At 44.6% G+C, this 60,948-nt stretch overlaps 1 protein-coding gene across 2 annotated transcripts; it reads right to left on the bottom strand.

Annotated features, from left to right (window-relative positions):
* Positions 1-369: 369 nt before the first annotated feature.
* On the bottom strand, positions 370-33,098 carry LOC125632473 (epidermal retinol dehydrogenase 2). 2 transcript variants are annotated; one of them, XM_048840722.2, is made up of 7 exons: positions 32,703-33,098; positions 25,239-25,582; positions 13,756-13,887; positions 9,107-9,206; positions 7,518-7,662; positions 6,164-6,289; positions 370-1,348 (listed from the first exon to the last, which is right to left on the bottom strand). In XM_048840722.2, the coding sequence occupies exons 2-7, from the start codon at positions 25,557-25,559 to the stop codon at positions 1,255-1,257; spliced, it is 918 nt and encodes a 305-aa protein (XP_048696679.1). In that variant the 5' UTR covers positions 25,560-25,582; positions 32,703-33,098; the 3' UTR covers positions 370-1,254. The 2 variants fall into 2 exon arrangements, with proteins under 2 accessions (XP_048696679.1, XP_048696680.1); XM_048840723.2 differs by lacking the exon at positions 32,703-33,098 and adding an exon at positions 32,356-32,665.
* Positions 33,099-60,948: the final 27,850 nt, after the last annotated feature.

Below are 60,948 nucleotides of genomic sequence, written 5' to 3'. Positions count from 1 at the left end.
CCCACCTGCGCGGCCCTCGATAGCTTGCTGCGCAGCCTGGCAGCTTAAGAGGGAACTTAGGTGTGCAGCATAGATGCAGTGTAAGAGAGAAATGAGGAGTGGCAGAGCTACTATAACGAATGGGATTAGTATAAATGATGCAAAGCCCATTCAGAGGAACAAATTATAAGTTATTTAAACTTTTAAATTATTACATGGTTGATAGTTTGTCCTTGTTGATTTTCACAGGTGTAGAATGATTCCATCCAATTTAACTTCCTCCACCACCACACTCTGCAATAATTTCTAACAGAGAAACTCATTTAAACTATTTATTGCCAGTGGTTTGCATTTAGTTGCCAGTCATCTCATCTGAAAGGATTTCTGAAGGCTCTTTCACTGCCACTTTTATTCAGCGTGTCTCTGTATCTCTTGTTTCAAGACAGCGTTAAGATTTACAATATTTTAGACATAACTTTAAATTTTCACTTTTTTATGTTTGATAAATGACTCTGTCCTATTAAAAATACGGGCATTTATTTAAAAGTTAATTGTAATCAGACAAGCATGTACAATTGTTATCAGCCCATTTCTGGAAGGGACACATTTATAATCACTGGCTATTGGAATTTTTTCCACAGACATTAATAGTAAATTGTTTATTACCCTTCAGATGTATTTGATTAGTGAATCAACACCACAGCTATGGAAAATATTTTCAGTGTACACAACTGCCATTTTACTTAATTTTCTGAATGTGAATTTTAGTGCTCGTAAAAGATGCCAAACAGCTCAGGAAATTGATAGTTAAATACTTCCAATCATCAACCTAACAGTGAAGGCAAAGACAAAGATAAGCTTTCTCAGACAACCCTAACAATATTGTTCTGGAGGGGACTATCTTGAAGGCATGCAAAGTCAACTCAGCTTCCCAGCCCATTACACCCTGTTTCTTAATTGAGAATACCCATATAGGTGCCAATTGTGATTAGTTTGTGTCCCATACTCATTCAATAAGGATAAGAGACTATGAACAGAACTCATTTAGATAAATGAGCTCTGTACAGGCATCACATCGAGAACAGATATTCAGGAAATGAAGGAGAGACAGCTCGTGTTGGAAACTGTTGATTAAAACTGTTAACTAACAAAAGTATGAGGCACAGTTATACAGAAGGCAAGTTCTGTGCAGCTGAAATAGCAGGCCATTTTTTAAACTCTAAACTGGTCCATTAATTTAGACCTGCTAGTATTGGATATTTTCATTCTTTATTTTCAGTCCTTCTTCACTTGACCTTTGAAGTGGTCCATGAACTGCAAGGCCCCGATGTAGTCTCCAATGAGTATTCCCATTTTCACAGGCAAAAGACTGAAGGAAAAAACACACCAGAGTATTTACATAGTCTTATAAATCACAAAAGTAATCCATGTGGCTAAGCCCAAGAACACAAAGCCTTACAGCTTCTAAAGTACAGTCTTCAGAATATATTTATGGGGTAGCAAGTATTCCCAGTGTACAGAGAGAAACTGAGGCAGCGTTTCCCCAATATCAGAGCAAGGATTAGAACTCAGGAACCCAAGTCACGAAATGGGGACATTCCTTTAGAACATACTGCCATATGATAATGTACATAAAGAAACTGAAATGAAAGACACTCCTCAATCTAAGTGGGCCCAATTTCTCAATTTATTTTGGAAACTGTCAGTCTTAGGAATAAATTATTTTTGAACTCAAGACCTCAGAAGCCAAATTTCTCCATGTTAGTATAACCCATCTGTACAACAGAACTTGCAGTTTTGTAGAGCTATTTAACTCACTCAAGTGGTGGCAGCAGCTACAAAAATTATATATATATGTAATTGAAGTAGTACAGGATTTTTGTGGAAATAGTTTTTCACTCCTCCCTAAATGTGTCTCATGCATGTTCACCTAGATGATCAGTGTCTCTAGAGTGTTTAAGATGGGACTACGAATAGATGTCTAATAGAAAGGCAAGGGCAAATGAAGATGGATATCAGGGGAGATGGATGGAGAAAAGAAGGTAGGAGGAAAAAATTTTAGGCTGCCCTTCTCCCGCCTCCGAAGCTATCTTTTCATCAGCTGTTTATGCACTTCCTGCTACTTACAGAATCTCTTTCTACTGTCAAAATCAAACTGGGAATGGTTACATTTAAAAGAAAAAATAGAAACACTGATTTTAAAGTAGGTATTGGACCTCTAACTGCTGCTGGGAGCGCAACCAGCCTTCAAATAGTCCGGGAACTTTAAAAAATGCCTAAACAACAAATATATTTTGAAAGCACTAAGGAAAAAGGTCTTCATAGCCTACTGTTTTATCCTAGTTTTTTTTTTTTTTTTAAGTAGTGGAATAATAATGCATTAAGCTTCCAATAAAATTAATATGCTCCAATAGAAATAAGTCACAATAGAGCATGCATTAAATAGGTTATTGGTATGCTCAGCCATTCAAAACAGCACACACTACCTTTGGCCTTCAACATACTGTGACAGGGTCGGGCCAGATGGCTACAGGAGAGTAACAGAAGGCAGATATATTAGCCCCAGGTTAAGTAGGTCCCTTTTCGCTGGGTAGGGTAACAGGGAAGGTTCCAGAACAATCAGGAACCTTCTGGAGACAATTAAGACAGACAGGCTGATTAGAACACCTGCAGCCAATCAAGAAACTGTTAGAATCAATTAAGGCAGGCTAATCAGGGCATCTGGGTTTTAGAAAGGAGCTCACTTCAGTTTGTGGTGTGCATGTGAGGAGCTGGAGCAAGAGGCACTAGGAGCTGAGAGTGAGAACGTGGACTGTTGAAGGACTGAGGTGTACAAGCATTATCAGACACCAGGAGGAAGGTCCTGTGATGAGGATAAAGAAGGTGTTGGGAGGAGGCCATGGGGAAGTAGCCCAGGCAGTTGTAGCTGTCGCACAGCTGTTCCAGGAGGCACTCTAGACAGCTGCATTCCACAGCGCCCTGGGCTGGAACCCGGAGTAGAGGGAGGGCCCGGGTTCCCCCCAAACCTCCCAACTCCTGGTCAGACACAGGAGGAGTTGACCTAGACTGTGCATTCAGAAAAACGGCCAAGCTAGGGCTGTCGTGAAGCTCCAAGGCGAACAAATCTGCCAATAAGCGCAAGACCCACCAAGGTAGAGCAGGAACTTTGTCACAATACCCAGGGTGTGCAAGCACTTCAGGGCAAAAGCAGCATTTTTGTGTGTTTATGCAATGCAACAGTGATCTTCACTGGGGCTTCTGGATGCTAGTATGATATAATTCACATGACTGGAGTACTGTCATGGATGGATATAAACTGTTCAGGAAGGACAGGCAGGGCAGAAAAGATGGGAGAGTTGCATTGTATGTAAGAGAGCAGTCTGACTGCTCAGGGCTCCAGTATGAAACTGCAGAAAAACCTGAGAGTTTCTGGATTAAGTTTAGAAGTGTGAGCAACAAAGGTAATGTCGTGGTGGGAATCTGCTATAGACCACCGGACCAGGGGGATGAGGTGGACGAGGCTTTCTTTTGGTAATTAACGGAAGTTACTAGATCGCAGGCCCTGGTTCTCAAGGGAGACTTCAAATCACCCTGATATCTGCTGGGAGAGCAATACAGCGGTGCACAGACAATCCAGGGTGTTTTTGGAAAGTGTAGGGGACAATTTCCTGGTGCAAGTGCTGGAGGAACCAACTAGGGGACGAGCTCTTCTTGACCTGCTGCTCACAAACTTGGAAGAATTAGCAGGGGAAGCACAAGTGATTGGGAACCTGGGAGGTAGTGACCATGAGATAGTCGAGTTCAAGGATCCTGACACAAGGAAGAAAGGAGAGCAGCAGAATACGGACCCTGGACTTCGGAAAAGCAGACTTTGACTCCCTCAGGGAACTGATGGGCAGGATCCCCTGGGAGAATAACATGAGGGGGAAAGGAGTCCAGGAGAGCTGGCTGTATTTTAAGGAATCCTTATTGAGGTTACAGGGACAAGCCATCCCGATGTGTAGAAAGAATAGTAAATATGGCAGGCGACCAGCTTGGCTTAACAGTGAAATCCTTGCTGATCTTAAACACAAAAAAGAAGCTTAGAAGATGTGGAAGATTGAACAAATGACCAGGGAGGAGTATAAAAATATTGCTCAGGAATGCAGGAGTGAAATCAGGAAGGCCAAATCACACTTGGAGTTGCAGCTAGCAAGAGATGTTAAGAGTAACAAGAAGGGTTTCTTTAGGTATGTTAGCAACAAGAAGAAAGATAAGGAAAGTGTGGACCCCTACTGAATGAGGGAGGCAACCTAGTGACAGAGGATGTGGAAAAAGCTAATGTACTCAATGCTTTTTTTTGCCTCTGTCTTCAGGAACAAGGTCAGCTCCCAGACTACTGCACTGGGCAGCACAGCATGGGGAGGAGGTGACCAGCCCTCTGTGGAGAAAGAAGTGGTTTGGGACTATTTAGAAAATCTGGATGAGCACAAGTCCATGGGGCTGTATGTGCTGCATCCGAGAGTGCTAAATGAGTTGGCGGATGTGATTGCAGAGCCACTGGCCATTATCTTTGAAAATTCATGGTGATCGGGGGAGGTCCTGGACAACTGGAAAAAGGCTAATGTAGTGCCCATCTTTCAAAAAGGGAAGGAGGAGGATCCTGGGAACTACAGGCCAGTCAACTTCACCTCAGTTCCTGGAAAAATCATGGAGCACGTCCTCAAAGAATCAATTCTGAAGCACTTAGTGGAGAGGAAAGTGATCAGGAACAGTCAGCGTGGATTCACCTGACTAATCTAATTGCCTTCTATGATGAGATAACTGGCTCTGTGAATGAGGGGAAAGTAGTGGATGTGTTATTCCCTGACTTTAGCAAAGCTTTTGACACGGTCTCCCATAGTATTCTTGCCAGCAAGTTAAAGAAGTATGGGCTGGATGAATGGACTATAAGGTGGACAGAAAGCTGGCTAGATTGTCGGGCTCAATGGGTAGTGATCAATGGCTCCATGTCTAGTTGGCAGACGGTATCTAGCAGAGTGCCCCAAGGGTCGGTCCTGGGGCTGGTTTTGTTCAATATCTTCATAAATGATCTGGAGGATGGTGTAGATTGCATCCTTAGCAAGTTTGCAGATAACACTAAACTGGGAGGAGAGGTAGATACGCTGGAGGGTAAGGATAGGATACAGAGGGACCTAGACAAATTAGAGGATTGGGCCAAAAGAAATTTGATGAGGTTCAACAAGGACAAGTGCAGAGTCCTGCACTTAGGACGGAAGAATCCCATGCACCACTACAGACTAGGGACCGAATGGCTAGGCAGCAGTTCTGCAGAAAAGGACCTAGGGGTTACAGTGGACGAGAAGCTGGATATGAGTCAACAGTGTGCCCTTGTTGTTAAAAAGGCCAATGGCATTTTGGCCTGTATAAGTAGGGGCATTTCTGGTACAGTAGTCCCTTTCTTTTCAAGGTTCTTAACAAATCCTTCTGAGATTCAGGTGGCTCCTCCCCACCTGTCTGCTATCCCTAACATTAGAAGTTATGTGCTACAGCCATCTTTGTTGACTGATTCTAGTTTCTGTGCTGTTACAGGGGTTGTTCTGTGTCCCCATTTGTGCCTGCACTGCTTTATTTAACACATCCACTGTAACAGTACTCTTGGCTCCCTTTAGCTTAAGGAGAGAGATTTAGAATCAAACGATGGGCCAAGATTTAAAAAAAAAAAAAAAAAAGCCTAAAGATAGGCTCCTAAATCCATATTTGGCCACCTAACTCAGTGGCCAGATTTCCAAGAATGCTGAGCATCCAGCGACTCCTACTGACCTGCATAAGTGCTCAATAGTATTACAAGGGCAGACCTCTACACAGCCAAGAAGAAAACTCTCTGTTGCAGTTTTGTTCAGTCAACACTAACAGTTTCCCTTTACAGATTATTTAAATATGTATAGCTATGGGAAAGTGTTCCTTACTGGGAACCTTCAGAGTCTGGTATAAGACATGCAAAGTATCCAAGACCACCACCTGAGGAAGCCTCCCTGTAGCAACAACTTATCTAAAACTTAAAAGCAACTTGAAACTCACGAAGGTAAATATCTACGTAGGCTTAGACTTGACAGCCCAAGTAATCATTTGATATTGTAGCATGTAGAGTCCGTAATCATGCAACTAAACATAATGCATTTGACAGAAGAAATCCCATCCCTACCTTTTCATATAACAAAAAAAGTACAGGCTTCGTGGCATCATCAGAATCTCTTGCTCCCGTTGAATAGCACTCATAATCTTCTCAGCTGCATAGTCCAAATCTAGAATAGGAAGTAGACGTGGCCACCTGGAAAAAGACAACATATGGTTACTAATATGATATTGTCAAAACTTTCCCCTCTGTTTCATCTGGATAACTTCAAATTTAGAACAAGTCAGCTTCAAGTTTAAAGTTGTGCTCCTTACAAAAGGAGGATACCCCATTTTACAAAAGTTTTTGCCTCTTAGGGTATGTCTACACTACCCGCAGGATCGGCAGGCAGGAATCGATCCAGCGGGGATTGATTTATTGAGTCTAGTCTAGATGCAATAAATAGACCCTCGAGCGCTCTCCTGTTGACTTCTGTACTCCAGCTCGGCGAGAGGCACAGGCAGAGTCGACGGGGGAGTGGCAGCAGTCTACTCACCCTAGTGAAGACACCGCGGTGAGTCGATCTAAGTACGTCGACTTCAGCTACATTATTCACATAGCTGAAGTTGCGTAACTTAGATCGATCCCCCCGCCAGTGTAGACCAGGCCTAACTTACAAGCTAACATTGCAAAATGAAGTTCTGTTCATGGAATTATATAACACCTGACAAATCAGTTTGAAAGTGGTAAACAGCCACTGTCTTGTTTTCACTTGGTATTGGTGCCTGTGAGCTCAATTCTTGCTATCTTCAAATCAAGCAAAGTTTTTATTTAGATAAGCTTATTCTGCTTCTACATTTTCTGTGTTTAACATCCCATGAAAGATTGTACTGACAATGACGAGCTACGCTTCTGAAGCTGTCATGAGGAAGGTGGAGATTTAGCAGCCAAATAGGAGACAGTTGAGGCTTTTGGCATCTAGGGAGAAGGCATGAGATTGTGAGAAAAGAAACACGTAGTCTGTGCTCTCTCAAATGAGCAGCGAAGTAGTTAAATGTGTTGACAATTAAAGTTACACCATCACTAGGTTGCAGAGTTAATAATCTGAGTAGCAGTTCACATTTTTTTTCAGAGTTACTGTTTCAGGCTATTTGCAGAATCAAGAAGAGAACACTTCATTGGATTACACTAGATTGAAATTTGGAAAATTCATATTCTTACCATGGGGCTAGAAATGTAATTAAAGAGTCTTAGATTCTGCAGTCTGGCAATCATTGAGCTTTGTCTATGAGCCCTAAAAATGGCACAAGGGAGAAAAACCTACCTTATAATAGTTTCAGATTATGTCATTTCTACTAATTACCTTTCATAAATCATGTATTTAAATCAAACATTTTTGACGTGCCATATACTAATTACACACAGAACCCACAAATTCACTCACTTGGCTTTACAACCATCAAACATTCCTGTGTTGATGAAGTAAGGACACACAATAGTGGTTTTAATGCCAGTCTTCCCCAGAGCCAGCATTTCTAAACCAACTGCTTCTGCAAAGCCCACTGCTGCAAATTTACTTGCACAATAATCTGTAAGTGAAGAAAGATGAAGAGTTATTTATTGCAGTTAATTATTTTATTAAGAGAAGAATCTCACAACTCTTGCAAACATAACTACATGGTTTTAGTCCAGTGTCTCATGCTGCACAAACCAAGCACAACTTCTTGTCTGAGAAGAAAGTCCGGCAAAATTATGCTCTAACAAGAGTAGTCTGGGTACTGTTAGAATAATTGCGCCTACAAATTTATCTGAATTGTGACCTCAACTGCAAAAAGTGAGTGTAAGTTTACGAATTGTCACAATAACCTATAACAAATGCTGATGTGAATAGGTATGAAAGGGAGACAGACTAAATTAGTTCATACAAAAAGGCTGAATTATATAATTCAAGGACAGTACTAAGATTATGGTTGGTCAACAAAAAAAGTGTGGGACCAGACATTAACGAACCCAAATCAGTGTGTCAAAAATTAGGCTTACTTGGTGAACAAAATAGGGACAAACTTTACCATCATAGCTGCTACCTCAACTGTCTCCTAGGACAAAGAATCCACCGTGACAGCACTGGGCCTTTGTCATTCTAATCCTGAGACATGTCCTGACCAGACTGGGCCAGAGAGAGAGGGATTCAGATGACTCTGTCACCTCCACTGGCTCTGGGTAAACACCAGCTATCATCTGATATGTGAGACTCCTCCCTCCCGCACCATGTGTCTTTTCCCTTCTTCACCATATTTCTTTTCTTTCACCTTCTGTGGCTAAGAGTGACTAAGCCTGCCACACCTACATGTTCTGCAACACTACTGTAAGCCTGTTATCAGAAAGGCAGCTAAAACCAAATGTCTTAAATGGCCAGATGATGGTACAAGTTTGCCAGATCTCAGGGTGGCTAGTAAGACAATGTGCCATGCGTGTGTTTTTCCAGCAGTAATGCTTCAAGTAAAAGTCAACATCAAAGACACAAAAGCTGCACTTTCTATTTTAGCTGTTCTTTTCTCTCCCATTGTGTGTCCTGCTTCATCCTCTAAACAAGAGGATCAGACTTCGTAACAGGAGCAGCTCCAACCATTTCAATTAGCCTCTCTTCCCCCCCAGAAAGGTACAGTACTTATCTTTAATACTATCTAAAATACTCTCAAATGAGGGGGAGGAGGAAGGGGTGGATATTTCTTCTACAAACGCTCCAGCTAAAGCCACATGATGTTATAATAAAAGCCCTACTTAACACTTTATATTTCAAATGCTGTAACTGTTCTCTTCTTCCGCTCCCCACCCCCGCACCAGTCCTTTAATAAAAGGTGAAAAGAATTTTTAATGGTGCTGAGAACCTAGATCCCATTGAGGTCAGTGGGAGCCATTAAGCGTACAGGTGTTTTGAAAGTCAGACCATTTTATTTAGGTGGCTTGTAGCTGAAGTACATAACCAAGAACATACCTTTAGATTCCATTTAGAGTGATCTTGAATACACTAACCTGCTAGCCCATTGACTCCAATCAGTCCTGCTGAGCTTGCAATACTAACCAAGTGTCCATGGTTAGAGGCCATCATGGCTGGAAGGAAGGCTTTGTAAGTCTATGAAACACATTGAAACCCACACTTACAGTTAAAAATTACTTAAAGTGATTTAATTGTGCAATTAGTTAGAACACTACTACTGAAAAAGTGCCACCTATTAAGGAGACCTTTTAAGTCTTAATGCTTTCCCCTCATTCTACAGAGGCTAATAAGATAGTTCCTGTTCTAACTAATATGTATTTCCACTTCGTCTACTAACTGAATCCGCCAAGGTGGATCTCTTAAGGACACTCCAATAAGTTTCCATAGTTTTCTTGATGTTGTAGTCATCCACTAGGGGGAGTCAGAAATCAGATTGCAATCTCGCTGGCAGAAATCAGCTGAAGTCCTGGAAAGCTGTAAATTCCCCACACCCAGGAGCTCAGTACTGCAACATTTTCCGAATAGGCTTCCATCTTAAAAATAGCAGCTGAGAAGGGAAAACTGAACTCCTAATCTTTCTGCTATCACTTGCTGATTTCAGCTACCCATTCTGTGTCATTTCCACGTTTTCCAGCAAACAGAAACAGAGCGGCATGTTTTAATCCACCATTCCTTCTTTATTAATTATAATTCACTTTCAGGTTTCAGAGGAACAGCCGTGTTAGTCTGTATTCGCAAAAAGAAAAGGAGTACTTGTGGCACCTTAGAGACTAACCAATTTATTTGAGCATGAGCTTTCGTGAGCTACAGCTCACTTCATCAGATGTTTACCGTGGAAACTGCAGCAGACTTTATATACACACAGAGAATATGAAACAATACCTCCTCCCACCCCACTGTCCTGCTGGTAATAGCTTATCTAAAGTGATCAACAGGTGGGCCATTTCCAGCACAAATCCAGGTTTTCTCACCCTCCACCCCCCACACAAATTCACTCTCCTGCTGGTGCTAGCCCATCCAAAGTGACAACTCTTTGCATAATCAAGTCGGGCTATTTCCTGCATAGATCAAGGTTTTCTCACATCCCCCCCACCCGCATACACACACAAACTCACTCTCCTGCTGGTAATAGCTCATCTAAACTGACCACTCTCCAAGTTTAAATCCAAGTTAAACCAGAACATCTGGGGGGGGGGGGGGGGGGTAGGAAAAAACAAGCGGAAACAGGCTACCTTGCATAATGACTTAGCCACTCCCAGTCTCTATTTAAGCCTAAATTAATAGTATCCAATTTGCAAATGAATTCCAATTCAGCAGTTTCTCGCTGGAGTCTGGATTTGAAGTTTTTTTGTTTTAAGATAGCGACCTTCATGTCTGTGATTGCGTGACCAGAGAGATTGAAGTGTTCTCCGACTGGTTTATGAATGTTATAATTCTTGACATCTGATTTGTGTCCATTTATTCTTTTACGTAGAGACTGTCCAGTTTGACCAATGTACATGGCAGAGGGGCATTGCTGGCACATGATGGCATATATCACATTGGTGGATGTGCAGGTGAACGAGCCTCTGCTAGTGTGGCTGATGTTATTAGGCCCTGTGATGGTGTCCCCTGAATAGATATGTGGGCACAATTGGCAACGGGCTTTGTTGCAAGGATAAGTTCCTGGGTTAGTGGTTCTGTTGTGTGGTATGTGGTTGTTGGTGAGTATTTGCTTCAGGTTGCGGGGCTGTCTGTAGGCAAGGACTGGCCTGTCTCCCAAGACTTGTGAGAGTGTTGGGTCATCCTTTAGGATAGGTTGTAGATCCTTAATAATGCGTTGGAGGGGTTTTAGTTGGGGGCTGAAGGTGACCGCTAGTGGCGTTCTGTTATTTTCTTTGTTAGGCCTGTCCTGTAGTAGGTAACTTCTGGGAACTCTTCTGGCTCTATCAATCTGTTTCTTTACTTCTGCAGGTGGGTATTGTAGTTGTAAGAAAGCTTGACAGAGATCTTGTAGGTGTTTGTCTCTGTCTGAGGGGTTGGAGCAAATGCGGTTTTATCGCAGAGCTTGGCTGTAGACGATGGATCGTGTGGTGTGGTCAGGGTGAAAGCTGGAGGCATGCAGGTAGGAATAGCGGTCAGTAGGTTTCCGGTATAGGGTGGTGTTTATGTGGCCATTGTTTATTAGCACTGTAGTGTCCAGGAAGTGGATCTCTTGTGTGGACTGGACCAGGCTGAGGTTGGTGGTGGGATGGAAATTGTTGAAGTCGTGGTGGAATTCCTCAAGGGCTTCTTTTCCATGGGTCCAGATGATGAAGATGTCATCAATATAGCGCAAGTAGAGTAGGGGCTTTAGGGGACGAGAGCTGAGGAAGCGTTGTTCTAAATCAGCCATAAAAATGTTGGCATACTGTGGGGCCATGCGGGTACCCATAGCAGTGCCGCTGATCTGAAGGTATACATTGTCCCCAAATGTGAAATAGCCCTTGAGGAATTCCACCACGACTTCAACAATTTCCATCCCACCACCAACCTCAGCCTGGTCCAGTCCACACAAGAGATCCACTTCCTGGACACTACAGTGCTAATAAACAATGGCCACATAAACACCACCCTATACCGGAAACCTACTGACCGCTATTCCTACCTGCATGCCTCCAGCTTTCACCCTGACCACACCACACGATCCATCGTCTACAGCCAAGCTCTGCGATACAACCGCATTTGCTCCAACCCCTCAGACAGAGACAAACACCTACAAGATCTCTGTCAAGCTTTCTTACAACTACAATACCCACCTGCAGAAGTAAAGAAACAGATTGATAGAGCCAGAAGAGTTCCCAGAAGTTACCTACTACAGGACAGGCCTAACAAAGAAAATAACAGAACGCCACTAGCGGTCACCTTCAGCCCCCAACTAAAACCCCTCCAACGCATTATTAAGGATCTACAACCTATCCTAAAGGATGACCCAACACTCTCACAAGTCTTGGGAGACAGGCCAGTCCTTGCCTACAGACAGCCCCGCAACCTGAAGCAAATACTCACCAACAACCACATACCACACAACAGAACCACTAACCCAGGAACTTATCCTTGCAACAAAGCCCGTTGCCAATTGTGCCCACATATCTATTCAGGGGACACCATCACAGGGCCTAATAACATCAGCCACACTATCAGAGGCTCGTTCACCTGCACATCCACCAATGTGATATATGCCATCATGTGCCAGCAATGCCCCTCTGCCATGTACATTGGTCAAACTGGACAGTCTCTACGTAAAAGAATAAATGGACACAAATCAGATGTCAAGAATTATAACATTCATAAACCAGTCGGAGAACACTTCAATCTCTCTGGTCACGCAATCACAGACATGAAGGTCGCTATCTTAAAACAAAAAAACTTCAAATCCAGACTCCAGCGAGAAACTGCTGAATTGGAATTCATTTGCAAATTGGATACTATTAATTTAGGCTTAAATAGAGACTGGGAGTGGCTAAGTCATTATGCAAGGTAGCCTGTTTCCTCTTGTTTTTTCCTACCCCCCCCCCCCCCCCAGATGTTCTGGTTTAACTTGGATTTAAACTTGGAGAGTGGTCAGTTTAGATGAGCTATTACCAGCAGGAGAGTGAGTTTGTGTGTGTATGCGGGTGGGGGGGATGTGAGAAAACCTTGATCTATGCAGGAAATAGCCCGACTTGATTATGCAAAGAGTTGTCACTTTGGATGGGCTAGCACCAGCAGGAGAGTGAATTTGTGTGGGGGGTGGAGGGTGAGAAAACCTGGATTTGTGCTGGAAATGGCCCACCTGTTGATCACTTTAGATAAGCTATTACCAGCAGGACAGTGGGGTGGGAGGAGGTATTGTTTCATATTCTCTGTGTGTATATAAAGTCTGCTGCAGTTTCCACGGTAAACATCTGATGAAGTGAGCTGTAGCTCACGAAAGCTCATGCTCAAATAAATTGGTTAGTCTCTAAGGTGCCACAAGTACTCCTTTTCTTTTTGCGAATTCACTTTCAGTTCTTTATTACAATATCGGTTCGTCTCCTTCATAGCGAAATGCAAATCAAATGACTAATTTAAGATAAAAGTCTTCAAATCAATCATGCCAGCGTATGTCAGTTTAACATTTAAGACACCAAGTAAGAGTGCTTTAGAGGATCCACTGTAATATTGCAAGTTCCCAGTGGCAAACAGGTGACAGAATGCAATCAGAACAAGTTCTGACCCAACCCATGGAAGCACATGAACCAGGCTCTTTTCTGCTAATGGTTGATGAAGTAGCCAGTTTATGGCAGCTTTGGCAGCCCTGCTCTGAGTCAGTTCATATCAAGGGCTATAGCACCAAACTGCCCACAATAACAGTACTTTTCAGCTTTACATTTCCCAGAAGTCTCTCTTAATATCAGAGAACCAATACTAAGGGAGTCGCATAGTTTATTGCTTCTTTAGGCAGAAGTGATTGCCCACACAAGGGGCTAAACATATCCCTTAACTCTCTCCCACAAGCTTTCTGGGGGCCACCCTCTATTTCTGGAATTCACAAACAAATGTCATCGAGTTGCGTGTAGGGCCTCACAAGCTCACCCAGTTAAACAGCAATTATATAAGCAATTTCCCCGCTCATTTCCAAAACAGACTTAAGTGCCAACATTCTTTCACAGTTCCCTATAAAAAAAGGATATCTATATATTACCCAGAAGTGTGCCATGGTGTTCACCTCCATGGTTTTCTCCACAAGTGAATCTGGGCAATCAATGAACTTCTTTCCAGTTACAATACCAGCATTGTTGATTAGGATACTAACATCACCAACTTCTTTTTTAACCTAAAGGAAGGCAACCAAATCAAGATGTTATTCCAGGCCAAAAGAAAGAGTATGTTTAGTTATTCGTTTATATTACAGGAAGTTGCAACATTGCTAATTTTACAATGCTAGACAGTGAGAAAGTAGTTCATAACACCAAAGTCTTTTCACTCTGCAACTTTTTCCTTTAGTCAAGTGTTAGAACTCTGCAGACAACAACTTTACAGGTCTGTAATTTAAATGTGACCTGCTAAGGGGAATTATTGGGATTTAATAAAAAGCCACCCACACTTTATATACCATAAAGGTGGCAGGAAGAACATGATGCCAGGAGAGTTAGTGTAAATGGTCATCACAAAAAGCCAATGAGTTTTGGAGGAAGAGGGGAAGTTTTCAGTCAGACTTCACTGAAGCTAAACAAAATTTGAATATATTGTCATATTCAATACCTTCAATTAAGGTGTTAATGAGCTCACAGACAGACATATTTAACCTCCCCAGAGACAATGAGGCCCTGATAAGCCTCTTAAGGTATGTCAACACAGCAAAGAAAAAGCCATGGCTGACCCGTGACAACAGACTTGGGCTCGCAGGGCTTGGGCTGCCCAAGTCCGGAAGTCTACACAGCAGTGAAACAGCCCTGCAGCCTGAGCCTGAGCCGGCTAGCACGGGCCAACTATGAGTTTTTCTTTGTTGTGTAGACCTACCCTTAGGGCTTGCAGATGGTGGGGCATAAGGACTCCCCAACAAACCTTTTAAGGATTGTGTAGGAGGAGATAGGAGAATCCTCTGTGGCTTCTCCAAAGATCACAAGATTTTTCTTGGTCTTCTAAAGATGTTTGTGTAACTAACATTCTTGAAAGGTAATGAGATAGTTATGGCAGTTTCCTGCAATATCTTGGTCAAATCCTTACTGAATTAAGGCCTTGTCTACACTACAAGTTTTGTCAGCAAAAGCTGTCTTTTGCTTACAAAACAGGGGAAGTGTACGCACTACAGAGCTCCTTTTTGCGGTAAAACTCCGCTATTTTGCGGACAAAACTATCTCAACGAGAGGCGTAAAGCTTTTTGAGGCAAAAATGAAAGTGACAAAGCGTCAGTGTAGGCACTGCTGCACGTTACCTTGACGTAACTGGCTTCCTCCAGTATCCCATAATGCCTGCCATGACCGCTCTGCTCACTGTTTTGATCTCTGCTGCCCTGCAGGCATGAGCCCCTCAACTTTCAAGCTCCAGGAAGTATGGCACAGCTGAGTGTGCTGCTCCATTCAAATCGTTAAAGGTGGAGTGCTCCTGTTCTGCCCTGCACTAGGCACACAGCTGCAGGCCGACTGCTGCTGCAGGGAGCAGGCCCTGGATGACTGCTGTACTGCTTTGACATTCCTCAGCATGGAGAGCTCACAGAGCTGCTCAGGATGTGGCTCCTGGCAGCTGAAGAGGCTGTGGGAGAACTCGGAGTGAATCACAGAACTATAGGCAGGCAGGCAGAGAGGGGAAAGAGAGAAACTGCTGTGCCATGCAAAGCTGGGGGCTGATGTGTATGGGGGTGTCCCCCACTCCCTACCACAGGATAGGTTGGTCAGCCTGCTGTCTGAACTTAAACAGCCAGCATGCCGATACACACTCTCCCGCAACATACACAGATTTCTGTCTCTCCCCTGCTCACGCCACTCTCCTCTCCCTCCCCCACACTTTAGCTGAAAAAGCAGCTGACAGTCTACTAGGATGCCCATGGAATGACGGGATTGAGAAACCTGCATCATGTGATGCTGTACCTGCCCCATGAGGCATTGTAAACCCTTCCCAAAGCACCCCAGTTTCACAGTGGGATAGCTACCCACAGTGAAGTGCTCTCTGTGTTATTGCAAGAGCTGCTAGAGTGGATGCACTCTGCTGACACAAGGAGCATAGTGTGGACATGCAATAACGGTTTAATTAAAGCGGCACAACTTTTGCCGACAAAACTTTGTACTGTAGACAAGACCTAAGTTTAAGTATTTTAGGAGTTCACTGTATTAAAAAATGCAAATGTTTACGTATTATTGTGGGATTGTATAGAACTTCTTTAGGAGGAAGACAGGATTAATACAATCTTTGGGAAGTACTGTGAGCTTCAAAAGACTGCCTTGAACAATGTAGGGGTGACAATATGTGTGAAGTAGAATTCTTTGGAGAAGAAGGTTGCAAATTCCCACTTCTGTACTCAGCCTTTGAAGCTTCCTGGAGGGCCCTGATCACCTGTTACATGAAAAAAACAATGAGGAATCCTTGTGGCACCTTAGAGACCAACACATTTATTTGGGCATAAGCTTTCATGGGCTAGAACCCACTTCATCAGATGCATGGAGTGGAAAATACAGGAGCAGGTATAAATACATGAAAAGATGGGAGTTGCCTTACCAAGTGGGAGGTCAGTCTAACTAGACAATTCAATTAACAGTAGGATACCAAGGGAGGAAAAATAACTTGTAGTGGTAATGAGAGTGGCCCATTTCAAACAGTTGACAAGAAGGTGTGAGTAACAGTAGCAGAAGTTAGTATCCTACTGCTAATTGAATGGTCTCATTAGACGGACCTCCCACTTGATAACGCAACTCCCATCTTTTCATGTATTTATACCTGCTCCTGTATTTTTCACTCTGTGCATCTGATGAAGTGGGTTCTAGAGCCCACAAAATCTTATGCCCAAATAAATGTTGTTTATTGTTGTCTTTGTTGTTTTTGCTTATACAGATTAACACGGCTTCCCCTCTGAAACCTGTTAGATGAAGACAGCTAAAAAACAAAAAAAAGACAGACCCCTAACAAAAAGGAGTAAATGACACTCTTTGGAGTTCTCCTTCTGAGCAAAAGGATTGATGAACTGAGCGCTACAAGAAAACTCCTGGGTGGGGTTTGAAGGACTGGTCACCAGCCAGAGCCCTTGTTGGAGTCAGGAGTGATTTCTGGGTAAGCTTACTAGCATGCATACATATTCTTTTATTGTTTTGAATAGGCTTTCTCTGAAATGTTTAAGAATAAAGATGCTTGCTTAGAAAGAGCTGTGTGGAAGCCTAACTGTGGCAGTTACCTTGTTTACCATCTCAGAGGAGAAAAGTCAAGTACGCTGGCTTAAGCAGCCTGGCTTTATTGGGGTGGTGAGGAAGGAAGGGGGTCACAGTAGAGGCAGGGAGCTGTGCAATCTGGAAATAACCTGGTCAGGAAGGAGAGAGACATGGGTTTCTGCCCAAGAAAGGTGATGGCTGATGAACCAAGAACCTAGTATGGTGCTCTTGCTAGACCATGAGGGGGAATATAGAGGTCACCGCCCTGAACTGTGACAGGTAATATAGTCAAATTACTGATGTGGCTGCAACTGTAACTTCATTTTGACTGCAAGTTAAAGAGACTCATTCTGTGTTGTGCACTTTCTATTATCCTTATATACACACTTGATAAAATAATGTGGACACCTGACTGTTGACAGTTTAAGTGCTAAAATACAAGCTGTAAATCACACAAGCTACGCATGCTCAGTTTAGACAGCTTATTTGTACATTAGCAATTTCATGTGTAATTTTTGTGGATCCCTTATTTATAAGTCTAGTGTATTTGCTTTATAATTTTTTTCTTTTATCCTTTCATGTGCTAGAAGTTGCTGCAGGGTAATTGTGTACCTTCAATAAAGAATGTAAAAGGAGGTAAGCATTCTATTTATAAAATAGAATTTAACTTAGTTGATTCTCTGCACAAAAATTAAGAAATCATTTTAATTTTAGCAAGTCCAATGCTTGATAACTACCATTATAATACTAACTTATGAGAAACTGGCATATTTGCCAGGGAGTATGAAGGAGGAGGTAGCTGGGTTTTTTTTTTTTTTTTTTTTTTTTGTATAGAAGAAATTGTCAAAGTGTAGTTCTGTATTTATTAGTCACTTCCAGATTGAGCGTGCTCATCTTACAAGTGGAAGATGCCTGTTTAGTTGCCTGTAAACGCAACCTGGCAACTAAAAATACAAATATGAATGTTTTCTACAAAGGGACAGGATAAAGAAAGTTGAATAAAAGGTCTTAGAACAGTTCTTAAAATAAGTAGTACATAGTTTATATGTACATAGTGCTCAGATAATGTAATCTTGAAGTTAAAGCTTATGTTACTGGAGATAGTCAAAGGAGTACAAAGTACGTTATAGATAGAGATGGGATTACACTCACACGTGTACAGTGTCCTTTTCAGGCAATACCCCTCCCAAACTGCTTCCTTGAGAAGAAGTCTGCCAAATTTGGCAGTTCCCTTGGATCCATGGGAGGACAGGGCTATCCACATGGAGATCTTGTATCCCTGTAATAAATCACTGAAATCACTGCAATTGGCTCTATAGATTATGTTAATCAACTCCCATGTAGCACCACTATTTGGCCCAGAATCCTCCTTCAGGAATGGGCAGTGGCCAACACACTTCAATCCCCCTGAGTCCATTCCAGCTGAGCACCATCCAACACACCAGGCTCTCACATGCTTAGTCATTATTTATACAGTAGCATAGATATGCATGATGCTTTACAAAGCCCAGTCAATGACAAGATTTTAAGATTCTGTTGAAATTGAATAGTCTGATCATTGGCAGACACTTCAGACAGGCTGCATTTAAAACAAACTATTTTGAACTTATTCAGCCACCTATGGCAAGCTAGTTTGGATTGCTCATGTACAATATTGACCATGAAATTCCATGTGTAATAAATCGCAGATACACAAAGTTGCTTTTTTACAATGGCAGAATCAAGATATCTAAGTTTTAGTTCTGCGTCTGACACTTATGTGTAATCCTTTGTAGCAATGAGGTTCTGCAGCATTGGTGGGGCTAATTTAGCTACATAGCAAAAGTGTATATCCTGCTATATGTACAGTGAGTCTTCTGCATATACTCTGGTCTCAGTCTTTGCTCACATTACAAGAGCCACTAGAGTCCATGAGAAATGGTGTTCCTATGTTGTCTAGTCAAGTAGTTCCTGATCACATATTTTCAGTTTTTCCTTGAGACTCACAACTATGGTGGGTTTTTTTTAAAACTAGAACCTTTCATGTTAAGAGAATGTAAAGATTACACGGTTATGCATTTAAGAATTCAGGTGGCATATGCAACATCTAGTAACAGATTAACTAGTGGAATGGAGAGAAATGGAGTGGAATGGAGAGAAAGATTTACCATGCAAGTCCTCTCCATTATCTTACATTCCTGAGGCTATTAAGGAGATTGAGAAACAGACCTGGTAAACAGATTAGGAAAAAAAAACAAAAGGAGGAGCTGGAAAAGGTTATAAAGCAAAGAGACTCATAAAAGGGACTAGATAGAGGGGACGTTTGAGGAAATGTATAAATAAAATGGACAAGACAATGCCTCTCTCCACTCTGACCACTTTGCTTTTTGTTTTCTCCCCCACCTGTGTCATTTAGGACTGTAAACTCTTTGAAGCATGCACCACTTCTTCCTCTATTTGCACAATCACTACTATACTGCATACTACTACTATAATACTAAAAACAATTAACAATGGCAGGTGTGTTGAGAATTTCGCAGAGAAGTGTATGTAAGTTTTTCCTATGGCAGCGTGGGGTGGGAGGGAGGAGAAAGAACCTAATTGCTTCTGTATAACAAAATTTTCCTCAGGTATTTGTAGGCAAGGTTAATAATTAGAAGTAACTTGTTAAATGTAGAGTAGGCTTTACTATATTTATCCAATCCCCACCAATCTGAGGATTTGGCCTATTAGTAAGGGTGGGAAAAAGTGCGTATAAGCACACAGGTGCGGCTGTGATTTCCTCTCTTTTGTTTTTTGTTGTAATAAGACCATTGTCCCAGCCTGAAATCCAGCAGAAGGATCCTGGCACCTAAAAGATGGTACGGGAAGACCTTTTTTGCTAGCTTCTGAATTAATTTGCTTAAACCTGTAGTTTGCTTACACTGGTTTTCAAACTGGTATTGTAACTATTCTAGTTAGGGATCATAAGGTCTGAGGGCTTTCTCTGCAACCATGTTAGGACAGCAGGAGCCATGAGCTAAAAAGCAGAAAAAGTCACATCCTCACATTCCCGCTAAGTTACATTAAAACAATGAAATATCAGGCTGTTAAGAAGGCGTTCCTGTCCTAATAGTACCCACCATCACCAGATAAAGAAATAGATCTTAAGATGTTTAAAAAGACAACTTTGTCTGATTGTATTCTGTCTGGCAAGGAATCATCTATCAAGAGTTGTGATGGTGAAATCTATACTTCTTGAACCAAACTTACCCCTCCACCTTAGTAGATTTAAATCTTGCAAAATTAGTTATGCAACAGACAAACAATGAAAGAACTGGACAGAAACCATACAGAGACATGCTGGACAGCAGGAAGTGCTACAGGGCAGGCACACCCTTTGACACAGCATACAACACTTTGTAGCAGTATAACTACATCGACCATACCAGTATGGTTAAAGTAGTACAACTTGTATTTTTAGGCAACCCTGTAGAACAGGAAGGTTAGATACTGGGTAACGGGGCAGCAGTTTGAGAAGTCTTTAACATCAAACAATGGCTTCTTTCAAACTGGTCAGACTAAAGCCAACCTGAGCTGAGAAGGAACCAGAATTTACCAATGTACCTTGCCAAACGGCCACAATAATACGTCAGCAGCCCTCCATCAGCTCCCCACAACCCACTCCCAGCACCTCCCACCCACCAACAGCCCCACCGATCAGCACCCCTCCCCCATCAGCTGTTTCGTTGGGTGCAGGAGGCTCTGGGAGGGAGTGGGGAGGAACGAGGGCATGACAGGCTCGGGGAGAGGGCGGGAAGGGGTGGAGTGGAGGCAGGGCCCGTGACAGAGCCAGGGGCACTGTTCCCTCTAAGCTGTGCGCGTGCACACAGATCCTAAACACCGCACGCACAAAAATTTGCACAGAAGAAATTTTTTTGCACACAGGGCCTTTAAAAAATTAGAGGGAACACTGGCCAGGGGTTGAGCAGTGAGCACCCAATGGCACACTGGAAAGTTGGTGCCTATAGCTCCAGCCCCAGAGTCGGTGCTTATACAAGGAGCCGCATATTAACGTCTGAAGAGCCGCATGTGGCTCCGAAGCCACAGGTTGGCCACCCTGGACTAAAGGATATTTTAAGGCAAGTAGCAGCTTCCCCACAAAGGAGGTGTCAGTCCCATTTAGTAGGTCACTATTATGTTTTTAACCACACCAAAAGGGCACGGGTCAGAGTCACAGGTTATGACCCCAACTACTACTTGTGTGAATAGACCAAGTTCTTGGAAAGAGGGTGCTGTGTGTTTGGCCCTGCGCTTGGTTTCTGATTATTTGGTGATCTCTTCCCTGCCCAAGAAGAGTGTCAGATAACAGTCAGAAAGCAAAGAAAAATTGGCAAATTGACCACCTTGTTTACAGATGGCTCTTCTCACGAAAGCTTATGCTCAAATAAATTTGTTAGTCTCTAAGGTGTCACAAGTCCTCCTTTTCTTTTTGAGGATAGACTAACACGGCTGCTACTCTGAAACCTTTAAAAAGTTAATGTCAGTTTGTTTAACCCAGCTGACACAAGCCATCCTTGGTTTGCTTTTTTGTTCTTTTGTGGAGTAGGATGAAGAAAGCCTTGGTCCTTTCTCTCAGGTATAAAAATGGCCACTCCATTTCAGACTCATCCTTTCTGGGTGTGTGGCAAGTAGATGGGGGGAAGCAAAGAGATGAGGTGAGCTGACTTTGCAGGACCTGTTGGTTTCTGGGACCGCTAGACCAAGTAAGGTAATATGTCAACAGCGAATGGTGAAGGACTTATTGATTACAGATCTTACACTGATCAGCATGAGGCTGTGGTCCAGGGTGTTTGTACCACACTTCATCTGACCAGTTAATCGTTTTTCTGGATGCATGCTTCCATTTTCTCAGTTATTCCTTCCTATTTATGCCTTGTATTGGGGAGGAATGCAGAGAAGTGGTTCTAACTGGCACTGGCAGAAGTCTAGTGGAGTGACAGATTCACAGGAAGCAGCAGCAAGGCTCCTTAATGCCTCAGAGAATTCAGTTAAAGAGCTTTTCGTTAAAAAAAAAAAAAAAATTTAAATGGTGTCAGATGCCTACAGTACAGCAAGTCTGAGACACCCATTACACAGCAACAGCACAGCGTTCCCTGTAAGCTGCGCGACCGCCTGTTCAGCCTAGTTGGCTGGACTTGGAACCCTATTTTTTAAAATAAGCACAGGCATTAGACTGTTGGAAGAAGGTTGGTCTTAAAGTAGCCTGTCAACAGATGTAATTCTGGTACCCAGCAATGAAATACGGACCTCGCTCTGCTTCCTCTTGGGTTGGGAGGGCCAGAACAGTAGGAGATAATGCAGGTGGAGTGGGTTGTTTTCTGAGTCAGAGTTTCAAACCTGATTCTTAGCAGCAGGGGATGGCCCTACTCTACTTTCTACTGGGTGGGCCCTGCTCCCCTGTTGGGTACTTCATTGGTGGAGAGAGGACTGTTTAAAGCTATAGCTGCTTTAATAGTCAGCCTTCCCTTTGTGTGATTTCTGCAAGGAGAGATCATAAAAGGCCCTGAAGTTTCAGTCTTTATACTGACACAGCTGTTTTTTTTCTGGTTCCCAAGGTAGGGGTGGATTGTATCCTTTGTGCTGTTGCTCATAGGAGAGAAGCCTTTCTAGTGTTCTTCATTAGCAGTCAAGCTGAAGCAGAACTGAATCTTGGCAGTTTCACCGCTTCCTACTGCAGGGGTTCTCAAACTTCATTGCACTGCAACCCCCTTCTGACAACAAAAATTACTACATGACCCCAGGAGGGGGGACCGAAGCTTGAGTCCACCTGATTCTCCCTGCCCCGGGTGGGGGAGCCGGAGCCAAAGCCCGAGCCTCACTTCCCTGGGTGGGGAAGGGATCAAAGCTGAAGCCCAAGGGCTTCAACCTCAGCCGGGGGCCTGTAACCTGAGCCCTGCTGCCCAGGGCTGAATCTCTCAGGCTTCAGGTCGGACCCCAGATGGTGGGGCTCGGACTTCAGCCCCGAGCCCCAGCAAGTCTCAGTCAGCCGTGGCAACCTCATTAAAGTGGGGTAGCGACCCACTTTGGGGTCCCGACCCACAGTTTGAGAACTGCTGTCCTAGAGGGTTCCCATCTGCAGAAACGGATGAAATAGGCAGCAGATTTAAGACAAATAAAAGGAAGTATTTGTTCACACAAAGAGGTGTCAACCTGGAGAACTTGTTGCCAGGGGATGTTGTGAAGGCCAAAAGTGTAACTGGGTTTTAAAAAAAAAAAAGTGAATACGTTCATGGAGGATCTCTTCACCAATGACTTTTACCCAAGATGGTCAGGGATGCAACCCCATGCTCTGGATGTCCCTAAGTCTTTGACTGCCAGATGCTGGGACAGGATGACAGGGAATGGATCATTCGATAATTGCCCTGATCTATTCATTCCCTCTGAAGCACCTGACATTGGCCACTGTCAGAAGACAGGATACTGGACCTTTGGTCTGACCCAGTGTGGTCATTCTTATGTTCTTAAGTCAGGCTGTCACCTCCCTCTCCATGCTACCTGTGTACAATGGAGACAATGAGATCAAAGGAGTCTTCCTGTTCTTAGTTCTGGTGCCACAGTAGCCCCCAGCATCCAGGAGGATCAGTTACAGGAAGAACCCTGCTCAGTCCCTGAAGCCCTAGGGTGAAGGATATTTAGCTACTCTGCAGGCACAGCCGAAGTGCAGTTCAGCCAACATGTAGGAGCTACGAGATAAAGAAGCATGCTCGTTGCAAACAGGCTCTTCTGAAAGTAATACTGGTGGCCTCAAAGGAGCCTCTACTTATCATATGGAGGCTTCCAACTGGTAGAGGCTTATAACTTAGCCAAGTTTGGACAGATTTTCACCAACCACAAAAAAAAAACTCAACATGTAGCCAACCTTCTTGCCAAACTGAGTCCCACAGGTGCTAGAGCTTCTCAAATCAACTTTTTAAAAAAGTTTAACATGGATAAAACAATTAGTTCCCTCTTCGTTCCCAGAAAGAGCTGAACTATTTTAGCTGAAACTTTCAAAAAATTTAGCCTGAAGCAGACTCAGAATTTTCAGCCCAGAAGGCAGGTTTAACAGCATTTTAAGCAGCAGAAAACAGGTTTTTATAATGGAAAGGATGTTAAGCAATCTTAACTCTCGGCATTAGTACCAACTCTACATGTAATTGCTGACAGTGTACTTGCTTTGTAGGAACGAATTCTCTTTAGGAGGGAAAGACTGCAATATTTAAGCCTCTGATATATTTGATCAAAGCATATCTATGAAGTCCTTGAAAATCTCAAAAAAAAAAAAAAAAAAAAAAAAGGAGTACTTGTGGCACCTTACAGACTAACCAATTTATTTGAGCATAAGCTTTCGTGAGCTACAGCTCACTTCATCGGATGCATACTGTGGAAAATACAGAAGATGCTTTTATACATACAACCATGAAAAAATGGGTGTTCACCACTACAAAAGGTTCTCTCCCCCCACCCCACTCTCCTGCTGGTAATAGCTTATCTAAAGTGATCATTCTCCTTACAATGGATGGGCTATCACCAGCAGGAGAGTGAATTTGTGTGGGGGGGTGGAGGGTGAGAAAACCTGGATTTGTGCTGGAAATGGCCCAACCTGATGATCACTTTAGATAAGCTATTACCAGCAGGACAGTGGGGTGGGAGGAGGTATTGTTTCATATTCTCTGTGTGTATATAAAGTCTGCTGCAGTTTCCACGGTATGCATCCGATGAAGTGAGCTGTAGCTCACGAAAGCTCATGCTCAAATAAATTGGTTAGTCTCTAAGGTGCCACAAGTACTCCTTTTCTCCTTACAATGTGTATGATAATCAAGGTGGGCCATTTCCAGCACAAATCCAGGGTTTAATCTCACACGTTATTCTAAATTTGTATAAACTGTTAGTCCATTTCAAAAGATATTGCTACTTCTAAGGCTCATTCTTTGCAGTAGTTCAAGCATTAATTGTTGCTTTAACTTAAGTCAGTATATTAATTACACTTCATGTTCAATAAGTGAACTAGTTGGTGAAGAGCTAATCTATTTGAGTTAGGGTCCACTTTGTAGTAGATAATTTTATTAAAAAGGACAATGCTTAAGTGTTTCTCCCACTTTTGGCAGAAGCAGAGGGGCTTGAACAAGCTGATGCTAGAAACTGAAGTGTGTAAAGATAGGTAATGTAGACAGCACTGGATTAATATGGAATGAGTGACTGAGCTCTGGATCCATGACCTCTGTTCAACAACATCTAGGTAAGAGATCAGTGCTTTATGATAAGATAGTATTTTATGGGCTGCTAAAAAAAAAAAAAAACCACCAAACATGAACATGTAATATTTTACCTGATCTGCCACTCTGTAGATCTCTTGCCTTTTGCTGCAGTCACACAAGTATGCATGCACTCTCACGGCTCCATTTTCTCTAGCTAGTTTACTTGTTTCCTTGTTACCTTCTTGATTAATGTCCCAGAGAACAAGGGTGACTCCAAGGCGGGCAAATTTTAATGCTAGAAGTCTTCCAATTCCACTTCCGGCTCCTGTTATAAGTACTATTTCACCAGCAACATTCTTCTTTCGCACAGGAACAAACAACAACACTAGAGATTCCAACAGGAAATATATTGAGAGCACCAGGACTTTGAGTGTTTCCAGGAAGAAGTTCATCTTGGAGAATATTTTTCAGATACCTGCCAATGATGAATATTTACCATTTAGAACAAACCAGCAACAGTGAAACTTCAAATATTTTAGAGTTTAAAAAAATATTGCTAAATATATCCCCTCTATGAATAATATAACAGTGGAAACTATTAAAGAATAATAGGTAGGGCCCTACCAAATTCATGATCCATTCTGGTCAATTTAATGGCCATAGGATTTGAAAATTGGCAAATTTCATATTTTCAGATCTTTAAATCTGAAATTTCACAGTGTTGTAACTGTGGGGGTCCCGACCCAACACAGAGCACGTGGGGGTTGCAAACCTGTTGTAGGGGGGGGTCGGGGGATTGCTATCCTCACTTCTGTGTTGCCTTTGAAGCTGGGCTCTGAAGGCAGCAGCTGCAGAGCTTCCTGCAGCTGCAGAAGGTTCCCGGAGGTGGGTCTGATCTCCCCCTATCCTGCTGGGAGTGCCCCAGCAAGGGGCAACTGGCCCTGACCAGGTTGGGGAGGGACAGGACTTCCTTTTTCTCTGCACAGCTGCTCTTGCTACCTTTCCTGGTTACAGAAAGTTCTGCATCCCACACCCACTTTCTGCCTTGAGAGATCTGCAGCTGCGGGGCGGAGGTCACAGTGCAGTGTGTGTGTGCCCCATCCTCCCAGATGCAATTATTAGCTTGTTTCAATTAAAATAAAGAAAGGTCATGTGAACTTGACAGGATTAATTGATTGACACTTTACAGCAGCAAATAACACTCATGGCCCAACTGCCTGATTGGTAGATATGGGCATTTGAGACAGTTTTGTAGGGTAGCGATCTCAATTGGCAGCCTCAAACTTGAGAGCCACTGTCTTAAGTTAACAAAAGCAAATGGAAAAAAAAAAAAAAAGTAGTAGTTCTGGTTTCTAATGTCATCAATGGAGCATTCAGCAACTGTGTCTTTCTTCATTCCCGGTCACTGTGCTGAAACACCTGTCCATGTTTAGACACGGCTCTCTCTGCATCCACAGAGTTCACTGGAATTGTCAGACAGTGCCAAGCTAGCCTTGCGAGGTGGGGGATTCTGCCTTCCACTGAGTTCCAAACTACAGTCCACTTCTTTCGCAATATTTTTGTAAGCAGGAATCTCCAGCCTATAATACTTGTCAAAGCCAGGAATTGTAGTAAGCAAGGTTAAATCCATCAACAGGTGCATTTGTGCAGGGTGTGACGAAGCGGGACTGTTCTTAATGTTTCCTCTGAATATTGAGGGGGTGCCTCAGTTTCCCCTATGCAGTTCTTAAGTATCTAGGTGGTGGGATAAGGGTGTATGATCGTTGCAGAGCCCTAGAGGGAAGGTTGTGTCCAGACCCCTGCACACAGAGAATGGCCAACACACTGTTTCCTGGCAACTGATGGCCTGGGCCCTTCCTCCCTGCAAGGTGAGAGCTAAAGGGTTGGAGAACAAAGGAATCAGGTGACCTCCTGGCCTGGGAAAGGGACAAAGACTAGAGGAGGAGGGGCTGGAGAGAGTTTCAGTTTGGGACTGGCTGGGGACATGGAGTGAAGTGCAGACGGGGTTGTCTGGCTCACTGCTCCCCAAAATGGACCCAGCTGTGGAATCCTGTTCTCTGTACCTGCAAGCTCTGTTTTAGACCATGTTCCTGTCGTCTAATAAACCTTCTGTTTTACTGGCTGGCTGAGAGTCACGTCTCACTGCGAAGTTGGGGTGCAGGACCCTCTGGCTTCCCCAGGACCCCGCCTGGGCGGACTCGCTGTGGGAAGCGCACGGAGGGGCAGAGGATGCTGAATGCGCCGAGTTCAGACCCAGGAAGATGGAAGTTGTGTGAGCTGTGTGTCCTGAAGACAGTCTGTTCACAGAAAGGAGACTCCCCCAGAGTCCTGACTGGCTTCGTAGGGAGCAGTTCCAGAGCATTGCCCGGGGACTCCATGACACAGGGTCAAATATATGCTCAGCTTTTAGGAACCCTGCTGCAGGTTGTTGAAACTTTTGAGCCATTTTTGCTGCATTGCTTGACTCTTCCCCGTAGCAGTAGTATTGTCTGAGCTTCTTTGCCATGCAAGAAAATACCTGCTGAGCACTGACATTTAACTCAGCATTGTCCAAGTGATTTTCGTTTGGCTGCACTTCAGCCCAGAACAGTACATCCATTCCTTTGCTGTATGTTTGGTGGATTGCGACATGTTGACTTTTGAACCAAGTGATTAAACCAACCATTGCTGTGGCATTCTTGGCAATGAACTGAACTTTCTCATTCAGCTGAACATTGTTTAGAAGGGTTGAAAGTTCTGTTAAAACCTGCATTTTCATTGTCAGCTCTTCTGAGAGGAACTCAGAGTAGTACTTCAGGTGAACTGCGTGGCATTGTACAGCCCTAAACCCGGAATTCCAGAGAGTAATTAGTGGCTCTGGGGGAATTGCAATAGTTTGTTCCCTGATTTCAGTCATGTTTGCAATGTGCTGCCTGTATTGAAGTTTGCAGCTAGGGCAGTGTTTTAAAGATCTCTTTAACGTAGCTGACCAGTTTATCAACTTTACTGAACTTGCATCTCCACAGTTCATTGACAAGAGAAATTATATGTGCATTACATGTAATATGGACAGCATTTGGCATTACACCTTGGAGAACAGATTTGAGAGATTTTATCTTGCAAGTTGCATTGTGACTTATGAAAGCAGATACTTTGTCAAAGTTTGCACCATATTTTGAAATGATTTTAATTATCGTTTGAGAAACTGTAGTGTAGTTAACAGCCTCCAAGTAAATGCAATTGGTGAGAACTGTTCTTAACTTTCCTGTCTGTACATCTTTGGCCCTATCAGAAATAAAATCAAACAGAACATGCAGTACTTAGTTGTCTTGTATCATCCAAAATCATTGCGAAAGACTCACATGAGTTAATTTGAGACTTCATCTACTCAAAAGTGTAGCAAAAACCTGTGAAAGGTAGTTCTGTCGTAGCTTAGTTATAGTTGGTAAGCAACCGGCATTTTGTACATTCCACTAAATGAACTCATGCAGCTTTGGGTGATCAAGTTTTTTCAACGGTATATTAGCACTTGCAAATGCATCCACAAGTACCATTCTAGCTAAATGACGGGTCTCAGAACTCTGTCATCTTCTTAAAAAGAGATGAAATTGTTTTTTGTATTTGTAACTTTTTGTTTATTAGCCATGCACTATCCACAGCCCTCTTTCTGCTTCAATAGGTTTCCGAGTCTATGTGGCGCTGAACCCTTGCTCGATGTGCGTGATCCAAGAAAACATTGCAACTTCTACAACTTTATCATCTCTGCTGGCTTTTTGCAGATGAGCTACAATGTAAAAACTGTTTGTACCCTTTACAATGTATAACCAAACAAAACCCTTCCTTAAAATTAAAAGGTCTACTTGTGTGTTAACCAAAAATGCAGTCCAAATACTGTTTTACCTTCCTCAGGTGAAGGTTCAGCGTACTGGGGTCCAGAGTTCAACTTTCAGTACTAAGAATATGTTTTTAAATTTGGGACACTCCTCATTTGTGTGGCAAGTGCATATAATTTACCTTAGTTCCAGACTGCATGTATATTAGAAACTAGGTAGAGGTTCCTTTGAGAAATTGGACCATGACGTTGGTGTACCCAAAATACAAAGCTTTCCAGAGTCCTACATAACCATGCCCCCCGGCCAAAAAAAAATAAAGTACTTCATTTATTGTACACTGCTATGTATACAGACAATAGTGGTACACAAATAGCGACTGATAAAACTACTTGGATTCTTGATTCTTTGAGCAAAGTTCAGTAAAATTTAGCGAGTTGGTGCTCTCAGATTACTACTACTGCCATATTTTCATGAAGGCACAAGCAGTTACTTTCCTTGGAAGGCATTAGATGGCTACTGAAACAGAGCAAGTCATTTCAGAAAATGTCATTTAAACCAAGACATTAAGTCTCACTTTTTCCAGACCCATTCAGAACTTTCATGTGGAAATATGGATTGCCAAAAAGAACACGGCAGAAATTAGGGAAACAAGTTTAAGCTTCTGACTGGGTATTATGAGCCAGGAAATGAGTAACATAATTACATTTAGTTTACTTTTAAAATAAAAACAATGTGAGAAGACTTGGAATGTTGCAAAATTGTGTACCATAAATATTTCGTTCATTGAACATGAAAGAGAAAACCTCTGTTGTTGTTTCTCAATTACTCATTTTTCTGTTCCATTAACTCCACTGAACACAAATTGTATTTTTTTTTTTTTTTTTTTTTTTTTTTTTTTTTTTTACACAAAACTTTTGATAAGCATAGCTTTCAATTCTCCAAGAATCAGATGGATGATCTTCGCTTTTATAATGTGGTAGAAAGATAGCAGGGTGGTGTTTTTATGGTTTTTTTTAAAGAATGTGGTATTTAAATTTTGTAACCTTAATGGAGGTTTCTGATGTCACATCATTTACAGAAGCAAACATATATTTTGGCTTGTATGGAATAGATATATACAAGAACCTAAGAAGAGTGATTTCTACCATAGTCACATAGGTTTTTTGATGTTCACTAGACTAATTTAGCAGTTTGAAATAGGTATTTCCTCCAGCACAAATGTTTACATTAACTGCAAGCTTCCTACGTTTGCCACCTTTGAAATCAGGTTAATCATTTAGTTCCCCAAATACACATAGCATCAGCACATAAGAGCTGTGAACACTAAATTTAGGTGAGTCCCAGCCAGTTAATTAGATTATGCATACACCAGAGAATTAGAGAGTTGGTAGCTGAAGGAGCTGGACAGAAGTACATTACGCATAAACTGGTTCAACTGCATCCAAGATGGCTATGCCAATATTGGTTAAAAAGCACAGCACCTTTTGCCCCACTTGTAGAACACCAGTGCTTCTTCCTCAATCCCAACTGCATTGTACTCTAATTACCTAATCCAGGGTTCTTAGCACTAGCTCCAGAAAAAGTGGATTTTGAGATATTTTGGAATGCTGTCCTGGGCCACGGTAGAGAGGACTACTGGAACCAGGTGAGCTAGTTCCCGTTCTACCTGACACTTAAATAGTTCAGGCGCAACAGGTCTTTAGACCCGCTAAATGCAATCCTGACATTGCATGCATGCAATTGCTGGGAGATTTTCTGCCCAGCTGTAAGGCACTATACAAGCATTGCAGGAGTTAGACAGCTGCAAAGAACTGGGAATTTCTCCAGGGGTGATAAGACTGTAGAAACGAAGATCTCCTACCTTTACTGGTATCAAGTAGTTAAAATGTAGCCACCAGAATCCTCTCCCACGGAACCCTTCCCGGCCTCTCATCCCCCACCTTACCCCTCCCTTTCAAAAACACAAGCTGCCAACCTCAAGACTTGTTTCAGAGGAACAGCCGTGTTAGTCTGTATTCGCAAAAAGAAAAGGAGTACTTGTGGCACCTTAGAGACTAACCAATTTATTTGAGCATGAGTTTTCGTGAGCTACAGCTCACTTCATCAGATGTTTACCGTGGAAACTGCAGCAGACTTTATATACACACAGAGAATATGAAACAATACCTCCTCCCACCCCACTGTCCTGCTGGTAATAGCTTATCTAAAGTGATCAACAGGTGGGCCATTTCCAGCACAAACCCAGGTTTTCTCACCCTCCACCCCCCACACAAATTCACTCTCCTGCTGGTGCTAGCCCATCCAAAGTGACAACTCTTTACATAGTCAAGTCGGGCTATCCCCCCCACCCCCATACACACACAAACTCACTCTCCTGCTGGTAATAGCTCATCTAAACTGACCACTCTCCAAGTTTAAATCCAAGTTAAACCAGAACATCTGGGGGGGGGGGGGGGGGGTAGGAAAAAACAAGAGGAAACAGGCTACCTTGCATAATGACTTAGCCACTCCCAGTCTCTATTTAAGCCTAAATTAATAGTATCCAATTTGCAAATGAATTCCAATTCAGCAGTTTCTCGCTGGAGTCTGGATTTGAAGTTTTTTTGTTTTAAGATAGCGACCTTCATGTCTGTGATTGCGTGACCAGAGAGATTGAAGTGTTCTCCGACTGGTTTATGAATGTTATAATTCTTGAATCACAGACATGAAGGTCGCTATCTTAAAACAAAAAAACTTCAAATCCAGACTCCAGCGAGAAACTGCTGAATTGGAATTCATTTGCAAATTGGATACTATTAATTTAGGCTTAAATAGAGACTGGGAGTGGCTAAGTCATTATGCAAGGTAGCCTGTTTCCTCTTGTTTTTTCCTACCCCCCCCCCCCCCCAGATGTTCTGGTTTAACTTGGATTTAAACTTGGAGAGTGGTCAGTTTAGATGAGCTATTACCAGCAGGAGAGTGAGTTTGTGTGTGTATGGGGGTGGGGGGGATAGCCCGACTTGACTATGTAAAGAGTTGTCACTTTGGATGGGCTAGCACCAGCAGGAGAGTGAATTTGTGTGGGGGGGTGGAGGGTGAGAAAACCTGGGTTTGTGCTGGAAATGGCCCACCTGTTGATCACTTTAGATAAGCTATTACCAGCAGGACAGTGGGGTGGGAGGAGGTATTGTTTCATATTCTCTGTGTGTATATAAAGTCTGCTGCAGTTTCCACGGTAAACATCTGATGAAGTGAGCTGTAGCTCACGAAAACTCATGCTCAAATAAATTGGTTAGTCTCTAAGGTGCCACAAGTACTCCTTTTCTTTTTGCGAACCTCAAGACTTGTTTTGCCAGACCAACGCCTCCAACTCTGCAGTGCAAGAAACGCCGGCTAACCCCTCAACAAAGAGCCCACGGTTAGAACTCGCGCTCCCCGAGCAACTCATCACACACACCTTGGGGGGCAGCCGCCTCTCAGCCCGTCTAGACACACAACTCAGGGCCACTAATCCGCATTAAAAAGCGACTCGTCGCCAAGATCCCTCCCCGGCGGGTGCCCCGCACTCCGGGCAGCGCTGGGCCGGCTTCCTTCCTGCAGCCCCAGCCTCTTCTCCCGGCCTGGGCCAGCGCCCTCCCGCCAGCACAGCACAGCAGCCGAGGGGAGCGACACGAGCGAAGGCGCCGGCTGGCGCTAGCGGCAAAGCGGCGCGAGCCCCCGGACACCCACGCGCTGGGACCCCGGAGAGGCGCCTCGCTCCCCCTGCAGCGCCCGCAGGACGGGCAGAGCCGCGGCCCCACTCACCGCGCTGGCAGCTCCCCACTCGGCCTCAAGTGCTAACGCAGATGCCGCAGGCAGCCGGGCCGCTGAACCCCCTCCCTTCCGGCAGCGCTTACGCGGGACGTTCCCCAGGAGCCGGGCTGGGAGCTCACACAGAGGAACTGGGTGGCGACGGGAGGGTTGTAAGGCTGGAAATGGGGCGGGTCCATCGATCGTTATTATTTAGCCATCCCTTCAGCTGGGCCTGGAGCTCGTCACACACAGGGGGGTAGGATCCTGCCCTCCCTTGGGGAGCTTGCATCCTAGGGCGGATTGCACCAGTAGGGCACCCTGCAAATGTCTGGCCGGGGTAGTGTATTAAATTGCTCCCGGTAGGAATGTGCTACGGCTAGCAGTTACCGATCCGTCACGGGTTGTAAGAACCGGCTATTGTGTAAAACGGCTCCCTGCTGTAGCCAGTGCCGACATTTGCGGAGCGCAGCACGGACTAGGATCAGTGTGACAATGGCTCTGGCGCAGTGGTGACCCGGGCGGCGGCGAGACGGCGCTGATGACGAGTTTAATGAATGAGTGTTTTCAGCCCCGCTGCCCAGGCTGACTTCCCGAGGATGACCAGAGATCAGCCTCTTTTTGATATAAGCACCGTGTACAGTTGAAAAAGTTGAGTTTTAGACAGTTTCTTGAGTCTATAGCTACATCACTGCTCCGGGTTCGCCTCGTTTGGACCTTTGTGGGAGGAAATTTCCACCAACCGGAGGACCTGTAAGGGGAGCAGTGAGGCCCTCCCGCCATGCTGCAGAGGGAGACACCATTGACATTATGAACAGGAGTACGGGTGGCCCAGGGCTGCTACTCTGAAACCTGTCACTGACATTATTTTTTATAAATCAAAATGGCACCTTCCTACCTTTCTGTCATTAACTTGCCATACATGCTTCCAGACTACAGTGTAGGGTGGGAGCTTCCAGGTATTAGCGATCCAGTGAACCCCACACATTTAAAAATCATGTGTAGGAGTTGGTAGAGACTTGCCCATCTTCCTATTACATTCTCCATGTTTTTCCCCCAGAGTAAGGGAGGGTGGGGGGAAGAGGAGAAAGGAAGGAGAAGAGGCTTGACAAAATGGATGCTGTAGCTCTCATCTAATCTGTTGTCTGGAGGGCATCACACACTAAATATCACAAGAGTGTTGGCAACACTGGGCAGCACCATGTTCAGGGTATGACTAGGGACTCACTCCAGGGACGGATGTAAGTGATTGGAGTTCCAATATGCTGAGAGAGAGGGAGTGCCAACTGGAAATTAAGCTAAGAAGCTCTGCTAAAGGGACTGTGAAGAGTTCATAAAAGGTCCTCAGGATGAATTAGAAGTAGTAGTAGATGGACACCAGGATGAACTGGCTGAGCAGTGGCCTTCTTCTCACTAAACTACCCAAATTTGGAGCTCCAGATATGTCACAGTTCAGGGCAACTTCTCCTGTATTTCCCCTCAGTGGTCCAGCAAGGACACTCAATCTTAGGCTTCTGGCTCCCCTGCAGTTGCCTCTCCTGGCAGGGAGACCTGTGTCTCATTCCCTTCTGATCAGGGTGTGTCCCAGATGGAAGAGTTCCCTGCTTTCATTGTGTTACTCATAGCAAAGACAGTCTGCTAAACAGACTTGCTTGCTTTCTCATCAGTCTGATAACAGAGTGCTACAGGTATAAGATACCACACGGTTCTTTCTAAGCAAGCCTATTTTATTCTTAAGGTAGAAATCATTACAGAGAAAACATATTAAAAATAAAAGAACCTACATGCTAACAAGCTCCTGACTCTGGCTCTGGTTTCTGACTCCAGCTCTGACCTTTGGTTCTGGTTCTTGACTCCTGCTCCTGGCCCTCTCCCACTCTGTTTCTAACCACTAAGATGTACTGCCAGCATCTGGGCTTCTGACACTTGCTGGACCATACATGGGGAATACAGGTTTCAGAGTAGCAGCCGTGTTTGTCTGTATTCGCAAAAAGAAAAGGAGTACTTGTGGCACCTTAGAGACTAACATATTTATTTGAGCATTTGAGCTTTCATGAGCTACAGCTCACTTCATCGGATACATTCAGTGGAAAATACAGTGGGGAGATGTATATACACAGAGAACATGAAACAATGGGTGTTGCCATACACACTGTAACGAGAGTGATCACTTATGATGAGCTATTACCAGCGGGGGTGGGGGGGTGAGGGGGTGGAGGAGGACGGGGATGACCTTTTGTAGTGATAATCAAGGTGGGCCATTTCCAGCAGTTGACAAGAACATCTGAGGAACAGTGGGGGGTGGAGGGGGGGGGAATAAACATGGGGAAATAGTTTACTTTGTGTAATGACCCATCCACTCCCAGTCTCTATTCAAGCCTAAGTTAATTGTATCCAGTTTGCAAATTAATTCCAATTCAGCAGTCTCTCATTGGAGTCTGGTTTTGAAGTTTTTTTGTTGAAGAATTGCCACTTTTAGGTCTGTAATCGAGTGACCAAAGAGAATGAAGTGTTCTCCAACTGGTTTTTGAATGCTATAATTCTTGACATCTGATTTGTGTCCATTTATTCTTTTACGTAGAGACTGTCCAGTTTGACCAATGTACATGGCAGAGGGGCATTGCTGGCACATGATGGCATATATCACATTGGTGGATGTGCAGGTGAACGAGCCTCTGATAGTGTGGCTTATGTGATTAGGCCCTATGATGGTGTCCCCTGAATAGATATGTGGACACAGTTGGCAACGGGCTTTGTTGCAAGGATAGGTTCCTGGGTTAGTGGTTCTGTTGTGTGGTGTGTGGTTTCTGGTGAGTATTTTGCTTCAGGTTGGGGGGCTGTCTGTAAGCAAGGACTGGCCTGTCTCCCAATGTCTGTGAGAGTGATGGGTCGTCCTTCAGATAGGTTGTAAATCCTTGATGATGTGTTGGAGAGGTTTTAGTTGGGGGCTGAAGGTGATGGCTAGTGGCGTTCTGTTATTTTCTTTGTTGGGCCTGTCCTGTAGTAGGTGACTTCTGGGTACTCTTCTGGCTCTGTCAATCTGTTTCTTCACTTCAGCAGGTGGGTATTGTAGTTGTAAGAATGCTTGATAGAGATCTTGTAGGTGTTTGTCTCTGTCTGAGAGGTTGGAGCAAATGCGGTTGTATCGTAGAGCTTGGCTGTAGACAATGGATTGTGTGGTGTGGTCTAGATGAAAGCTGGAGGTATGTAGGTAGGAATAGCGGTCGGTAGGTTTCCAGTATAGGGTGGTGTTTATGTGACCATTGCTTATTAGCACCGTAGTGTCCAGGAAGTGGATCTCTTGTGTGGACTGGTCCAGGCTGAGGTTGATGGTGGGATGGAAATTGTTGAAATCATGGTGGAGTTCCTCAAGGACTTCTTTTCCATGGGTCCAGATGATGAAGAGGTCATCAATATAGCGCAAGTAGAGTAGGGGCATTAGGGGACGAGAGCTGAGGAAGCGTTGTTCTAAGTCAGCCATAAAAATGTTGGCATACTGTGGGGCCATGCGGGTACCCATAGCAGTGTCGCTGATTTGAAGGTATACATTGTCCCCAAAGGTGAAATAGTTATGGGTGAGGACAAAGTCACAAAGTTCAGCCACCAGGTTTGCCGTGACATTATCGGGGATACTGTTCCTGACGGCTTGTAGTCCATCTTTGTGTGGAATGTTGGTGTAGAGGGCTTCTACATCCATAGTGGCCAGGATGGTGTTTACAATGGATTGTAGTTTCCTCAGGAAGTCAGTGGTGTATACCTTCAGTCCACACGATCCAAGGGCTGTTTAAATTTCCTCTGCTGTCTTCCACATCACAGCCGCCTTTCAATAAAATGGGTCAGAGACTTCAATAGCCATCATATGTCCTGAGGATATGATGACAACAATACTGCAGGTGAACAACTTCTTGAATGGGCCTTGAATCAAGACAAGTGCCTCCTGTTTGATTCTAAGCAGCTAGGAGTCTTCCATTCTGCATGATCGAGAAAAGACTATATGCCAGACTTGTGCTTTGTGTTCTGTGACCAGAGTGCATGGCCCCTAATGGCAGAACTAACTGCCCTCAACACTTTTTTGCATAGCCAACACTGTTCTGTCATCTTACATGTTAGTCTGCAAGTCTCCCTAATTGCATCACTACCAAAGATGCACTGGAACTATATGCAAAAAGAAAAGGAGTACTTGTGGCACCTTAGAGACTAACCAATTTATTTGAGCATGAGCTCACGAAAGCTCATGCTCAAATAAATTGGTTAGTCTCTAAGGTGCCACAAGTACTCCTTTTCTTTTTGCGAATACAGACTAACACGGCTGTTCCTCTGAAACCTGGAACTATATGAAGACTGACTGGAACAATTACATGGAAACCATAGGAAAAAGTGTTTCATAGAATACCTGCCAACATAACCAGCCATGAGAAGTTTCATAGATTCATAGATATTTAGGTCAGAAGGGACCATTATGATCATCTAGTCTGACCTCCTGCACAACGCAAGCCACAGAATTTCACCCACCACTCCTGCAAAAAACCTCTCACCTATGTCTGAGCTATTGAAGTGGTTTAAAGACTTCAAGGAGCAGAGAATCCTCCAGCAAGTGACCCATGCCCCATGCTCCAGAGGAAGGCGAAAAATCTCCAGGGCCTCTTCCAATCTGCCCTGGAGGAAAATTCCTTCCCGACCCCAAATATGGCGATCAGCTAAACCCTGAGCATATGGGCAAGATTCACCAGCCAGATACTACAGAAAATTCTTTCCTGGGTAACTCAGATCCCATCCCATCTAATATCCCATCACAGGCCATTGGGCCTATTTACCATGAATATTTAATTACCAAAACCATGTTATCCCATCATACCATCTCCTCCATAAACTTATCGAGTTTAATCTTAAAGCCAGATAGAAGTTTTCCCCCCACTGCTTCCCTTGGAAGGTTATTCCAAAACTTCACTCCTCTGGTGGTTAGAAACCTTCGTCTAATTTCAAGTCTAAACTTCCTGGTGGCCAGTTTATATCCACAAAAAGAAAAGGAGTACTTGTGGCACCTTAGAGACTAACCAATTTATTTGAGCATAAGCTTTCGTGAGCTACAGCTCACTTCATCGCCATGAAGTGAGCTGTAGCTCACGAAAGCTTATGCTCAAACAAATTGGTTAGTCTTTAAGGTGCCACAAGTACACCTTTTCTTTTTGCGAATACAGACTAACACGGCTGTTACTCTGAAACCAGTTTATATTCATTTGTTCTTGTGTCCACATTGGTACTGAGCTTAAATAATTCCTCTCCCTTTCTGGTATTTATCCCTCTAATATATTAGATTGAGTTCCCCCCAAATTAGTCTTTATTCACCAACTCTGTACAGTCTGCTGTGTCAAAAGCACTGCAACAATATCTCTCCTCTTGCTTGCAGAAATCTCCAACTGGAATCCATGCAGACTTTTACTCCTCATCTGCTGGACTGTGGAACTATTCAATTAGCTAGTCAGCTAACTAATTAACCCACCAATCAGTATTAAGTATATATATGAAAAGCCCTGTTACAAGAAAAATACAAAACTGAGTCTAGCAAAATATAGATGACCCTTTCCCCATCATTAGAGTTAAATATTTATATATATTAAAAAGAGTTGGTGAACTATATCAGTGAAAACAATATAACTAAGACAATTTGGATAAAATCAAACAACATTCAAGGTATACAATTAAAATGAAAGAAGTTAGAGGAAATTGGGAGGGAAAATTTTCTATAACATTGCCAGTGCTTCTTTGCATTAGAAAGTTACCAGCCTCCTTAATGTGGCAGCGAAAAGGAACATCCCCAGCAGCCAGGGCCATCCTTAGGCATACGCAGCATAAGTGGCTGCGTAGGGTACCCAAAAATTTGGGGCACCCCTGGGTCTTAGTGCCTTTTCCTATCCCTGATCTGACCCTTCCTGCAGGCTCCCACAGCTAGCTGCTGCAGCCTGGTGAGTCTTCCTCTGGAGGGGATCTAGTACTTAAAAGTGAAAAAGCCTTCCAGCCTGCCAGACCTATTAGCACAACACTGAAACTGTTAAAGAGCCATTCAAGTGGTAATGAAGCCATTTAACAGGCATTTGCTAACTCCCAGGTATATAAGGTGAGTTTCTGCATTTACTGATGGAAACAGTTGTGCATTACTGTAATATTTACTCAGAACATGTTAGCTTACAGGACCTTAGTTTAAAATTTGCTTTAAAAATAATTCATTAGTGTGTTGCTGAACATTGTGAAATCACATCTCTAAAAAATCCTTGCATAGCTTTTTAGATGCACAATCTGAGTATTCATCTTTAGTCTTAAATGCTTGGATCTTCAGACATATAGTTCTTTAAATAAATCTTTCAAAAGACCACCCTTATCTAAAATACACATGTGAGCCTGGGCTGCCATGGGGCATAGGGCACCAGTTTAATAATATTCCATAGGGCCCCATAAATCCTAAGGACGGCCCTGCCTGCAGCTACAGGAACACCTATATTCCCTGCTGGTTGGCAGACAGTGAGACCCTCCTAAAGGCGTTCAGGACAACAGGTGACCCTGCTGCTGCAACCACTCTCCTGGAATCACTGAACTCCATTAGCTGAGAGTAATGGTGTAACAGGGCCCCCTTGGTCCTGTGTCTGTCTCGGTCTACAAACCAGACAGAGACCCTTAAAAAGAAAAGGAGTACTTGTGGCACCTTAGAGACTAACAAATTTATTTGAGCATAAGCTTTCATGAGCTACAGCTCACTTCATCGGATGCATGCTGTGGATGAGTCCCACCACCTTCACAGCATACCTAGCGCCTTTACAAGCAGGGGGAGAGCAATCTCTCTCTCCCTCTCACTGCCTGCTTTCCCCCCTTTTCAATTCCTTCTTGTGCCTATTTGTGGGCTTTGGCTAATGGCTTAATTAGCCTTTCTGCCCTGTCCCACCCACAAATTAGGCACTGCTCTGCTTAGTCAGCTCCAATCCTCAATCTTGGCAGTAGGCGCTGCTAACCCTCCCCAAAGCAGAGTACCCCATGTTACAGCTAATGCCATCACCATCACAACGCACAGTCAATCTGTGGAACTCCTTGCCAGGGGATGTTGTGAAGGCAAAGACTATAACAGGGTTAAAAAAAGAACTAGATAAATTCATGGAGGATAGGTCCATCAATGACTATTAGCCAGGATGGGCAGGGATGGTGTCCCTAGCCTCTGTTTTCCAGAGTCTGGGAATGGGTGACAGGGAATGGAACTCTTGATGATTATCTGTTCTGTTCATTCCCTCTGGGAAACCTGACATTGGCCACTATCGAAAAATACTGGACTAGATAGACCTTTGGTCTGACACAGTATGGCCGTTCTTATGTTCATATAAATGCTCCTGAATTCCAAGGCTCAGACAGATTGTTATCAAAAAAGGAAAGTGAAGGAAGAGCTTTATCGATCCATATCCGACTGCTCAGCAACATCAAATCTATCAAAGCCATTCACTAGAGAAGAAGTGGACAAGGCCATAACACTTACCAAATTAGGCAAAGCTGCAGGCCCAGGTGGCATCTTCCCAGAATTTCTGAAAAACATAGGTCAGCATAGCCATGACTAGCTGACACATTTCTTTACTAACCTGCATGCCTTTGGCCAAATGCCCAAGATATGGTAACTGGCAAAGGTTGCCACCATTCTGAAACCAGGGGAAGGAACTGACTATCGAAAAAAGTACCAGCTGATATAATTACTATGCATAATGTACGTATTCCTGGAAAAAATGCTACTCCAGAAACTTACACCCATCTTTAAGGACTGCATCCCTGAAGATCAGTCTGGGTTTCACAGAATCATAGAAAGGTAGGTCTGGAAGGGACCTTGAGAAGTCATCAAGTCCAGCCCCCTGCTCTGAGGCAGGACCAACTAAACTTAGACCATCCCTGATAGGTTTTCGTCTAACCTGTTCTTGGAAACCTCCAGTGATGGGGATTCCACAATTTTCCTTGGAAGTCTATTCCAGGGCTTAATTACCCTTGTAGTTAGAAAGTTTTTCCTCATATCTAGCCTAAATCTCCCTTGTTACAGATTAAGCCAAGTACGTCCTGTCAAACTCCAGTGGACATGGAGAACAATTGATTGGGAAGAAACACTGTTACCCACACACTGTAGGGCTCTCACCCTTCCCCAGTTCCTAGGGCTCAAGGTGTAACCCCGTTAATTTAGGCATCTACCCATACTCAATTCCTAGGACTCAGGGCATAATCTTCTGAGGGTTTACAGGACCTTTTACCAGTGAAAGAGTCTTATACAGTAATATCCTTAACCTCTATTTATTAACAATCACCAAGAAGAATACACACATTAAACATACAATGCTATGCTCACCAATCCTGATCATGCAGGTGGACTTTCCCTGTTTGCCAGGCAAGGTCACAGTCTCATTTGGGTTCTGGTTGCTGCATGTCATGGTGATGCCTAGGATTCTAGTAGCTCTGATCTTGAGCTGTCTTGGAGGTAAGGAGTTCTTCTTCTTTTTCTTCTCCTTCTTCTTTCTTTCCTTCCTTCCTTTCCAGCTGGTCTCCTTCTTGAACCTCAGTTTATATAGTGAAACTTCAGTCCTGCTTACCTATACCTTAACCAATAATTTTACCAAAATATTGTAAAATAATTCTTTGAGTAATCCCAACATATTGCAAATCAATTCTTTACCCAGTCGTACTCCACCACCTTAGTTGACTTAAGTCTTGCAAAATTAGTTATGCAACAGACAAACAATCAAAGAACAATACAGAAATCATACAGATAAACAATAGATCAGTAGGGACCATAAAGGCAAAGCAATACAGAGGTAGAGATTTCACAACTACAACTGTTCATAAGTGATTCCTTGCCAGACAGAATGCTGTCAAACAAAGTTTTCTTTAAACATCTTAAGATCTGTTTCTGTATCTTGTGGTGGTGGGTACTATTAGGACAGGAACGCCTTCCTAACAACCTGATATTTCATTGTTTTAATGGAATTTAGATAGAATGTGAGGATGTGACTTTCTGCTTCTTGGCTCATGGCTCCTGCTGTCCTAATGTGGCTGCAGAGAAAGGTCTCAGAACTTACAACACCCGCAATTAGGTAATTGCACTGATGACGTACATTGAAGGTTGAAAATAGTGCATCGCAGACCAACACTGCATCTACTGACAATCATGCTCACCAAATGCAAAGATGGGTTTTGTGTACATCTAATGGAACAGACCAGCAGATCTCTTCTATGGACACCCGGGCCCCACAAGGATCCATCATGGCACCATTACTGGTTGTGGTGATTCTGCCCAAACCCTCAAACAGCTGTCTCTGCGTTCCACCTGAGCAACCAACATGCAAAGAAGCACCTGCATGTCACCATCTGCAATGCCAGACTCAGGCACGTGGATTTCCTCTGGCCAGGAGGGATTTTATAGCACTGTATACAGAAAGGTGGTTACCCTTCCCTTTATATTTATGACACCCCCCCACTCTTTTTGGTTAGGTCTGTCAGTGGGGCGGCGATTTGGCTGTATTGTGGTACAAATCTCCTGTAATATCTGGCCAAGCCTAAGAAGGATTGGACCTGTTTCTTTGACTTTGAGACAGGCCACTTTTGGACAGCATTTACTTTGGCCTGTAGGGGGTTGATAGTTCCTTGACCCACCTGGTGTCTGAGGTAAGTTACTCTGTTTAGGCCTATTTGAAACTTTTTAGCCTTAACAGTTAGTCCTGCCTCCCTTATGTGCTTGAAGACTTTTTGTAGACGTTCCAGGTGTTCTGCCCAGGAATCCGAAAATATGGCCACATCGTCAAGGTAGGCGGCTGCATATTCTCCTAATCTCCTAAACTACTAACTGTCTCTGAGGATGCCAGTCTTCCTGGTGTCCATCAGAAAGAGTTTCCTTGTATAAAATTCCTCTTTCTACATCAAACCTGGATCGATTAGAAGAGTTGAGAGGTGGTGGGTTGCTCTGTGCCACCGTCCAAGCTCTTTGGAGGCTTTCATCTGCTTCCTGTTTGGTCTGGAACTGTTCCTGTGGTGCTGGAGACATCAGTTCCTCACTGGATGGTGGACCTGGGCTTGGTCCCTCTGGAAGCGATGCAGATGATGGGGCAGTTTCAGTTGACTGTGAACTGGTGCACTATGTTGGGGTTCAGGCTCCAGCTGTGCCTCTTGTGTAGGGTTATCTACTGCTGCCGGGGCAGGTTCAATGGGGCCCTCTGGTGTTGGGGTTGCAAGTACTGGATTCAGTGCTGGCAGTGGTTCTGGTGCTGGTTGTTCTGCCGATTCCGGTTCTGGGATTGGCTCTGTCTGGGTCTCTGTGACTGGATCCACTACTGTTGTTGCAGACGTTGGCATGGGGTCCGGTTTCATCATCTCTGACCGGGTCCTGGTAGAAGTTTCTGGAACAGAGCTAGATGTGACAGCTTGCTTAGCCTGGCTGCAGGTGACCATTCCCACCCTCTTGGCTAGCTTCACATGATTGGCCAAGTCTTCCCCTAACAGTAGGGGGATGGGATAATCATCATAGACTGCAAAAGTCCACGTTCCTGACCAGCCCTTGTACTGGACTGGCAACTTGGCTGCAGGCAAGTCAAAAGAGTTTGACTTGAAGGGTTAAATCGTCACTTGGACCTCTGGGTCGATTAAATTGGGGTCCACTAAGGAAGCATGGATAGCCGACACTTGTGCTCTGGTGTCCCTCCACGCTGTGACATTGTTCCTGCCCACACTCACAGTTTCCCTCCGCTCTGAGGGTATCTGGGAGGCATCTGAGCCTGAGGCCCTCTGGTGTGATTCCGGTGCAATGATCTGTAGTCTGTTGGGGTTCTTGGGGCAGTTGGCCTTTACATGCCCCGGCTCGTTACATTTAAAACATCGCCCAGCTGACTGGTTACTGGGGCGAGGTCGGTTGCTGGAGAATGGTGTGGCGGGACGATAAGGTGTCTGGAGTGTTCCTTGGGGTGTAGTTGAGGCCTTGGGCTGCCCCCTGGTAGTAGGGTGTGGTCTGAGGGTGTCCCTTCTGGTATCTGCTCCAGCTGCGACCAGGGTTGTTTCTCTCTCCTCCCTCCACCCATTTTGTTCCGGTTTGCCCCGCCTTTCTGGCAGTCTGGGACTGCTCGTATTGGTCAGCATAAGAAGCAATACTTCCTGCTGAGTCCATTTTCTTATCTCATAAACACTGTTTTATATCATCCTTGGACATATTCAGGAATTGCTCCTGTATCATCAAATCCTGCATTCCTCCAAAGTTAGTTACAGCCTATCCGTTGAGCCATTTATCAAACAGATCTGTCATCTGGTTTACATAAGCCACATTACTTAGTCCAGGCCCTCTCTTAAGGGTTCGAAATTATAGCTGTTGCCTCTGCTTCTGCTCCCTTCTGGCTCTTCTTCACAAGTTGCAGCAACAGATGCTTCTGCTTCCAAGAGTTATTTACAGGTTAAAGCAAGCAATCATATATGCACAAATAAGTTACCATCTATGATTCCTAAAAAATGGTGAAGATGTACTAATCTGTCCATTCAAAATGTCTTTCAGGGCAGACCCAGGTTGACCTTGGAGATCTCTGCTTTGGTTTAGTGTCTCTGGTGCTGTGAGAGTTCAAATAGCAAAGAGAGAACCATTTCTTCTTGTAAGCATCTTTATATGACCTCTCCCCACCCCCAGTTCAAATTGATGGGATGAGGGCTCCTGCACTTTGCCTCATCCACCCATGAAGAAGTTACTAACAAAGCTTTTTGTCCCAAATGGCCCATTAAGTCTTGATCGTCTTCTTAATGGGTGGGAGGAACCACTCTTCCCATCTGAGTCTACAAGTATGAGCAGGAAAATTAACAACAGTGCTCACCGATTACGTTTACTTGGATGCTGTTAACTACACTACAGTTTCTCAAGTGATAATTGAAGTCATTTCAAAATATGGTGCGAACTTTGACGAAGTATCTGCTTTCATAAGCAACAATGCAACTTACATGACAAAATCTTTCAAATCTATTTTCCAAAGTGTAATGCCAAATGCTGTCCATATTACATGTAATGCACATATAATTTCTTTTGTCAGGGAGCTGTACAGATGCAAGTTTGGTAAAGTTGATAAACTGGTCTGCTACATTAAAAAGATCTTTAAAACAGTGATCTAGTTGCAAACTTCGATACAGGCATGTAGTGAGGCGGCTACCCGGAGGAGTTGCCGAGCCTGCCCTGTGCCAGCTTTCTGGAGGAGGGGCTGCGCCTGCCCTGCACCAGCGATCCCGAGGAACCCATGGTGTTGGACCCCCCTGAGGACACCACTCTGACCCAGGTACCTCAAGAGGGGGAGTCTGGAAGTAGCCCGGGGACAGCCAGCCCTAGTCTGGCCGTGACACTGCTGGAACCCACATCAGTGTGTTGCGGCCAGGATCCCCACTGATGCAGCAGCAGGTCTTCTGCTCCTGCTAGGGCCCCGGGCTGGGACACAATGGAGTGGAAGGGCCTGCGTCCCCCCTGCCACCCAACTCGTGGGTGGCAGTCTCCCCGTCTTCCAGGCCTTCAGACCCAGGGCCTGAGCTCACTGTTGATAAACGGTTGTTGCTCAGCCCCTGCCTGAGCACCTGACTCACCACCGCCCTGCCCTGACCCAGGGCCTGGGATCACTGTGTATATACTGTTCTTGCTCAGCCCCTGACTCACCACCGCCCTGCCCTGACCCAGGGCCTGGGATCACTGTGTATATACTGTTCTTGTTCAGCCCCTGACTCACCATTGCCCTGCCCTGACCCAGGGCCTGGGCTCACTGTGTATATACTGTTCTTGCTCAACCCTTGCCTGGGGCCCTAAGCCCCTGACCTACCGTTGCCCCGCCCTGATCACTAACTATGTTGTTTCCACCCTCACAAAGGCTGCGGAGGAAGACTCCTGTGGCCGGACTAATTCTCTGCTAGACCTCTTCCTGAACTTAGTGAGACGGTTGGGGTCCCCACCACCTCAGAGAGAGGTGAGCCCCGGGCTTACATCTCTACACGGCAGCACATTGCAAACACGACTGAAATGACTGAAATTGGAGAACAAAAAACTGCATTTCCCCACAGCCAATAATTACTCTCTGGAATTCCTGGTGTCATAAATATAAAGGGAAGGGTAAACCCCTTTGAAATCCCTCCTGGCCAGGGGAAAGCTCCTCTCACCTGTAAAGGGTTAAGAAGCTAAAGGTAACCTCGCTGGCACCTGACCAAAATGACCAATGAGGAGACAAGATACTTTCAAAAGCTGGGAGGAGGGAGAGAAACAAAGGGTCTGTGTCTGTCTGTATGCTGCTTTTGCCAGGGACAGAACAGGAATGGAGTCTTAGAACTTTTAGTAAGTAATCTAGCTAGGTATGTGTTAGATTATGATTTCTTTAAATGGCTGAGAAAAGAATTGTGCTGAATAGAATAACTATTTCTGTCTATGTATCTTTTTTGTAACTTAAGGTTTTGCCTAGAGGGGTTCTCTATGTTTTTGAATCTAATTACCCTGTAAGATATCTACCATCCTGATTTTACAGGGGGGATTTCTTTATTTCTATTTACTTCTATTTTTTATTAAAAGTCTTCTTGTAAAAACGGAATGCTTTTTCATTGTTCTCAGATCCAAGGGTTTGGGTCTGTGGTCACCTATGCAAATTGGTGAGGCTTTTTATCCAACATTTCCCAGGAAAGGGGGGGTGCAAGTGTTGGGAGGATTGTTCATTGTTCTTCAGATCCAAGGGTCTGGGTCTGTAGTCACCTAGGCAAATTGGTGAGGCTTTTTACCAAACCTTGTCCAGGAAGTGGGGTGCAAGGTTTTGGGAAGTATTTTGGGGGGAAGGATGCGTCCAAACAGCTCTTCCCCAGTAACCAGTATTAGTTTGGTGGTGGTAGCGGCCAGTCCAAGGATAACGGGTGTAATATTTTGTACCTTGGGGAAGTTTTGACCTAAGCTGGTAAAGATAAGCTTAGGAGGTTTTTCATGCAGGTCCCCACATCTGTACCCTAGAGTTCAGAGTGGGGGAGGAACCTTGACATGGTGGCATAGTGGTGGGATTAACCTGAAATCATTTTGAGATCCAGTTGAGATTTTTTGAACTAGAAATACAGATTTTAAAAAGGAAATTTTTTTTCCTTTGGAAAGGAAGTCCAGAAAGCAGTTGAAACTGAAAGCAGCTGAAACTGAAAGCAGCTTGGTTTTTCTCTGCTTTGTGGCCAAGCAGAGACAAAAGGGGATTATCTTTGTGAATTGCAGGTTTTCTTTGCCTGGAGGCAGGGTACTTAACTCCTGCAGGGAAATTCACAGTCTTCCAACCCAGAGTTTTTTTCTTTTCTTCCTAAAAGTAAATAGGGGGTGTGTGCTCTACCCATTTGCCTGGAGACAAAAGTGGCAGGGTTTTTTTTTTTTAGGATTTTGATTTTTTTCTTTTACAAGGAGCACAGGTTTGAAAAGGAATTTTTTTTTCTTTGGGCTGGGTAAGCAGGTTTCCAAGTAGTTGGAGGTTTTTTGCTTTAATTTGGGCCCAGAGCAGAGACAAGGGAATTGTCTTTTTCTGTAGGCTGACAGTCACTATCAGAGAATAGGTATTCTATTCCAGCACAGCAAAATTTTACAGCCACGTTTTGTTTGTTTATTTCTAAACCTCGGGTGTAAAGTTAGTTAAAAACAGAGAGGTTAGAATGACCAAATCCTCAGCTCGACTACAGCTGGAATTAGCCAAATTTCAGGCTGAGGAAAAACAAAGGGAACATGAAAGACAGATAGAACTCATGCGGCTGGAGAAGGAGGTACAGGAGGCTGCCCACAAGAGGGAAATGGAGGCAAGGAAGCATGTGGAGGAGGAGAAGGAAAAAGAGAGGAAGCATGTGGAGGAGGTGGAGAGGATAAAGGCCCAGCAGAATATATCAACAAACCCTAGCAATCCTTCTCCAGGTACCACTTCCCATCCCAGAAAGTTCCCCACCTACAAGGCAGGTGATGATACTGAGGCCTTCTTAGAAAACTTCGAAAGGGCCTGCCTTGGGTACAACATCTCTACTGACCAATACATGGTAGAGCTGAGGCCGCAGCTCAGTGGACCCTTAGCTGAGGTGGCAGCTGAAATGCCTAAAGAACACATGAACAAGTATGAACTGTTTAAATCCAAGGCGAGAGTCAGAATGGGGATAACACCCGAGCAGTCTCGTCGGAGGTTCAGAGCCCTAAGGTGGAAACCAGACATGTCATTTACCCGACATGCCTACCACATTGTGAAACATTGGGATGCCTGGATATCAGGAGCAAGTGTTGAATCTCCAGTAAATTTGCCCTTCCTAATGCAAATGGAACAATTCTTAGAGGGTGTTCCTGAGGAAATAGAAAGATACATCCTAGATGGGAAACCCAAAACTGTAATTGAGGCAGGAGAGATTGGAGCCAGATGGGTGGAGGTGGCAGAGAAGAAGAAAACTGGTCGCAAGTGGAGCGGAGACCAGAAGGGACCACCCCAGACCACACCCTATTACCGGGGGCCGCCCAAAGCCCCACCTACCTCCCAAAGAACCCTCCAGACCCCTTATCGTCCCACCACCCCGTTCTCCAGCAACCCTCCTCGCCCCAGTGACCCGTCAGCTGGACGATGTTTTAAGTGTAACGAGCTGGGGCATGTAAAGGCCAACTGCCCCAAGAACCCCAACAGATTACAGTTCATTGCACCGGAATCACACCAGAGGTCCACAGGCCCAGATACCTCCCAGATACCCTTGGAGCGGAGGGAAACTGTGAGTGTGGGCGGGAAGAAGGTCACCGCGTGGAAGGACACCGGAGCACAAGTGTCAGCTATCCATGCTTCCTTAGTGGACCCCAATTTAATCAACCCAGAGATCCAAGTGACGATTCAACCCTTCAAGTCCAACTCTTTCAATTTGCCTACAGCCAAGTTGCCTGTCCAGTACAAGGGCTGGTCAGGAATGTGGACTTTTGCAGTCTATGATGATTATCCCATCCCCATGCTGTTGGGGGAAGACTTGGCCAATCATGTGAAGCAGGCCAAGAGGGTGGGAATGGTCACCCGCAGCCAGGCTAAACAAGCCGTGAGGCCTAGCTCTGTTCCGGAAACTTCTATCAGGACCCAGTCAGAGGTGATGGACCCGGACCCCAGGCCAATGTCTGCAACAGCAGTAGTGGATCCAGTCCCAGAGACCCAGACGGAACCAGTCCCAGAACCGGAACCAGCCAAACAACCAACACCAGACCCCGTGCCAGCACTGAATCCAGTACTTGCAACCTCAACACCAGAGGGCCCCACTGAACCTGAACTGGCAGCAGCTGATAACCCTACACAAGAGGCTCAGCCGGAGCCTGAATCCCAACATAGTGCACCAGCGGAGAGCGGTTCACAGTCAACAGAAACAGCTCCATCCCCTATATCGCTTCCAGAGGGACCAAGCCTAGGTCCACAATCCAATGAGCAACTGATGTCCCCAGCATCAAGGGAACAGTTCCAGACCAAACAGGAAGCAGATGAAAGCCTCCAGAGAGCTTGGACGGCGGCACGGAGCAACCCACCGCCTCTCAGCTCTTCTAATCGATCCAGGTTTGTTGTAGAAAGAGGACTTTTATACAAGGAAACTCTTTCTGGTGGACACCAGGAAGACTGGCATCCTCAGAGACAGTTGGTAGTTCCAACTAAATACCGGGCCAAGCTCTTGAGCTTAGCCCATGATCACCCTAGTGGCCATGCTGGGGTGAACAGGACCAAAGACCGTTTGGGGGGATCATTCCACTGGGAGGGAATGGACAAGGATGTTTCTACCTATGTCCAGTCTTGTGAGGTGTGCCAAAGAGTGGGAAAACCCCAAGACCAGGTCAAAGCCCCTCTCCAGCCACTCCCCATCATTGAAGTTCCATTTCAGCGAGTAGCTGTGGATATTCTGGGTCCTTTTCCGAAAAAGACACCCAGAGGAAAGCAGTACATACTGACTTTCATGGATTTTGCCACCCGATGGCCGGAAGCAGTAGCTCTAAGCAACACCAGGGCTAAAAGTGTGTGCCAGGCACTAGCAGACATTTTTGCCAGGGTAGGTTGGCCCTCCGACATCCTCACAGATGCAGGGACTAATTTCCTGGCAGGAACTATGAAAAACCTTTGGGAAGCTCATGGGGTAAATCACTTGGTTGCCACTCCTTACCACCATCAAACAAATGGCATGGTGGAGAAGTTTAATGGAACTTTGGGGGCCATGATACGTAAATTTGTAAATGAGCACTCCAATGATTGGGACCTAGTGTTGCAGCAGTTGCTCTTTGCCTACAGAGCTGTACCACATCCCAGTTTAGGGTTTTCCCCATTTGAACTTGTATATGGCCGTGAGGTTAAGGGGCCATTGCAGTTGGTCTAGCAGCAATGGGAGGGATTTACACCGTCTCCAGGAACTAACATTCTGGACTTTGTAACCAACCTACAAAACACCCTCCGAACCTCTTTAGCCCTTGCTAGAGAAAACTTACAGGATGCTCAAAAAGAGCAAAAAGCCTGGTATGATAAACATGCCAGAGAGCGTTCCTTCAAAGTAGGAGACCAGGTCATGGTCTTAAAGGCGCTCCAGGCCCATAAAATGGAAGCATCGTGGGAAGGGCCATTCATGGTCCAGGAGCGCCTGGGAGCTGTTAATTATCTCATAGCATTCCCCACCTCCAACCGAAAGCCTATGGTGTACCATATTAATTCTCTAAAGCCCTTTTATTCCAGAGAATTAAAGGTTTGTCAGTTTACAGCCCAGGGAGGAGACGACGCTGAGTGGCCTGAAGGTGTTTACTACGAAGGGAAATGTGCTGGTGGTGTGGAAGAGGTGAACCTCTCCATGACCCTTGGGCGTATGCAGCGACAGCAGATCCAGGAGCTGTGCACTAGCTACGCGCCAACGTTCTCAGCCACCCCAGGACTGACTGAACGGGCATACCACTCCATTGACACAGGTAATGCTCACCCAATTAGGGTCCAGCCTTACCGGGTGTCTCCTCAAGCTAAAACTGCTATAGAACGGGAGATCCAGGATATGTTACAGATGGGTGTAATCCGCCCCTCTGAAAGTGCATGGGCATCTCCAGTGGTTCTAGTTCCCAAACCAGATGGGGAAATACGGTTTTGCGTGGACTACCGTAAGCTAAATGCTGTAACTCGCCCAGACAACTATCCAATGCCACGCACAGATGAACTATTAGAGAAACTGGGACGGGCCCAGTTCATCTCTGCCTTGGACTTAACCAAGGGGTACTGGCAGGTACCGCTAGATGAATCTGCCAAGGAAAGGTCAGCCTTCATCACACATCTCGGGCTGTATGAATTTAATGTACTCCCTTTCGGGCTGCGAAATGCACCCGCCACTTTCCAAAGACTTGTAGATGGTCTCCTAGCGGGATTAGGAGAATATGCAGTCGCCTACCTTGACGATGTGGCCATATTTTCGGATTCCTGGGCAGACCACCTGGAACATCTACAAAAAGTCCTTGAGCGCATAAGGGAGGCAGGACTAACCGTTAAGGCTAAGAAGTGTCAAATAGGCCTAAACAGAGTGACTTACTGTCATAAATATAAAGGGAAGGGTAAACCCCTTTGAAATCCCTCCTGGCCAGGGGAAAGCTCCTCTCACCTGTAAAGGGTTAAGAAGCTAAAGGTAACCTCGCTGGCACCTGACCAAAATGACCAATGAGGAGACAAGATACTTTCAAAAGCTGGGAGGAGGGAGAGGAACAAAGGGTCTGTCTGTGTGCTGCTCTTGCCAGAGACAGAACAGGAATGGAGTCTTAGAGTTTTAGTAAGTAATCTAGCTAGGTATGTGTTAGATTATGATTTCTTTAAATGGCTGAGAAAAGAATTGTGCTGAATAGAATAACTATTTCTGTCTATGTATCTTTTTTGTAACTTAAGGTTTTGCCTAGAGGGGTTCTCTATGTTTTTGAATCTAATTACCCTGTAAGATATCTACCATCCTGATTTTACAGGGGGGATTTCTTTATTTCTATTTACTTCTACTTTTTATTAAAAGTCTTCTTGTAAAAACTGAATGCTTTTTCATTGTTCTCAGATCCAAGGGTTTGGGTCTGTGGTCACCTATGCAAATTGGTGAGGCTTTTTATCCAACATTTCCCAGGAAAGGGGGGGTGCAAGTGTTGGGAGGATTGTTCATTGTTCTTAAGATCCAAGGGTCGGGGTCTGTAGTCACCTAGGCAAATTGGTGAGGCTTTTTACCAAACCTTGTCCAGGAAGTGGGGTGCAAGGTTTTGGGAAGTATTTTGGGGGGAAAGACGCGTCCAAACAGCTCTTCCCCAGTAACCAGTATTAGTTTGGTGGTGGTAGCGGCCATTCCAAGGATAACGGGTGTAATATTTTGTACCTTGGGGAAGTTTTGACCTAAGCTGGTAAAGATAAGCTTAGGAGGTTTTTCATGCAGGTCCCCACATCTGTACCCTAGAGTTCAGAGTGGGGGAGGAACCTTGACACTTACCTTGGACACCAGGTGGGTCAAGGAACTATCAGCCTCCTACAGGCCAAAGTGGATGCTATCCAAAAGTGGCCTGTCCCAAAGTCAAAGAAACAGGTTCAATCCTTCTTAGGCTTGGCTGGTTATTACAGACGATTTGTACCGCACTACAGCCAAATCGCTGCCCCACTGACAGACCTAACCAAAAAGAAACAGCCAAATGCTGTTCAGTGGACCGGAAGGTGTCAGAAGGCCTTTAACAAGCTTAAAGCGACACTCATGTCTGACCCTGTACTAAGGGCCCCAGACTTTGACAAACCGTTCCTAGTAACCACAGATGCATCTGAGCGTGGTGTGGGAGCAGTTTTAATGCAGAAAGGATCTGATCAAGAATTCCACCCTGTAGTGTTTCTCAGCAAAAAACTGTCTGAGAGGGAAAGCAACTGGTCAGTCACTGAAAAAGAATGTTACGCCATTGTCTACGCTCTGGAAAAGCTACGCCCATATGTTTGGGGACGGCGTTTCCACCTGCAAACCGACCATGTTGCACTGAAGTGGCTTCACACCGTCAAAGAAACTAACAAAAAACTTCTTCGGTGGAGTTTAGCTCTCCAAGATTTTGATTTCGACATCCAACACATCTCAGGAGCTTCTAACAAAGTGGCTGATGCACTCTCCCGTGAAAGTTTCCCAGAATCAACTGGTTAAAATCGTCCTTGAGATGTGGAAAATATTGTTAGTCTTTATGTACTTGGTAGTATATTTAGAGATGCATGTGTCTTATTAACTCTGTTTTCCTAGAGCTCCAGGAAGAAATCCCAGCCAGTGTTTCACCCTAGCTGAGATTTGGGGGGCGTGTCATAAATATAAAGGGAAGGGTAAACCCCTTTGAAATCCCTCCTGGCCAGGGGAATGCTCCTCTCATCTGTAAAGGGTTAAGAAGCTAAAGGTAACCTCGCTGGCACCTGACCAAAATGACCAATGAGGAGACAAGATACTTTCAAAAGCTGGGAGGAGGGAGAGAAACAAAGGGTCTGTGTCTGTCTGTATGCTGCTTTTGCCAGGGACAGAACAGGAATGGAGTCTTAGAACTTTTAGTAAGTAATCTAGCTAGGTATGTGTTAGATTATGATTTCTTTAAATGGCTGAGAAAAGAATTGTGCTGAATAGAATAACTATTTCTGTCTATGTATCTTTTTTGTAACTTAAGGTTTTGCCTAGAGGGGTTCTCTATGTTTTTGAATCTAATTACCCTGTAAGATATCTACCATCCTGATTTTACAGGGGGGATTTCTTTATTTCTATTTACTTCTATTTTTTATTAAAAGTCTTCTTGTAAGAAAACTGAATGCTTTTTCATTGTTCTCAGATCCAAGGGTTTGGGTCTGTGGGCACCTATGCAAATTGGTGAGGCTTTTTATCCAACATTTCCCAGGAAAGGGGGGGTGCAAGTGTTGGGAGGATTGTTCATTGTTCTTCAGATCCAAGGGTCTGGGTCTGTAGTCACCTAGGCAAATTGGTGAGGCTTTTTACCAAACCTTGTCCAGGAAGTGGGGTGCAAGGTTTTGGGAAGTATTTTGGGGGGAAGGATGCGTCCAAACAGCTCTTCCCCAGTAACCAGTATTAGTTTGGTGGTGGTAGCGGCCAGTCCAAGGATAACGGGTGTAATATTTTGTACCTTGGGGAAGTTTTGACCTAAGCTGGTAAAGATAAGCTTAGGAGGTTTTTCATGCAGGTCCCCACATCTGTACCCTAGAGTTCAGAGTGGGGGAGGAACCTTGACACCTGGTCTAGGGTTTTACAGTACCATGCAGCTCAGCTGAAATACTACTCTGAGTTCGTCTCAGAAGAGCTGACACTGGAAACACATTTTAATAGAAATTTCAACGCTTCTAAACAATGCTCAGCTGAATGAGAAAGTTCAGTTCGTTGCCAAGAATGCCACAGCACTGATGGACTTAATCACTTGGTTCAAATCTCGACATGTCACAATCCACAGAAAGTACAACAAAGGAATGGATGTACGGTTCTGGGCTGAAGTGCAGCCAAATGAAAATCACTCAGACAATGCTGAGTTAAATGTCAGTGCTCAGCAGATGTTTTCTTGCATGGCAAAGAAGCTCAGACAATACTACTGCTACAGGGAAGAGTCAAGCGATGCAGCAAAAATGGCTCAAAAGTTTCAACAACCTGTAGCAGGGTTCCTAAAAGCTGTGCATATTTTTGACCCTGCACAAATGCACCTGTTGATGGATTTAACCTTGCTTAATACAATTCCTGGCTTTGACAAGTATTGTAGGCTGGAGATTCCTGCTTACAAAAATATTGCAAAAGAAGTGGATTGTAGCTTGCCTGTGCTACAGTTTGGAACTCAGTGGAAGGCAGAATCCCCCACCTCGCAAGGCTAGCTTGGCACTGTCTGACAATTCCAGTGAACTCTGTGGATGCAGAGAGAGCCGTGTCTAAACATGGACAGGTGTTTCAGCACAGTGACAGAGAATGAAGAAAGACACAGTTGCTGAATGCTCCATGGTGACATTCAATTGATGACATTAGAAACCAGAACTTCCTTTTTTTTTTTTCCATTTGCTTTTGTTAACTTAAGGCAGTGGCTCTCAAGTTTGAGGCTGCCAATTGAGATCGCTACCCTACAAAACTGTCTCAAATGCCCATATCTACCAACCAGGCAGTTGAGCCATGAGTGTTATTTGCTGCTGTAAATTGTCAGTGAATAAATCCTGTCAAGTTCACATGACCTTTCTTTATTTTAATTGAAACAAGCTAATAATTGCATTTGGAATGGGGGGGGGGTGAGGGGTTGGGTCACAGAAACCCCTTTGGGACTGCCACCTGATGTGCTGGGACTACCTCTGAGCCCGTTTTCCCTGGCAGCTTGGGACTTCAGTGCCCTGCCTGATTGTGCCAGAGATGCTAGCCAGGTCTGAACTATATCCCCCACAAGCTGCAGGCTTAACTGAAAACAGCTTAAGAAGTGCTCCTGTCTTCAGCACTCAGATATCCAGCTCTCAATGGGGTCCAAACCCCAAATAAATCTGTTTTACTCATAATTTTTTTGCCCTCTGTAACACTCAGAGAGATATGCACAGCTGTTTGCCCCCCCAGGTAGTAATACTTCTTCTGGGTTAATTAATAAGTAAAAAGTGATTTTATTAAATACAAAAAGTAGGATTTAAGTGGTTCCAAGTAATAACAGACAGAACAAAGTAAATTACCAAACAAAATAAAATAAAACACCCAAATCTCAGCCTAATACAGTAGGAAAACTGAATACAGATAAAATCTCACCCTCAGAGATGTTTTAATAAGCTTCTTTCATAGACTGGATGCCTTCGTAGTCTGGGCCCAATCCTTTCCCCTGGTGCAGTCCTTGTTCCAGCTCAGGTGGGAGCTAGGGGATTTCTCATGACTGTAGCCCCCTTTGTTCTGTTCCACCCTGTCATAAATATAAAGGGAAGTGTAATCACCTTTCTGTATACAGTGCTATAAAATCCCTCCTGGCCAGAGGCAAAATCCTTTCACCTGTAAAGGGTTAAGAAGCTAAGGTAACCTCGCCGGCACCTGACCCAAAATGGCCAATGAGGGGACAAGATTCGTTCAAATCGCGGGGAGGGGGGAACAAAGGGTTTGGTCTGTCTGTGTCATGCTTTTGCTGAGAACAGATCAGGAATGCAAGCCTTACAACTCCTGTAAAGTTAGTAAGTAATCTAGCTAGAAAATGCATTAGATTTTCTTTTGTTTAATGGCTTGTAAAATAAGCTGTGCTGGAGGGAATATGTATTCCTGTTTTTGTGTCTTTTTGTAACTTAAGGTTTTGCCTAGAGGGAGTCTCTATGTTTTGAATCTAATTACCTGTAAGGTATATACCATCTTGATTTTACAGAGGTGATTCTTTTACCTTTTCTTTCATTAAAATTCTTCTTTTAAGAACCTAATTGATTTTTCATTGTTCTTAAGATCCAAGGGTTTGGGTCTGTGTTCACCTGTACCAATTGGTGAGGATTATTATCAAGCCTTCTCCAGGAAAGGGGGTGTAGGGCCTGGGGGGGATATTTTGGGGGAAGACGTCTCCAAGTGGTCTCTTTCCCTGTTCTTTGTTTAAAACGCTTGGTGGTGGCAGCATATTGTTCAAGGACAAGGCAAAGTTTTGTACCTTGGGGAAGTTTTTAACATAAGCTGGTAAGAATAAGCTTAGGGGGTCTTTCATGCAGGTCCCCACATCTGTACCCTAGAGTTCAGAGTGGGGAAGGAACCTTGACACCCCCGCTTATATAGCTTTTGCACAAGGCGGGAATCTTTTGTCCCTCTCTGGGTTCCCACCCCTCCTTCTCAATGGAAAAGCACCAGATTAAAGATGGATTCCAGTTCAGGTGACATGATCACATGTCACTGTAAGACTTCATTACCCACTTGCCAGCACACAGGTATACAGGAAGACTTACAAGTAAACAGAGCCATTTACAACCAATTGCCCTGGTTAATGGGAGCCATCAAGATTCCAAGCCACCATTAATGGCCCACACTTTGCATAATTACAATAGGACCTCAGAGTTATATTTCAAACGGTAATTCTAGTTTCAGATACAAGAATGATATATTTATACAAATAGGATGAACACACTCAGTAGATTATAAGCTTTGCAATGATACCTTACAAGAGACCTTTTGCCTGAAGCATATTCCAGTTACGTTATCTTCACACTCATTAGCATATTTTCAGAACATCATATGGAGTGCAATGTCACAGGGGACGCACCCCAAACAATGACCCCGCTCCCTGCAACTGTAGATCTCTCGGGACAGGAAGTGAGTTGGGAGTGCGGATGTTTCTGCAGCCAGGAGAGGTCCCCAAGAGCGGCTGTGTAGGGGAAGAGGATGTCCTGTCCCTCCCCAGCGTGGGTGGGGTGGCAGGTAGAAGCCCCTGCTGGGGTGCTCCCAGCAGTACAGGGGAGATCAGACCCACCTCTGGGAATCCCCTGCGTCTCCAGGAAGCTCCAGGGCTGCTGCCCAGCCCCAAAGCTTCCTGCAGCAGAAGTAGGTAACCGCAGGTGAGTCTGATCCACAGGTATTCACAAAACCCCTGCTTAGCTGCCACCTAACCCTGTGGGTGGGCATCTAAACTCACTTGGTGCCTATGTTTTGCAGCAAAAGTTTCTGCCTCTGAGCATGGGCACTGCTGCCTTACTCTAGGTGACTGAATGCCTGTCTCCCACCTAAGCCCCAGTGCGATTCACAAACTGAAGAAAAATAGGTGTTCCTGTACCTAACTCAGGGCCTGATCTGACAGGCATGCTCAGAGGCCACCTAACTCTGCACAAAACAGCAGTAGGCCATCCTTCAAGTTGCAGTGGGGGAGGTTTAGATTGGATATTAGGAAAAACTTTTTCACTAAGAGGGTGGTGAAACACTGGAATGCGTTACCTAGGGAGGTGGTAGAATCTCCTTCCTTAGAGGTTTTTAAGGTCAGGCTTGACAAAGCCCTGGCTGGGATGATTTAACTGGGAATTGGTCCTGCTTCGAGCAGGGGGTTGGACTAGATGACCTTCTGGGGTCCCTTCCAACCCTGATATTCTATGATTCCTAGTCTTTGGCCCAGTGTTTTGAGCACTCACACAGGATGTGGGAGATCACTAGTTCAAGTCCCCACCCCCTCCTCTGTCTTCCGACAAGAAGGGATGTGAACTCGTGAGTGCTCCAGTTACTGGGCAGTGGGATATTGTGAGGTGAGGCTTCCTCAAGCTCTTCTGTTGAAACTGTTCCAGTTTGGATAAACAAACAGTAATGGGGCCGAAGAGCAAGCAACAATGACTCTACAGCTTGGTGGTTGGCACACACATATGGGTTGTAGGAGACCCAGGATCTGGTCCCCCTGCTCCAATGACTAATCATTTAGCCACAGTGGAACAGCTTCAATAGGAGAGATTGAAGTTTCCCTACATCAGAATATCCCATAGGCTGATGGTTAAAGCATTCATTGGAGAGGTGGCAGATCCCTGTTTAAATCACTTCTCCTCAGAAGAAGGAGGAGGAGAACTGGACTGGTGATCTTTCACACGGTGGGTGAACACCCTAACCACTGGGCTAAAGGTTTGGGTGGCCAAAAAGCACCTTAGGCGCCTAACTCCAGGAGAGGGTTCACAGCTGAGTCCCAAGCACAGAGAGGAGACCCCCTGCAGCCTGGATTTAGGCACTGAACTCCCTGAGAGGAGCAGGGCTTATTGCATACCCCTCTCCTTAGCCTCTCCTGGTGGCTAGGCTAGGTGGCTCTCCACTCAGTATGCTAACTTTTGTAAGTCCTGTTCTTAGGCACCAATCTCCCTCCGTTTATTACATATGTAAGGGGACTGTTGCCCCCTTACTAACAGTCAGTGGGGGGTGTTTTGGTTGGCTAGCTCCCAGTACTAAAAGGGAAAGGGTCTATGGGAAATCAGGACCCTGAGATTGATAGTCCCCAGGAACAATGGGGAGAGGCCAATGCTCCAGGTCAGCCTGAATGACAGGGCCGGCAGGCTAATCAGGGAGTCAGGAGGCCAGGGGGGTCCCGTCCTCCACGTGAGCTGGATTTGCCTGGGTCAGACAGAGTGGGGCTGAGCTGAGCTGGGGAGCAGAGCTGTACCAGATCCAGAGAGAGCAGACCCTGTGCTGGGAGCAGAGCTGCAGCCCCAAAGCCAGAGGCACAGCCCAGAGAGAGCAGACTTGCCCTGGGAAGAAAGCTGCAGCAACCAGAGCCAGAGGGGCCAGTAAAGCAGCCCAGGAAGCAGGTCAGTGCTGAGAGCAGAGTCACAGAAGCAGCCTGCAGAGCAGACCTGTCCTGGGAGCAGAGCTGTAGCAACCAGAGCCAGAGGGGCCAAAGAAGCAGCCCAGGGAGCTGGAGGCAGAGCAGCAGCAGCAGTGCTGAGACAGAGTGGTGGAGCTGGGGCTGGAGCAGTCCGGAGCTGGGTGCGGTGAGCAGCTGGAGAGACTGAGGGGGACCCTGGGCAGGGGGCCCAGCACAGGGAGACACCTCAGCCAAGAGGCTCTGCAGGCCAGGCTTGGATCATAACCCCGACAGGGTGGGGCGACACTGGGAAGAAGGGTCCTACCACTTAGAGCCTGAGAGCGTGAGGCCACCACCAAAGCAAGTGTCCAACCCACATCATCCCTGCAGCACAGCCAGGGCCTGAGAAGGGGGCCTGGGAGTTACAAGGAACAGACTGTGAACTGCCCAGACATTCCAGAGACACTGTTTGTGATGTTCCCTGCCACAGAGCGGGTTGATGTGTTTCCTTTAACCTTTCCCATTTTTCCTTATTCTTTTTAAAATTAATTGTTGATTAAATAACTTGCATTTGGTTTAAATTGTATGTAATAGTCCGTGGATCAGAGAAGTGCCCAGTGCAGAGAGAGTAACCCGGAGTGGGGACACCCTAGCCCCTGTCCTAGGTGACCACAGCAGGGTTGGGGGTTGAGCCCCCCAGGAATCCTAGGCCCAGCCTTGTGGGGGTTACAAGGACTCTGCCAGACGGGAGAGTGGAAGGGGAGTCCTCAATGGCAGGGAGGCCACTGGGAAAAAGAAGTGGGAGCGAGGACTCTGATCCTTTCACTAGCCCACTTCACCAGGGTAGTGCAGAAGTCAGGAAAGTTCCCACAATAGCGGGACTATTCCCCCGCTTACATATAGGAAGCTTGAATGCTGATTTTAGGCACCTAAAAGTTAGGCATTGCGCCTCTCAGAATCACAACACATAAGTCCCTTTGTGAATGTAGCCTGGAGTGCTTATGTATGTACAATAGGTATAAGGTAACGCAGATTGTGAGCAAACAGAAGGACAAAGTATAATTTTAGTGTATTTTCCCCTCAATCTAAGAAAATTTCAGTAGGTATATTAGGACTCCAATATAATTTATTTATTGCCAAATGTTAGTGGCATATTAATAGAGATTATAAGTAATTTTAGCTGAAAGTATTTCTTAAAAGGTGCCTTTTACTCTTATTAGTACATGATGTGCTTTTTAGATAGCTTGTTTTAAAACAGTGTTAAGAGTTTCAATATTTTACACGCACATATTTTCATAAGATATCCCGGATAGTCCTGCTACAAATTGTCCCTTTTTTATATACAAAATTACATAAATAGGTAAACATACACACATTAATTTGTGCACTTAACTATGCTTCTTTGGAAGATCTATATCTATAGACATTAGCTATTGAAATCTCTTGTCCCTAGACACAAACAGTAAATCTGATCAGGGTAAATTTAGCAACTATGGAGAATTCTCTCAGTTCATAAGATTTTACATTTACTCTAACAAAATGCTCTTCAGAGTAATTTCTTGTGCAAATAATCAAACAGTACTGGATGCTAAAGCCTTGATTTAAAAAGGCACTTCGGGCCAGATTTTTATATGATATTTCGGCAACTGCAGATACAGATAGGTGCCTATCAGGATTTTCAAGAGCAGTTGAACACCCAACTCCCACTGGGCGTTCTTTGGTGCCTGCACACCTTTAAAAAATGAGGCCTTTAGGGACTTGTGTTGATTTTAGTGAACTTACTCATATGCTTGAAGTCACACCTGTGCTTAAATACCTTGCTGAATCTGGACCTAAATGCTAACTACATTAATTATCCACAGAACTAGCACAGCGAAGACTACAGTAATGTAAACTTCTTCACACTGCTCTGCCAATGTATTTTAATACTATTCTAGAGGGACTACCTTTAGGAATGTGAACTTAGGTCAACTTCTGTATCTATTAAATCCTTGCTCCCTTAGCAGAGAGTATCCAATAATCTGCCAATTAAGAACAGTT

This window comes from Caretta caretta, chromosome 2 (assembly GCF_965140235.1).
Source record: "Caretta caretta isolate rCarCar2 chromosome 2, rCarCar1.hap1, whole genome shotgun sequence".
In the NCBI taxonomy this organism is placed as follows: Eukaryota; Metazoa; Chordata; order Testudines; family Cheloniidae; genus Caretta; species Caretta caretta.
This window is presented reverse-complemented; position numbering and strand designations above follow the sequence as displayed.

Coding starts and splice junctions, on each gene's coding strand:
- LOC125632473 (XM_048840722.2), bottom strand. CDS start 25,559: ATGAACTTCTTCCTGGAAACACTCAAAGTCCTGGTGCTCTCAATATAT. Junction 13,888..25,238: donor TCTACAGAGTGGCAGATCAG/GTAAAATATTAC, acceptor GCCTTCCTTTAG/GTTAAAAAAGAAGTTGGTGA. Junction 1,349..6,163: donor TTTTTTTGTTATATGAAAAG/GTAGGGATGGGA, acceptor TTTTTCCTTCAG/TCTTTTGCCTGTGAAAATGG.